General features: G+C 40.3%; 6 protein-coding genes across 7 annotated transcripts; 1 reads left to right on the top strand and 5 right to left on the bottom strand.

Moving 5' to 3' along the window:
• The first annotated feature begins 9,628 nt into the window (after window positions 1-9,628).
• oxtra (oxytocin receptor a) lies at window positions 9,629-16,110 on the top strand. Its single transcript, XM_070841431.1, has 2 exons — window positions 9,629-10,556; window positions 15,795-16,110. The coding sequence occupies exons 1-2, from the start codon at window positions 9,629-9,631 to the stop codon at window positions 16,046-16,048; spliced, it is 1,182 nt and encodes a 393-aa protein (XP_070697532.1). The 3' UTR covers window positions 16,049-16,110.
• A 97-nt stretch (window positions 16,111-16,207) lies between these two features.
• cav3 (caveolin 3) lies at window positions 16,208-21,365 on the bottom strand. Its single transcript, XM_070841443.1, has 2 exons — window positions 21,134-21,365; window positions 16,208-19,501 (listed from the first exon to the last, which is right to left on the bottom strand). Exons 1-2 carry the CDS (start codon window positions 21,248-21,250, stop codon window positions 19,160-19,162), a joined length of 459 nt encoding a protein of 152 aa, XP_070697544.1. The 5' UTR covers window positions 21,251-21,365; the 3' UTR covers window positions 16,208-19,159.
• A 3,140-nt stretch (window positions 21,366-24,505) lies between these two features.
• On the bottom strand, window positions 24,506-25,962 carry LOC139207258 (caveolin-2-like). Its single transcript, XM_070836931.1, has 3 exons — window positions 25,810-25,962; window positions 24,835-25,022; window positions 24,506-24,671 (listed from the first exon to the last, which is right to left on the bottom strand). The coding sequence occupies exons 1-3, from the start codon at window positions 25,960-25,962 to the stop codon at window positions 24,506-24,508; spliced, it is 507 nt and encodes a 168-aa protein (XP_070693032.1).
• A 4,973-nt stretch (window positions 25,963-30,935) lies between these two features.
• gpr61l (G protein-coupled receptor 61-like) lies at window positions 30,936-32,264 on the bottom strand. Its single transcript, XM_070836920.1, is given in 1 exon segment — window positions 30,936-32,264. A coding segment is annotated over 1 exon segment (1,329 nt).
• Window positions 32,265-34,988: 2,724 nt separating this feature from the next.
• Window positions 34,989-39,622, bottom strand: parp3 (poly (ADP-ribose) polymerase family, member 3). 2 transcript variants are annotated; one of them, XM_070844299.1, is made up of 11 exons: window positions 39,530-39,622; window positions 39,017-39,224; window positions 38,781-38,906; window positions 38,279-38,458; window positions 37,951-38,089; window positions 37,229-37,452; window positions 36,977-37,132; window positions 36,779-36,865; window positions 36,515-36,692; window positions 36,270-36,413; window positions 34,989-36,042 (listed from the first exon to the last, which is right to left on the bottom strand). In XM_070844299.1, the coding sequence occupies exons 2-11, from the start codon at window positions 39,194-39,196 to the stop codon at window positions 35,876-35,878; spliced, it is 1,581 nt and encodes a 526-aa protein (XP_070700400.1). In that variant the 5' UTR covers window positions 39,197-39,224; window positions 39,530-39,622; the 3' UTR covers window positions 34,989-35,875. The 2 variants fall into 2 exon arrangements, with proteins under 2 accessions (XP_070700400.1, XP_070700406.1); XM_070844305.1 differs by having other exon boundaries at window positions 39,017-39,213; window positions 39,530-39,616.
• Window positions 39,623-41,698: 2,076 nt separating this feature from the next.
• grm2a (glutamate receptor, metabotropic 2a) lies at window positions 41,699-60,091 on the bottom strand. The gene is made up of 5 exons (XM_070841500.1): window positions 59,564-60,091; window positions 48,990-49,827; window positions 46,305-47,368; window positions 42,274-42,451; window positions 41,699-41,772 (listed from the first exon to the last, which is right to left on the bottom strand). Exons 1-5 carry the CDS (start codon window positions 60,089-60,091, stop codon window positions 41,699-41,701), a joined length of 2,682 nt encoding a protein of 893 aa, XP_070697601.1.
• Window positions 60,092-60,561: the final 470 nt, after the last annotated feature.

Genomic DNA, 60,561 nt, shown 5'->3' with positions numbered 1-60,561 from the left:
AAGCTTTAAATATGAAAAAATATTCATGTAGAGCATGTAGCATGTGCACAAAATGTAAGAATCATTACAGAAAATGTTTAATGTTTTTCATGGGGGAGATCGCATACAGCTGTTTTACATTGTTTCAAAAGTGTGGTCATGAAACAAATACAGTTTATTGCTCTTGAACACAATATAAAATCCAATTACAGCTCACACGGCCAATGGGAAGGCGTGATACTGCAGGGTCACTAGTAGCTGATAGTTCCCAAAGTTGCGTTTCTGGGTCAGCGCTGTCATAGATAACAACTACATGTGTGCTGGAAAGCTGAAAGCTACTTACTGTTAAGGACAGATGGTCTGCTTAGCAGTTGTGTCGAAGGCTCTTGAAAATTTCAGGCATCACACCTGTTTTAGCTGCAGAGTGCAGGCTAATGGCGAGCTAGCAGAGAGAGTCTGAGTGGTCGAGCAACAGTGGAAATAAAAGGTCGTTGTTTCACTCAGTATTCTAATATTGTGATGTTTTTTTCTAACACAAAAAATACAATGTGAATTGTTAATAATTGCGCTTCACCTTAATGTAAACCCTTACCAGAAATTAATAGAGAAACCGGAGGCATATAAAGTTAAACATAAGAAAATTCATTTTTATAACTGTGGCATATTATGTGAAAATTGAAAAAAAAAGTCAGAGCACGAGGGCTAACACAGACAGAGCATAGACCTCATCTGACCCTCTTGACCAGGACCAGATTATAGATTTCCCTCAGGGCAGTGTGGTTTTGTGGCTTACTATTTGCATGTTTTTCATCAGGATATTGATTTTCTTGCTTTGCTGCTGTGTAACACCGTTTGCCTCTGTATTTATATGTCGATTTTGTTGTTCAAACTATGATAAGAATAGGGTCATTTTGAAAGAGGTGGCTGGTGCAAATTGTTGTTCAAGATACGAATGAGCTTGAACCTGTCAAATTTACCATTGTTGGGGGAAAAAATAGGACAAACACTTCAATCTCAGCCAGGACACAAACACCCAGGAACAAAACCTCACACCACAAGAGCGATTTCCTCCTGTCTGCAGCAGACCTCATCAGCAAGGCCTGAGACCTTCACTGACACGGGCCCAGAATATTTTTTTTATTATATTATTATTATTAATTTTTTTTTCATATTCATTATTTCAAATATTAATATTCAATTAAATATATATATATTTTCTTCTTCTATACTTCTTCTGTCTTATTTTTCTCTATGTTTCTCCTATGGATCAATATACCAGGGCAAATTCCTTGTATTGTGAAAACACCCGATTCTCACTCTGATTTAAAGACTTTAAAATTGCAGGCACATTCTCCAGTCATGAGCATATTTCGTTTACTGGTGGCATCTTTCTAAGTGGTTTTTGAAATCACTGTGACTTAGTTGCTGGTGGCAAAATTAATCTCACATGAATTACATTTGAAATGTGAGCCACAGGCATACTACTGGACAGTAGTTTTTTAGGTGTATGTAATAGTGCTGTAGACTAAAAAACCCCAGAGCTCAACTCCCACAGCAATACACACACTTGCTCATACACACACACACACACACACACACACACACACACACACACACACACACACACACACACACACACACAGACACACACACCCAGAATAACAAACAGTTCAATGGCCAGCAGCTAACTGGTGTATTTGGAGGTAATGGTCCGAGAGAGAGGAGCTACCAATATTTCAAAGAGCTCTGATTATCCTCCCTCATGTAGAGCTCTGTGCCAAGTCTGCCTGTCTTGATAAAATCTAGTCCAATAGGTGAGTATCCCTTATTATTCTGTGTCTGAGGTACTATCATACTTCTACTACTACTATCATCAGAAGCAACTTTCCTTTTTTGTGCGATTACTGCCAAATTCTTAATTCAAATTCTTCCTACTTCGGCTGCATAAATACATACCTGATTTTATTTTTTTTTTACAGATTTAACAGAAATTCAGCATGAATAGAATATTTTAGACCTGTAGAGCAAATAAGTTTATTTCTGACCAACTCCCATTTCAGATTAAAATTTTTTTTTTTTTATTGTCTCCTCCAATGTACCTACCATCACTTGACAACAGTGACAGTGCCCTGATAACATTTATTACATTATAGGTTGAAACATTGTGCTTTTCTCTAATTCAATATTTATTCATCTGTTTCAACTTAATCTCACGCAGCAACATTTACTGGAAGCAGTTTTACATCTGTTGTCTGCTTAGCTTGGGCTAGCTGCTTCAACGCATGGTACACTTGCAGTAAAAGCTGGTTTTGCTTTATCTCAAGAGCACCACGATTTGTGAAGCACACACGTGTACTGGTGCCGTGGCAGTTGTGTGTGTGAGGTCGTTAAAAAGGTGTGTCTGACTCTGCCTCTTGCTCTATAGGAGAATCTAAACAATGTCACATTGAGGCTGTGATATATTGTCAATCTGCCCACCGCTGACAGTGATGTCCTTGGCTGTGGTGCTTGCTCCCCTGTTTCAACCATCCAAACAAACCACTGCCTAATAGCAGTGTCAAATGCCCTTGTTTCTGTCTCCTCTCTTATGTCCTTGAATTTTAATTGGCTTCAAGATCAGAAATAATTGTGTTCTGTTAATTGTTGTGTCTTTCGTAACGCTTATTTGGTGCAATGGATTTATTATTTTCCTAATGCTTGCTTACTTAGAGGAGAAAAGTATAAAATGTACCACAACATTGATATAAATTCATCAAGTGTGTGGTTTGATTATCAGGTGATATCCAAAACGTGGAATACTTTTATCAAATCATGCAAAACTCTGTGACTGCAGAATATGCTGCAGACTTATCAGCCAACAGTTGTAACCTGACATCCCAGAGGACTTGTCGAACAAATCTGTAAGAGTGCTTAACAATCGTGTCTCTCTCTATAATATAAACTGATATAATCTGGAATATGGGATAGGATTCTTAAAGTCACAGTTCACATTTGCCATCATAGTAGTACACACTTTTTGATATCACTCATCTCACTATCTGCAGCAACATGGAAATTAGTTTTTGAGTCCTTCATTTAAGGGAAAGTCCGTATCTATCTGTCTGTATAAATAGATATGGCTAAATGTCGAGTCAGCCAAATCATTGAAAAATGGATCCTCATCCATAAAGCCTCCTGCACTCTCCATATTTTGGGATGCTGTTTTCACTGTTATTAACGTAACTTATGCAATACAAGCTAAGAGAACAAGGAAGTTTTACTTTTGAATGGCTTTTTGCGGCTGACAGAGACACAGAGAACATCTGCACCAACAACATTTTTCTCGCCATATGAGGTTGAAAATTGGCAAAATGGTCCTTTAACACACCTTATCTTAGCGCGTCACCATGTTCATATTTGCTACTTAACACTAAACACAAAGTACAGCTGAGGCTGATGGGAATGGCTGATAGTTTGCAGGTATTTGGTCATAAACCAGAGTATTGGACAAATTCAAATGTTGATCTGACGATGGCGCTAGAAGAAAAATCAGGGGATACATCATCTGGAAACCAGAAAGATATTTACACAAAATTTCATCTCATTCAGAAATTGTTGGGATATTTCAGTCTGACCCAAAGTGCTGAACGACCAACCAACAGACCGAAGTTGCTATCCCTAGAGCCATGCCTCTAGCAGGTCCCAAAATAGGAAACTTTAGACTTTAGACAGCTCATCTCAGTAGTTGTGGCAAAAAGTTGCACTCAAATCTTTATTTTAACTTATTGATTTATCAAGTCACCACTGTGCCATGCATTAGACAAACACACTTTCTACCACAGCTATAGTAATCAGCACCTGTTCTTTTCATGTTAATGCAGAGGAGAGTTGAAGTGTTACTCATAGAGACAGCAGCCATGATTTATCACACCGATGAAAGCAACAGGAAGAGGAATATAGTTAACTGGTCATAAAATATGATAAGCCCAATGTCCCTGCTTTTATAAACTGAGGCATTGTGAATGTGGAAAACCCAGTTACGTTTATCTGACATCACCGCAGCTTGAAATGAAAAGTAATTCACAATGACACATCTCTAATCACTTCTACCAAGTTTCCAATCTTCACCCTTTTGTGGCATGAGTCATCTGTAGCCATCCATTTATTATCAGCTTTTTTTCCTCACCAAACAAGCCAAATATGATTTATGATATGCTACACTGGCTCAAACAGTGTGTGTTCTGTCCCACAAACATATAGAGGGCATTGTGTAAAGGGTTTTGTTGTCAAGATCCACTGCTACTTCCTCTATATACCCCTCAGAGTGGGCAAACCCAAAAATAAGCAACTTTTCCAGATGCACCACATGAAGCCTTATCCTGTTATTGTTTTGGAAGGACATGTCTTAGATCCTGACTTTAAACAAAGCCCAAACAAAACTTCAGGAAGCTCCTGTTGCGAAGCAGGGAATTCTCTCACAAGTGGGGCCACCAAAAAAAACTCTGCATTCAATATTGTCTAACACATATGAAGATACAACTGTTGCAACCCCCATGCTTCAGTGAGATATGTCTCAAGCTGGTGCGATGTATGACTTGTTTACACTCAATCTTACAAGCCTTTGAAACACGTGGCTATAACATCAGAAATCACCCATCACCCTCTCCTCCATGAAGCTGAAGTGTTTTAAGTGATATTAGCATTCAGAATATCTCATGCACCCACTGAGCCAGGAGTGATATAGCATCCCCCTGCACCCTGCTGTGTGTTGGTCTACTTTTTACATGCGCCTCATGACACAAGATCACCCAGAGGAAAAGGGTAGGCTGAGAACCTCATGTACTGAGCGATTACATAAGCAGCAGGAGCCAAAAGTCTTAGCGTGCAGATCCTTTGTATCTTACTTCATCAGGGGCTTGGGCCTGACCCTTGTCTCTAATTAGATCCGTCAACTCAAAGCCCAATAACTGTGGGAATGGCACAGAGAACTGCTGAGCAAATTAGTTGAGGGGCGGTGGGGTGGGATAGTTATGCTGCACAGGCTTCCATGACTGGAGAAGTGAGGGGAAATATCAATTTATTTCTATGGCAAAAGCATATCAAAGTTATCAGTGTATAAAACAGGCACTTTGACAATTTTTGCTGTATGTCTAATGTCCACAACCATCAGTTAATTTCACACTCATTATAGTTGTTACAGAAGCTTTCTCAGTGCCATATCAGCAGTACAACTGGACAAATAACATACATCTGTTAAATCACAATACCCCCCCCCCCCAAAAAAAACCTGCCATGTAGATATTACTTGCCAACAAAGGGAGGTCCTCCATCATGTCTTTTGCATTTTAAGATAAGATAAGACTTTATTGACCTCCGAGGTGAAATTCACGTGTTACAGCAGGACAGAGAAGAGGTAAGAGGTAAGAATACAGATACAGAAACATTTGAATGAAATGTGAAAAATAAAAAAAAGAATAAGATAAAATAAATTACAGAAGTGACATCAGAAAAGCTTTATACAATATATACAATACCTTTGTCAGTTAATTATGCAAACATTTATGCAAAATATAGCAAGATAGTAGTAATATAACATTATTATGTAGCGATATAAGTAATAAAGAGTTATTATTAATTATGCCACTACTCTCATAGTAATGGTGGTTTGTAGCCAAACTGTTGTCTTTATTGAATAGACTGACAGTAGTGACAGACTGGAAATGAGAGCAACAGTGATTACATGCAACGAAGATCAGAATCAGAATCAGACCACGGTATCCACCTCAGACCACTAGGCCAGAAATTGTTGTATTTTTGATGTTCTCTGTAGTCACTTTCAATTTTAATATTACATGTCTGCAGACTTAACTTACCATCTTCTCCTTCATCACTCAGAACTGGGTCTGACATGCAAAGATTTTGAGATTTTCTCTGCTAACGTCATTAATATCAGTAAATCCTAGAGCATCATTTGTTCCATCTGTAATCTCTATTTCCATGATAGTTAATGTTCACCGCAAAGAACCTGTAATTCTCTCAGCCCCATCATCTTAATTTGCTTTCTTCATCGGGGGAAGAAGCTCTCCTTCACATCCCTCTCTGCTTGAGCACTCATGCCTTTTAGGCTTCTTTCAATCCTCCAGTCCAGTCCTCATGTTGTTTACCTGTTCACCTGAATTCAAATGCCTCACATGCGGTCACATCCATCGGCTACACATGTTTTTTTGCTGATTTTATTAGTAAATCTACAAACCATGTGTCCATTTTCAGGAGCTGGATCCACAAGAACAGGTCCTGCTCCTCCCTCGAAAATGAGGGACTCATTTACCTTCAGTTACCTGAAAAGAGACCCAAAATGAGGGTTCAGGCATCAACATCAACTCCTAAAATCATGCGTTTTTAAGTTTGTCATCAGGAATTTGTCCTCAAAAGCAGACAGATCAGTCAATAGCGTTTGTAAACTACAAGTAGGATCAGAAAATTTGCTAAATGTGCACCAGATGAATCATAAATATCCATGAATTTTTCTGTAAGGTCCTTCATTAACAACATAACCTGGCTGTCAACAGTAGAAAACTGTTCTATCTTGTCTCTGTTATTTACATCTTGCAGTAGCTTTTTCATGGCGTACTCTGTTACAGCATGAATACCTGGTGAATATGACATTGTCACCTGATAACCAAAACATTAACAACAATTTTGCAGCACGCGTGGATTGTGGGATACTCTCATAGCTCATGCCATGAAAACACAGAGTGTGTGCTCCAAATTCAGACTGGGTTGCTCGGCTGAGATGGGACAGACCGTTCCAAGTTGTTATGACATATTTAGTCTAGAAATGCAGACATTGGATGGATCCAGCTCCTAAAATGGGACACAGCTTATTTCTAACAACAACCCCGACCCTAACCTTATGTCTATTATTACAGCAACATTTCAGAAGATGCTTTTCTCTCACATTGAGTCACTTGACAAGAAGCTGAGGACAGTATCAACACACTGTACTGATCACTTTAACCTCTAACATCTTGCACATTGTGTACATTCATTGCATACTGACTATACACGAACTTAGAAAGCCCAGACTCCTGACGCTAAGATGGCTTGTCTTGAGTTTTAGCCAGTGATAAAATAGTCACAGTGAACCCTCTCTGGCAGAACCCCCTTTAAGCTTTGCAGCACTGACTTTCTCTTTACTTTTTCACAGTCCAGACCATGGAAAACACATCACTTTATTCCACATCTACAACTTCCATGAAATGATGAGCACTCATCAATCCACTAATTACTTTCTGCTGAGTTGTAGCAATGTTCTCGCTGTACCAAACTTTCCAATGTTCAATGCCGACTTTATTACGCCGGGACAATTGCATTTTTTATTTTGTTGTTGTTGTTTTCTAACTGTATTGAAACAATTTCATTACTCACGCGCTGGCTCATTTAATGGGGCTCACCAAAAATGTAGTTAGGGAGGTCATTAAATAGTTTCATTTCAAATTCGAAAGTCACATCATTAGATTTAATGTACCACCATTCTTTTTTTTCCCCTTGTCCTTATAATTTCCAGGCGGTGCTAAATCATCGTCAGTCTTCATGTTACTGCTTTGACATGCCTGTGGATCTGCCATTTTCCAAAACCCAAAGCCACAAAAACAGCTCTCTGGCATAGAGAGAACCAGAGGACTTTTCCCACAGGGTCCGCAACTGAGTGTTGCTGGAAATTTAAAGAGCCACACAGTAGCAGGCAGATCCCACTTTTCAGTACTTCCAGCCCTGTTAGCATTGGTGTAACTGTGTTTAATAGATCATATAATCCAACATTTTCAAACAACAGTGAGTCTGTGTAGTACTGACCATTATCCTCAAAGTGTTTGGTTGCACAGTTAATGGTGTATATTATTGCTCTGCCACAATGCACTTGCAGCAGAACAATGCAGCAGAATGACGGATGATAGTTTTTTTTACATGGAGATGAATGCAAATGCACTTTACCATCGCTGTCGTCAAATTGAAATTAAGTAATAATAATCACCTTTATCGTTTTAGTCCCTAAATTCCAAGGCAGCTTTGCACTTGGCAACACAAATGTAAAGAAGGAAGAAAAGTGTGTTCAGAGGAATCACTGGAATGTAGCACATGGACATGAACACAAGCATCTCACAACATTGCTAATAAAGTTTTAACTGCATATGCGTAGTGAACAGTTAAAATTGCATATTTTAACTGTGCCGAGTTTTTCCCCCCCTATGTTTATGTAACCTTATAACTATTAGTACAAGCTAATGTATAAACAGAATAATAACACTCAGAGGTTTTCTCTCTTGAGGCATTAGAGCCTCCTCTAAAGTCACCTCTAAAATAAACCATATTATTCTACTTGTCATCTTGAATCCTCAGTACATCAACAAGGTTTTTCCCCAAGTTTAAACAATAAAAAACACATTTTGACAGCACCCACTGTGAACATGTGTGCAGAGCTTTCTCCCGTTTTAGTGCCTCTCATAAAAAAGATTTAAATAATACACTTTAGAATCCTTTCGCTTTTAAATCATGGTTTATAAAATAACTATTTGAAAATGTTCCTTGACTTGTCCTCATATATATAAAAACTAGGGGTTTTTTTCTTCTGTTTTGGATAATACCATTGATCGTGCAATTCAAAATAAACTATGTTGCTATTCGTTTTAAGGTCGTTTTAAGGTACGTTTAAGGTCCTCCCATTATAAATTCCTTTTAATAATCATATTTGCCTGTAACCTTCATTTATTGTAACTCATATTTTTCCTCTCAGTGAATAAGCTCCAGGACTTCTTCAGTTCCAGTAAAATGCGCTCCAGCCGCTGCTTTCTCTTTGTAAGTTCACACCAAGAGATTCAGTATCTGACAACAAACATCTTCTCAGATGGGCTTGGTTATAAAATGAGATCCCTGATTCGGAGCAGATCTGGGGGCTGATGTATTGAAGTGGTTTGGGTGCTCTGAGCTGCAGAGCAGGACAGGGAGGATACTGATGAATGACTCACATCGCCATCTTCTGGTACTGATGGGCAAGGCTGTTTACTGTTACACTGAGCCAGGAGAAGATATAACAGGGGTTTATGTGCTGTAGTGCTGGTCATTCCGATTCTTACCAGAGAGGATGATGGAGCTTTCAATTTCTGCATCATCTTTTTCTCGGAATATTTTAATTTGCAGAGTTTCATTTTGATTTTTTTTGTAAAGGATTTATTTTTTTTGCTTGACCATAAAACTGCTAATTCTTTGGATTAACTCAGACTATAATTTTTCTCTTGGATAATCATCTATGACGTGTGAGGTGTACTGCTCACCTATTTTAGAACTTAGTTTTGATGTTTTGTGCGTCCACATTGACGATTTTTCACCTTAAGTGTACTTTTCTTTTGGCGCCCACATTTTGTCAAACGTTTCATATCATTTGAATGAGGGCAAATATTTGCCGTCGGATTTTCGAAAGCATGGGTGATTGAGTCACCGCTAATCCTTTAATCAGTTCAGAAACATGTTTTGAGCCCAGCATATCTCACCCTTCGTCTTGTCACCTGTGAGGACGCAAGGAAGACCTTGTCACTTAGAGACCCTTCAGGTGACTGCTCCAGCCATTGCATGACTGCATAACCCTGACGCATCTGCAGAGGACAAGACTGCGGCAATGGAAAGTATTTCAAATGAAAGTGACTTTTGGCAATTTAACGAATCCTGGCGGAACTCAAGTCTCGTCAACTCGACCGGTTGGTTGAATCAGACGAATCCTCTAAAGCGGAATGAAGAGGTGGCGAAGGTGGAGGTGACTGTACTCGCCCTGGTGCTGTTTTTGGCGCTGGCGGGGAACCTGTGCGTCCTGCTGGCCATCCACACCACCAAGCACAGCCAGTCCCGTATGTATTACTTCATGAAGCACCTGAGCATCGCCGATCTAGTTGTGGCGATATTTCAAGTTCTCCCTCAACTTATCTGGGACATTACATTTCGGTTCTATGGACCGGACATTTTGTGCAGATTGGTAAAATACCTGCAAGTCGTTGGGATGTTCGCCTCCACTTACATGTTAGTTTTGATGTCTGTAGACAGGTGTTTGGCAATTTGTCAGCCTCTTCGTTCTTTGCACAGGAGAAAAGACCGTTTCTATGTCATATGTTCCTGGGTCCTGAGCCTGCTCTTCAGTATCCCGCAGATGTTCATTTTTTCCCTCATAGAGGTTGGCTCGGCCGGATCAGGGGTGTACGACTGCTGGGGCGACTTCGTGAAGCCCTGGGGAACCAAAGCGTATATCACATGGATCAGTCTCACTATATATATCATTCCAGTGGCAATACTGAGTATTTGCTATGGGCTGATAAGCTTCAAAATATGGCAAAACTTTAAACTGAAAACCAGAAGGGAGCAATGTATAAGCCTGACGCCCAAAACCTCCAAAGGCAACACGCTGGCCCGTGTGAGCAGCGTGAGGCTCATCTCCAAGGCGAAGATAACCACAGTGAAAATGACTTTTGTGATCGTCTTGGCTTATATCGTCTGTTGGACCCCTTTTTTCTCTGTTCAGATGTGGTCTGCCTGGGATCCAGCAGCACCCCGTGAGGGTAGGTTGAATTTTAAAGTTTAATCTCATACTCATACGCCAGTGCTGCGCTAAGGCTGATGTACTCGTGTCACTACCCATCTGAAACCTTTTGAAACATTTAGACACTATCCATCTTTAACATACTTTTCCCACATTTTTCCCAGTGGAGATGAATGGAGATTTTTTTTTTTTTTTTAAACTGCAGCATCCCTCTTGCTGTGCGTAACCAGTCCTTTTTACGCACGGGGATGTAGGCGCTTGCGTATCCAGTTGGAGCGAACTGAGAGAACGAAAACATCATTTTGAGACGTGCTTAATTTGTTTTACTCACTAAGGTACTGCAGTTTCATTGCTGACTCCTTGAGAACCTTGTCCTGTTGTTTCAGTATCAGGGTGACAGTGTTCACAGTGAACCTGTAGCACTGTTGAAGTTATGGCTGATCACAGTGCAGGATGTCTGGCATTTGGACAAAAAGCCAACTAAAAGATCTAAAAAATGTGCATTATTTCACCTGTCTGCTAAAACAGAGTATACGTGACATTAGCCATTTTAATAATGAAATAAGTTAAAATATATTCTCTCATAGTCACTAAAATCTAAAACACATAATTAGAACGTGCTGTCGTTTCTAAATTGACTGGCAGGTGTTACACCAGACGACTAGTTGGTCTCACCTGTTGATATAATGTGTTTTGATGCTGTCAGTGGTTTGTTTACATCAGGGATGCAGAGCAGGAAAACAGACGAATGAGTGATGAGGCTTTCAAAGTGCAAAAGCCGCGTACAGAATTTTCCAAGTTTCCTCTCACGCTGCCGACTGACGGCTAATCATTGATCAAATTAGTGTGCGCCACCACGCGCCAAGCAGCCTTTATTTGTCCCTGTGGGGCACGTTAGAGTGCCTCGTTGACATTTAAGACACCAGGCCACTAAGCAGCCATTTACTGTATGAGGGCCCTATATTTATTGATCTGCTGGGCCATGACCACACCCATAGAACAAGAAAAGAATGAAGGTGCCAACTTGACTTCTCAATGTATTTGCATTGTGCCTCTGAGCTCCTTCCATTGTGTCAATACATTTAGGTGGAACAGAAGGGACGCGTAGATTAATAGCCCTTTGAAAAGTAAATATGTGTTTAATTTAGTAGCATTTGTTCTACCAGAAAAGTGAAGTTTAAATTTAATAAGTTAATTTGAATATTTTGCAGAATAATATGTCAGATATCAAATATGCGAATGGAAAAAAAAAAAGCTAATCCAGGTGCAATACAAAACTTGTTTTCCAAGCAGTCTCCATCCTTTTTTACCTTCGCTGTTATTTCCTCAGGGAAAAAGTAAAAAGAGAAACATTTTCAACAAAAACAGACAAAAATAAAACACACTGCACACATGCTAAAAATAAGACAATAATGTCAGGAAGTTTCTTGATGAGTATAGAGTAAACAGACGTTGGTGTTGTTTTCTTTTGCGTCTGTGGGTTTCTGTTCCAGTTGACTGGTTGTGTGGCCTGTCATATTCCTCAAGCTGCATTGTTCACAGAGGCTATGTTCACTTTGGAGCCACACAGATGTACAATACACTTAGCTGTCATCCAGTTCTTCACTGCTGGCACACTGGGAGGCACATTGCTTGATGCAGTGATAAAAAGACAGTAACTAGCTCTGATGCAACATCTTACAGTAATATTCAAAGTTGCAGTAGCCAGAAAAGCACAAGTAAAGGGCTCAAGTGGCTTGAATTGGCAATAAGGGGACTAACTCATTTTATGTTACAGAGTCTAGATCAGAGAGGGGAGGAGGCTGATGTCTGATGGCTTTCCTCCACGTGAACAGCACTCAGAAAGGCCAGAACTGGCAGTGACACGTGCCAGTGTTTGTGTACAAAAGATAGGCTGGAGTGTCACCTGTGTGTGTGCAGATACAGTGTTCATTAGAGTCCTTCTTACCAAAGTGAGCCCAGACCACATGGAACAGAAAGCCCTTCTTAATGAAGAACCTCCATATGTCAAAAACATGGTCATTTAAACATTAATGTAGTTTGTAGTGGTTAATAATTGTAAGTAATGTAGTCAATTTGGAAGTGACACCAGGTTGTAATAATGTGTTTTAAGTATCAGCTTAGTAGTGGGAAGACTGAATCACAGACTGTATCTTTAAAGCTGTTTGTCTTGTAGTGAACGGTTAATAACCCGTGGGAAGCATATACAGGAAAATTGATTATTAATGTGTATTCATTGCTTATGTGGTAACCTGCAGACTCATGGCAAATATTTAGATAGCTGCAAATCTCAAACACAGATTATTATATTACATAGGTAATTCCATACAATCACTTTTATTGTTTTACTATGGCCTATGTCCATAGCATGGTATATGAAACTTAGGTAAAACAAAATGGAGCTGATTATTTCACTTTTTCCTTGGATTTCAGCAAATAAAGACCATGAATCAAGATCACACATCTGTGGTAGTATATACTACACTTGAATTTTGCTATCTGTCTTTAAAAGGCTGCTCTGAGCCGAGAGATGATGTAAAGGCAGCAATTTCTTCGCCTCAGTCTAAATGCAGACCGCACTCTCTCCATCCATTACTTCTGCAATCAATTCAAAAATCCCTCGAGACAATCTACAATCAGACGTATAATTTGCCCAAATTCATAGTTTGACATTTTGGGAAAAATGTTTTCACGCTTTTTTGTTGAGAGTTAAGATAAGAAGAAAGAGTGGCTCCTCTTAAAGCCAATCAGTGTAAGTTTTTACGTGACCAAAGAGCCAAATTGTATCATCCCTCCACCAAAACTATTGAGATATCAGATGTATTACATTTTACAGCTTGGATTTACTGAGAATCAGCTTTCAAAGATAGGAAGTTTACCATTTTTAGCCCCTCATTAGGCTTATCAAGGTTTTAGAAATGTCAAAAGACAAAATTCCCCATTCCTCTAAGCTTTGTCAGAGTGACATCAGTGGCGTCTGTGATTTCACATTTAGCAGCTAGACAGAAGACGAAAGCACCTTGAGGTTAAACCCTGACTCAGACACTCACACAAGCTCCCAAAGAAATCTGTGAACACAAACATCTCCCCCTGCTGAGCCTAGTGTCCTCGGCCGCTGACTCACACTCTGCTTGCTATTGATTTGCATTAAGTGCTTGGTGGACACAAAGCCCAGTGTTCAATCTCCAAGTGTTAATTTTTTTTTTTTTATAAAGGTCACATCCTATATAGTGTCTTTACAAGCACAGAGAAAAGCAAGGCAGTGTCATATGTATAGAAAGACACCTCAAAGCTATTTTACTACAAAATGTATAAATCTAAATTAGATTACTTGTTTCTCTTTAGGGATAAAGAATCAGCACTAAGAGTTCTGGATAATAAATTGCTGAGGAGTCTTTTGGGCTGCCCAGTATCAGCTCTGACAGTCAGACAGATGTACCACCCAGGGGATGATTATCCCGCCCTTGTGATTTATCATTCACTTGTGAAAGACACAGCGAACTAATTCAGTAAAGGCTTTTTTGTGCTTTTTCCCCCTATTATTCAAATTAGATCCAGGCTTTGCTCTCATCCACCCTGATAAGAATGCTTGATAGCCACCATGTGGGCTTTTGCACTGTCTCCAATGAAGACTATTTCTCCATCCATGTCAGCGGCATTATAGCCAATATCAGAGCAAGTTGATGCATGATTTTTTGCTTGCCTTTTTGTAGAGAGTTGGATAAAGTAGTATTTTCATGCTCAGGTTAAAATATAGTTTCAGTATTTGCTAACTTTTTCTGCCATTTCCATTTGTACATCTGACAGATTACAAGTCAGCACTTACACACAGTAGATTATAACACCTATGACACCGTAGTAGCAGGGTAATTGAATAATCTACACTCAGTTAAACTCATGTTTTAGTCTCATAAATCAAACCCTTAATGGCCGACCATCAGTTCTTATTCATCATGTGTGTGACTTTTGTGCCCTTCCAGAGATCATTTGCGCTGAACCATTTTCGTTCGAGCACAGGGACTGTCATTAGACACAACATGAGAATTGCAGCAGCGCAGACAGGCTGAGAGAAAGATTAGAAATCAGTAAGAAGAGGTTAAATACGGGATACGAGACAATTACCTGAATCCGAAACTCATTTGCCAAATGTCAGTTGGATGGTGGAATTGACGTAGCATAAATGTCATCCAGCGTGCCACTGCAGGTTTCGTAGCCATGAGGTATCACCACAACGTTCTGTGAGGAGCATTTCCACCTCTCGTGTTCTCCCTTGAAATTCTTTTTGCAGGAATTTCCTTTGTTTGAGATCATCATTTCATGTTCAACCAGGTCACCATTTCAGTTAGTTTCTCACTCTTTAGGTGCAAGTTTCACAAATCTCTCTTCTCCAGCTACAGTTATACAGTTGTAACTGTATGATTGAAGCTAGCAGTTTAACCGATTCTACGTTGGTGAAAACAAATAAGTGAAAGGAAATAAGACTATACGAGTCTACAGCCATGTCAGCTGCTCTTTAAGAATGTACTAACTGCTAACGTGTTTGCAGTGATAATGCTAACGTGGATATTTAGCAATGTTCACCATCTTACTTTAGCATGTTAGCATGATAACATCCAGTAATTGGCTTCCAATCTTTATTTATAAAGCACACTTAAAACCAATAGCAGTTGACCCAAAGTGCTGTACAATCAGCCTAATTACTAGTTTTGCAGATATTTGATCATGAGCGCTGCACAATTTTCAAATATGATACCTGATCATTTTGCTTGATAAAAGAAAATTACCAAAAGCTGTCACAATTTATTCTCATGGTGGGCATGCATTTCTGTACCACATTTCATGGCAACCCACTCAATAGTTCTCAAGACATTTCACTCGTGTCAACCTCATGTTGGCAAAGTCAAGTGATCGCCAGAGTTGTAAAGTTAAGATTCATCCTCTTAGGACCTTAAATATCTGCACCAAAGTGCATGTTAATTCACAGAATATGCAGCCTGAACTAAAGTGGGGGCTAAGTGATTGATCAACATTGCTAACTTCATCATGACTGTGGCCAAAGAGATAAAGGTGTAAATCATCATCAAGTACAACCTATAAATAATGCAAATTTTTTTGCCAATGCATATGAAAAGAGTGGCAGTGGGTAGACTTCAGCCAGCCACTAACATTTATACTTAATTGATTTCAACAGAGAAATTGCTGGTTAATTTTTGTTCTCACAGCGCAGTAACCTTCCTCTCCCTCTCTTCTCCTGCAGCCATGCCCTTCATCATCTCCATGCTGCTTGCCAGCCTCAACAGCTGCTGTAACCCCTGGATCTACATGTGCTTCGCCGGGCATCTGTTTCAGGATCTTAGGCAGAACTTTCTATGCTGTTCCACTCGCTACCTCAAGTCATCCCAGTGCCACTGCGAGCGTGACTTTGACTCCAGTCACAAGAGCAACTCCTCAACCTTTGCCATTAAGAGCACTAGCAGTCAGAGGAGCATCACACAGACTTCCACCACATGAGTGCCCGCCCTTCCATTCCCTTTCTCAAGGTGCCCCCCACCCCCGGCTTTCACCACATGCCATCGCCCAAATATCCAGCACTTCAACTCCTTCAGATACCTCTTGGCCTGAGGCTTGCCGTTCAAGCCCCAAACGAAAAAAACAACAACAGAAGTCTTAATCTTTTTATTTACTGTGCTTTACTGTGGAAATTGGAATTGTGAAATAGAAAAATGTACAGAATATTATTAAGGTTCAGACAGTGTACAACATAACCATGGACCAAGCTGAGCAATCAACTGAATCTTTCTGTTTGTTTGTTTTTACATGTTTCTTGTTTTAAATGTACAGGATATATTTACATGTTTGCAGCGCAGATAGAGGAGAAGAGAACGATTTTGATGAGCACTGTCAAGCTTGACCAACAGATGAGTGAGCTTGACCAATGAGTGTGTTGTTGTTACCAGCAAAGCTTATGGATCCTGCTTATGTGTGTTATGATGAGATTGGTCACCTATTATAAATATTGTATGGTGTTGTTCACTTTGTTACATTTGGATTGCATACTTGTAAACCGTTACTTGAGATATTGTTAGATGTGAGATTATTGCTGTCACTGGTAAGGATTTTAACAAAGCTTAAAAAATAAAGAACGAAAGCAGGAACAATGCACTGATGACTATTATTTACACCTAGCTGATACTCATTAGCACTGCTTTTCCCTCCTGAAATGACTAAAGAAATCCTTGGCAAGCTTGCTGGAAATGTTCTAGAGGGATGTTTGTCCACGCTGAATCAATAACATCACTTCCTCCAAATTTTTGGCAGAACATCCTGTTCACCTCAGCCCCTCAGTGCATTATTGGGCTCAAGACTGTGCAGGCTACTGGAGTAAACTAAAGTGACTGGAGGTATATTGAGACAACAGGTGCTGCGTGACAAGGTGCATTATCCTGCAGGAAGAGACAACAAAGGCAAACTGTGGCCATGAATTCACTCTTGCACTTTGTTGAAAAGCGAATTAAGTCTGAGGCTGTTGTTTTGTCAGTTGAGTTATATACATTCATTGGCAATGTTTCAAGTAGGTCGTATGAGCCATCTTTGTTTACAGCACATCAAATATCATAGCAAATAATGAGGAGTAAGCTGAGTCAAAGCAAAATATGTATAATAAGTAACAATCCAACACAATATATCTGCAATAAATATTACCTTAATGAAGCTTATTGATTTAGCTTTTAACTCAATTATTCAGGTCATTCTGATATTTCGTCTCTCTCCCATCTTACATTGTATCTACAGTATAATGTAACAAAGGACAACACCACAAGATTAATTAATGAAGTGCCAAAATTATACATTTGAAGTAATAATTAACTTGAAAAAATGTAATCTTCAAATGTATAAGTTTGGCACTATAATATAACTTTATAGTTATATTTAAGGGGAGTGTACTTTCCCTGTAGACCACATCTAAGACCTCTGCTATGAATTTCACGATAAAAGATTGAGTCATCTCTCCATCGAGATGACAATTGTGACAGGCAGTTAATTTGTACGAGTTGTCTGTAATTGTATGCGTTTAACTAATCATGTGCAAATGCCAAAAAGAAAGAAAGAAAAATAAACAAATCCATTACTAAAATCATGAAGAACTGCGCTTGTGGACAATTTGTTGTATTCTGGTTGCATCAAACGTATTCATGTATTCTACATATTCGCTGTCTTTGCGTTGTTTGGGCTAATAAATCACGCTTGCTTATGAATTACACTGGTTGATAACCTTCATTGATCAGAATAGTGCTTTATCACAGTGTGCTGTTTCTGCTTATATAAACTCTAATTCTGCATTTTCTATCACAATGAAGGAGTAAAAGCTACACGCTGAGGTTATGAACAAAGAAGGGTGTGGTGACACTGAATCATCAATAATGGATCTCAGACACAGACTCGAAGCATGTAGATGATACACAACAGGAAGCTGTACTGGGTTATCAGGTTGACTTGAGTTATTGAAAACACTGAAAACACGGTGAAGCTGTTTGATGAATCTTAAAAATGTATTTCTTAAGCATCTCAGAATGACTTGAAATAATACACATAATATACTTTCAACCAAACACTGAAGCAGTGGTGCAATTTGCTTATCATAAAGACAGTTTCATCAATAGTGAAATGTCTTTAGATTAGTTTCAGCCCATGTATAATTTGCCTTTATATGCTACAGGTGCACAATAGCAGCAAAGGTATTATACTTTTCCACATAATCAAAATAACACAGTGAAACATTAGAATGGGTCTCATAGAGAGGTTTTTACTTTACTCCATCAGTAGCCACGTCCATATTTGTTAGACATACTTGACTGAAATATGCAGACAAGTGGGTTTAGTATTCCTCTCATCAGGCTTCGTTAAAAGGGTGTAGATTATCTGCATGGTTGGATCCAAACATATTTCTTACGTCTGCAAGTCTCTGTTACTCACTGTGGAGTCGTCACAAATTGAGATTTCAGAATACATTTTTTGAATGCATAAAGAAATCAGACAAAATAATTATGCAAAGAAAACATTCTTAATTACTTTCTTTTTGTTGTTTGTTCCAATAAGGCTGCGTGAATGATTGTCAAATTCATTTCTATCAATGCAAAGTCAAGCAATACCAGACACAGCAACATACAGCATCAAAATAACTTTGAAGAATGGCCAAAAGTAAAGCATACATGCAGCATTGTCCACAGGTGCAGCAGTGTCCAGGAGTTCATTTCATTTGTTGTGAATGACTATTGTCTGAGCTTTGTGTGATACAAATAAATGAGGGCAGACAGATCCTCCTCACGGCAGACTGCCCTCCTCTCCCTCGGTGAGGAGGCCTGAGCCCTCCTGGAGTGCCAGAGCTGTCACGAACCCATGCTGCCTGCTGCAGCTGTCACAGAGCTTCTGGTGGCAAAAGGCACACCGGGCATGTCAGGACTCAGAGCTGAGAGCGTGAGGGTGGGAGGGTGGGGAACAGCATGTTATGGAGCGAGGAGTAGGGGTATCGGGGAGTAAGCAAGATGCCTGGACTGATCTTCTGGTGTATAAAAAGATACCACACTTCATCCGATGATACTACAAACACTACTGTGTAAGTTCCTAGACTTCTTTGCGCAGTGCAACGCGCACACTGCTGAAGATCTTGCCCAGGGCTTCGAAGAAGGGATCGCAGAAGGTCTGGATGCACAGGGAGTAGATGCGGCTGATGCACTGCGACTCAATCAGGCAGCTCTTGATGCAGGGGACCACAGCCCAGATGTGGCAGAAGGAGATGCATGCGAACAGGAAGCCCCAGAGCAGAGCAACTGGGATACCGAAGATGGCAGACAAGATCCGGTAGCACCAGTACTTGGACACAGTGAAGGTGGTGTAGCTGAGCTTCCACACTCCATCCAGGCTGTGTGTGCCATCGGGCTCTGCTATTACATCCTCAAACTCCACCTAATAGGAAATTTAAGAGAGGCTTTCATTAATACACATCCCTGAGTGCACACAGCTTTTATCCATCTCCCTCCACCAGACATCTGAGGGCTCCAAGTAATATGCACATGCTGATGTTAAGTATAAAGATTATGCTTGTGAAAGCTGCTGAGTGTTAGGGTCAAATTTATGCAGAGAAACCCATTATCTGTTGCACTTCCAAAAAAAAAAGTTATGGAATGGCTTTCAGTGCTGAGTCCAAATCATTCTAAAAGATCACATTTTCAAACACATTTTTAAGTAACCAAAATTTGCCTCATATAAAATGCATGAGAGCAACTGCACAATGGGACAGTTTGTTTTTCAGTTTTCAATATGTGCCATCCCGTCTTTTGGACGCTGTAGCATTCTACTCTCAGACTCAGCTATAACATTTTAATTGGCAGTCTGTAATAAAGGCAGGCAAATACATCGCATATTTAAAACCTTCTTCCTGTCTTCTTTTCTTTTCTTTTCTTTTCTTCCAGACCACTGGATAGGATCAATATGGGAAATAACAAGTCACAGTCCATTTCCCGTAGAGATAGCAGCCTGAGATCATCTTCTGAATGAATGGCTGGACATGTACTGTTTTATATTTTGTCTGCATTGTCTGGTCCCTTGAGGGTTGAGTCAAATTCAGCAAAAGAACAAGTAGTGTTCTATAGACACAAAGATGGACACCCATATCATCTTAGGCTGAGCTCACTGTTTGTGGACACTGATAAAAGAATTGTATTCATGTTACATGCTTGTCTTGTGCTATTTAGAGCATCAGCAAGTTACTACAGACTGACTGATGGGATTTTGTGTTGTTAATTGTGATACCTTTTTATATTTTCACTAATTGGTTTGTTTTATGCAAGATGTTTCGTGTACTAGTTGGATCCAAATGTTTTATCTGTTAGTGTCAATAAAATAACTAACTAATTAACTGTTCCAGGGCTGCTAAATCAGATTATACAGAAAATAAGAATTCTAATTAGGGATACTCATTGACTTGATATTGCTGATCCACTTTATTTTTATTGTAAGGCAAAGAAATAAGAATCAGAAATGTTAGCAGAGTGTGATTAGAAATGTAAGTGCTAATTTATCACTCACTGTAACTCCTGAATCAGTGTACTGGGAGTAAGGATTAATCCTTATCTCTTTTCCTGACGTGTGAAAACAGACATAAGTAAACACATAAATAATTCCAAACTGAGTCATTCGAGCATTAAACATATGCTTAACTCTTATCTCACAATTTATCACTTTCATTGACCATGTTTGGACTCCTTCCAGTCATCTGAATGTATATTTGGTCCTGTCGTCACACAAAATAGTTTGTGCTAATAACATGGCAACAATCGCAGCATAAACAGTAGTCAACCCGGTGTATCAGTTTCACACTCTTCTACCCCATTCCCAAAATAAACTCTATGTTCTGCAGAGGCAACAGGAATAGCTCTTGGGCTATTTAAGGGCTTCCAAGACAGTATAATATCCTGTTCTCCTCTCTTTTCTCCCACTAACCAATTTATTCATTTTCTCCACATGCTTTCACACATGCCAAGACAGGAGTTACATTTTTAATCCTTTCTGTGACACATGTCTCCATGCTGCACAAACCTTCACCACGTCCTCGTTGATCTGCTTGGGGTCTCTGTTAATCAGATCAATCTCTTTGGTGTGGCTGTCCTTCACAATCTTCTCCTCGTTGGTGTTGTACTGGTACTGATCCGCCATGGTGGGGCTGCGGGTCCTGGACGGGCCGGAGACAGAGAGAGAAAACCTTCCTAGATCAAACGCTTCAGTTCACTTCTGAACCCCTGTATCACCACTGTGACGCTCCCTCTGGCATGCCAGTGGACAGCTGCCGTAGACGTCCCAGTAAAAATGGAGGCCTGACCCACACCCTGTACACACATAGACACCCCCCTACACACACACAGAGAAACTGCACACACACACACACACACACGCACAATGTAATGCACACAGACAGAAAAGGCATGCCTTAAAGGAGAACCCAGGGTTGTGTCACATTTCACACAGGGTTGTGGGGCTAACTGGGCAGGGTTTGCACTGTGGCATGAACTTCCACCACAGAGTGAGGCAGCGAGCACAAACATACCCTCCTGCACTGGCTGTAGCTGAGCGAAAGGGTCTTGTTCAGAAGGAGGAATATAATATATGTTAAAATACACTTTTTCTGAAGCAAAAAAGCTCTACTGTACCTCTACCCTACACTTGAATCAGCATGCTGTAGAGGAGTAATACTGTTCTGCTGGGTTTAATTTATCAAAATATTTATATTTATTTTATTGTTTAGTTTAATTGCCTTGCATGCTACATGTATTTTCAAAATGCAAATGTTTCTTTGTAAACACAATGCTACAAAACATGTACATACATGCACATGTCTTATCAGTACGAAACAGAATTCACACAAGGTCGGTCCTAGTGCCTCTTATATCAGACATTTCTGATTTTAGTGAGAGTCTTTGATGAAGGCTACAAGCCCAAACGTGTTGTTCTGACAATAAATTGTTCCGTACAATACATGTGTTGCCGGAGTTTTGACCTCTTCTGATTATAGCGAGGCCCACTAAAATTCAATAGCTCTCAAAATAAAACTCTGATCCAATCTTCCTTAAGCTGTGCAGTTGTTGCTATCAGTCACAGCTTTCTATATCAGCAAGTTGCATAAACAAACTCCAAAAGAAGGTGGAACAGGAGGAGGCGTGTAGGAAAATTGGTACAAGGTCTCATAGCACCCCCAGCTTTTATTTATCTCAGTCAGTGGGGCGTAAGAACAGTACAGGAAGTGTGACTTCAGAGCAAGGATTGGCATTCCTTGCACTGGTCCCCTGGTTGCAGAGACAGGGAAGAGGAGAGAGGGCTGGAAAGGGATCACTGCGCATGTGATCGGGAGCCAACCCAATTAGAGGAGTATTCTTGGCGTGGCAATGGAGAGAGTAGAGGCCAGCTAGGCATGGAGGCAGGGGGACAGAAATAGCTCAGCCGAGAGTCATGGTGGGCATACCTCTGCCCCTATGGGTGTTGATCCAATCAGCAGAGAAAGCATTGGCTCCTGTCTTTCATTGAATGCAGACAGACAGGGCTCTCAGACCTATATTTAGAGTCATATAGAATGTAATGGCAAGAGTGGGTATCATCTTCCTTTAAAATGAACAGTGCTGTGTGTATTGAAAATGCTTTTTATTATGTGTTATTTTCTGCAAATGAAAGAAACCCCTCCTTATTTTGGAAAGCGCAATTATTTGCTTTCTTTGCCAGACGTAGATTTTAGAAAATTGATACCACTCTCGTGTCTGTCAGTAAGAGATGATGCTATAAAGCGAGCAGCCAGCTGCTGGCTCAGCTTAGCATAAAAAATGGAAATATAACAAATTATGTATTGTTTGTTTAGTCCACAAAAAATTAGAAAAAGTGTGTGAAAAATTACTGCACCTGGCCAAGAAATAGTCATACCAATTTCCAGTCTTTAAGTTAAGCTAAGCTAAGCTAACCAGCTGCAGGCTGTAGCTTCGAATTCATCATACAGAGTGGTATCAATCATCTCATCTAATTCTAAAGTAAAATAAGCATGGTTCCCAAAATGTCAAACTATTCCTATTAGTAAATGCCTCATCTGTGCATGATCAGAATGAATATTGTTGATAGCCAATACGCTTGTCATTCTTTAATACTCTAAAAATCAAAGTAATGTGAATAATTCAGTAACATAATGCATCATTTTATCGTCATGCCCGCTTGATTTGCTTCAATTTTTCACTTTAATGTCTGTGAAAAGTGCCACGTACTGTAACTAGATATATCGGTGAGGAATCCAGTGATGCAACTGCAAGACCTGTAACTCTACACCTAGTTGGACAATGTAATCAAGCTTCACAACTAATCTACCTCATTCTGAGAGATGGACGGCATCACGGGATGCTAAAGTGGATCCTTCCTCCATTTCGGCTCTGCTTTGCTCTGTTCATTTAATCTCTCTCTTACTGTCTCGGTGTGGATTACAATCAGCACAACTCACTGATTTACATGATGTCCAATAAAATAATTATGCCACTTTTCACACATTTTACATTTATCTTATTTAGATTCATATCTATGTACCAAAACACTTGCTGATGTTCGCCTTGGGGTCCCCAAAGACCTTATTTTCAAAAAAAAAATGTTGGTGACATCTGCAAAAATGGTTTGCACTGTATGCTTGCTGTTTTGACACCAGATCTGACCTGAATGTTAAGATGCTTTTGTGTTGCTTTGTTATTTCTGCACACCAAAAAAAACTGATTCCCTATCAGACTATCATTGTGGCGGTGCTGTAATGACCAACACTGAGTACACTTTTTACCCAGGGTTGTTTCTAACCCACTGTGTTATTTTTTGTGTCCGAATGATAAACTTCATCAAGTGACATCTTTTACATAATGCAATGTATGTTAATACAAACTGTTACAGTCCCTCACTAATGTGGGATACAACATATTTCAACTCAATTCAACCAAAAAATTCAACCTTATCTCAATACAAAATACAATGTCCTTAACAGCGAAACATTTATTGAAATTCATAAATGTGATTTAATTGAACTGATTTACAATGTCATTACACTAATATCAATATCATTAATGTCATTATTTACCCTTTCTCAAAGATATAAGGTTAAGTTGCTCAAAACTCTTTTGTAACTTGCTATTTTTGTAATGCATAATTTTTGTACCAATTTACCCCACATATTCTATCAACACATGCTTGATCAGGTTGTGGCTTACAGTCATACAGTCATAAGCATCATACATCAACATCATTACAAAGGGGACATATGTCAGCAGGCCAAATATGATGACAGGTGAGCAAAAATACAAAATAATCAAAGACAGATTATTCAGATTAAAGTTTGCCTCTAAGGAATTAGTATGCAATCTGTTACCACTTGATTGTTTTAGTGTATCTTCTGTTTTATTCAAGCATTTACACACAATGTGTTCCTCTATCTGTAAGATGGATGGTGATCTGACCACAGCACTTTCCAATACTGGTAAAGAAGGGGCTGATGAGAATGTTCAGTATGCTGCCCCACACAGTCTGGACCCAGTGCATGTTGATGAGAAGCAGCTGCACACAGGGCATGATCAACCTGGAGAGATACAGGGAAGTGGGGAAAAGAAAGCTCATCTTATTGATAAGAAATAGAAATCCTTCCACACTCCTAAAGAAATGATGCTTATTTACCCAAAAATCATTTAGCAGCTCATCCCTGCCAGCAAGTCTACCTCATCTCAGTGTAATAGCAGTCCTACCAGATGTGGAGGCAGCTCAGCACAGCGAAGAGGAGCCCTGCTGCCAGTGAGATCGGCACTGCCAGAAGGAGGGTGGTGACGCGGTAGCACCACAGTCTGGACACCTCAAACAGGGCGTGACTACACAGCCACACTTTATCAAAGCTCCGCACCGAGGGAGGCTCTGCAATCACATCCTCAAACGTGACCTTAAGACAGACACACAAACATTGTATAGGACATGTCCCCTTTGTAACGATGTTGATGAATGACATTGTATAGGATGTCTAGAGCCAGTTTATCCCACATGTGTAGAATATAACACTTAGAACTGTGGCGAAACATTTGGCAAGCAAAGTTAGAGTGGTGGGTAATGCACAAAAATGTACTGCAAAGTTTTTAATTGCAAACAATGTTTTCATTATTTGTACTGTGATGTGTCGTGTAGGAAAAAATAGAACTCTATGTATGGTCATGTCCACTTGAGGTCAGTGTTATGCAGCATATTGATATTTATCACATGTGGGTCTTATATTACAGTCTTATAAGATAAGATAAGATAAGATAAGCCTTTATTTATCCCACAATGGGGATATTACCTGCAAACAAAAAATAAAAGTCATTGGTCTGGATACAGTCTTTTACGTTCTTTTACTTTTACTTACAACACACTTCTCAAACTAAGCTTTTATTTGTACACTGCATTTGTCCTCATGATCATCTCAAAATAATTACAATTGAGCGCTAAAACCTCACGTGGATTTCTGCTTCAATTCAGCTTTGCACCGTCAGTGATACAGCTGGTTCAGTAGAGACAGGAGGAGTGGTATGCAAGGCACGTGCAGTGGGTTTGTTTAGTTTACTGACCTGTCAACTTCTGTGTTTCTCCAGACAGATATGATACCCCTGAGCTTGTGGCCTGTGTTGTGTGTTCTGTGTGAAGGTTTATATGTGTTTTATGTTGATTAAATCCCTGTGACGGTGCACATTTGTTACCTTAAGACCCTTGTTGACTCCTTTGGGATCCCTGTCGTGGATCAGAGGCCTTGTGTCATTGTGAGTGGAATTCAGATCTTCAGATTGTACATCCACTTCGATTTCCACCACATCCCCTGCTGGTCTCTTGTCTTTTAATCTCCGGTCCTCCATTTCCACTAAGTCGAGCTGCGTCTCGGCTTGGCTGACTGCTGTGGTCATGTCAGTGGAAATATGGAGGATGAGTAGGGCGTAGCAGAAGGATGGCTTACCACTCTAACCTCCGCAGGACAGTCACTGACACCCAGGTGGAACATAGTGGGCTGCTGACTTTCTTGCTCCTTGTTGAGGAATGCCTTTAATGGCTTTTAAAGGCCTGTCTTTAGCGGCATCTTCCATGTGAAGCATTACATGGAAAGTCTCATTTAGACCTGCATGACAAATGTCCAATGGCTAATAGCAAAAAAACAGCCCTTGCTTCCTCCCAGTATATTGAAATAGTGGTGAGGAACAGTTGTAGTATTTTGGCACTGTAATGATTATACATCTCTTCTCATCATGAAGGCAGTTTCGGTCCATTAAGGACAGACTTTTCTGCACTTCCGCAGCTTCTTGCTGAGAGCTCTCTTCCCAATTGCCCCATCCCAGCTGGATTTTCACTCCTCCAATGACACTGACTCTGACCACAGAAACTTTCTGTAATCCGACCCGTGTGTTACTGCAGAGTGTGATACTACACACTTTACACCTCATCATTATCTAGTGCAGTTCATATAACGGTTTGCACACTGTAGACAGTTTGTAGCTAAAGTAAAACCTCTCTAGACTCCTCACAGTTCCCTCAGGAACTAAATGCTCCACAGAGTATGTAACTACAGGCTTTCATGCAATCATTTTACACAAACAACTCAATATCCTGTAAGTACCTCTCCTAGTATACGTAAGAACACATGCAAAGGCATTTATATTTGTTCTAATATACACTGGGGTAAAAATGAGTGCATGTATCAGAATATGTATACAGAGCACATGGCAGACAAAATGCTGAGGCACTAATTGGACACAGGTAATTAAAATGAATTTATTTAGGAATATGAACACCACATTCATATCAAGTAATCCGATGAATCTTATCCACCATTAATTGATTTTTGGTCACTCTGAGTTATAATAATATAAAATGTATATGAACTTGTTGGCAACCAGTTGCTTATTTACATATCCAGCAGAAACAACATTAGCAAAATTAGCATTTATTTGTAGTTTGTTTCTGGCCACCTGATGATAGTGTGTAATTCACTCTCAGCTCCATTTTGCTCTTCATCAACTCCTGATGGAAAAATATGGTTCTATAGCTGCTAAATGTTCCTCTTTTTTCATTATTCAATAACTAACTTTGTGTGTTGTTGGTGCTGAGCAAGTAATGTACAGTGGGTTAGAGCTTTTTACCAGGAAACGGTTGCCTGTTGACGCTATGAGAGCGGAGAGAGTATATCAAAATACGAACTACTCCTCTGACATAAAAGTAGTCATGTGATCTACTGTTATTATAGGAATATTTTAATTTAATTTAAGTGTATAATTCAGGTCTTTATCATTCCAGCTGCTTTTCTCTTTGATTATGTATTTTGTTAATCAAATTACAGCAAGCCAAATGACACAAAGTGAACCTTGGACTTCAGGGGCTCCTCAAGGTCTCAAGTTGCCTGCTTTATCCAGCCTTGTACATCTTTTTTGGTGCATATAGACAACTTTCTGTCACAACGCTGTCCTTCACTATGCAGCCATGGAGTCACACAGAAAACCTGTGCAATGCCTTCTTACTTGGTCAACAACTGAACCTTCACATTTTCCTCTATAATTGAATTCAGAAAAAATGTATCTGGCCGTATACACAGCATATTTCATTCATCTCTAGTTTATAGACTGTGCTTGTTAACGCAATATTTATTTTCACTGATCACAGACATTCCACATACAGACAGTAATCTGACTCCAATATCTCTACATTCAGACATCATTCACATTTTTGAAAAAAGCATGACCAGACATTTGGCAGACAACACGTATCTCGCAGTGTGTTGAAAATTCCTAGAAGCCTTCTTTTCAGAGATGTCCAAACAAAGAGGAGGGAGGGGAATTCACTGGTGTATAGCGCACTCTGTTGGCCATGGTTTATCTTTGTGGTTTAAAAATAAACAAAAAAACATAATTTTCTTGGTACTTGCACTAATACCAAAGTGGCTTGTGTTCCCAATCACAGCAATGCTGCAGTGATAGTGTAGTGGAGACAGGGTCAGATTAGCAGGTGATTAATGGTGTGTGCATGTCTGGAAACCATGGCGATGAAGAACCACCCAGTATTGTGTTGTGATTGTGCCTGACGTCTCTGCAAAAATAAAACATCAAGTGTTCTCAGATCATGCCACTGCATGCTGTCTGACAAGGTTTACTGAACCAGCAGAAGACGAATGTAAACACTACATTTGTAGTGTTCATACTGGTGGTTTGGCGAAATATAAAAATCTGCCTACTTTTCATGGTGATACAATTTTGTTACTCTGACAGATTAACTGCTGCTAGCACTGACGATGAAGCTTTAATGTGAAGTGGTATTGTAAAATATATATATATTTAAAACTCCTTAAAAATCATAAATGTCGAAGAGTCCGTAGGTCACAGGTTCAGATAAAGTGGATGCTGGTCAATAAGATTATCTTCTGGCATAACCTGACTAACAACAAGAGTCTCTTTTGTTTTTTTCCATGTAATGTTCCTTAATCCATCTGTTCACTCCTAATTATATTTCAAACAAGCAGGCATTTACTGACTGGATACACCTCACGACCTCATGACTTGCCTTTTCTTTTCTTGCCAACTGCAAAAGACATCAAAGTGTGCTGCCATGCATGAGCCTTGTCTGTTTTGTCTTTCAGCAGTTTATCCCCGATTAGGCTTTGATATCTTTAACTTTGGACTGAGTGCTCTTTCCTTTGCAGCTATTCGGGCTGATGAGCTTAGAATACTTGTGTAGCAACACTGCACAGAAAAACATCAGAAATATCAGTGATCTTTGCTCCTACTGTCTTCTCTGATATCATCATCATACTGTGTATATACTGTGTCAGGTCCTAAACATGAGGAATTAAATTTCCAGGCTGAGATGCTGCTATTTTCTACTTACCCACATGGAACATCATTAAATTTGTAATCAAGGTGCTGAGCTGCAACAGTCACACCTGTCCATCCAGATGTTTCTGGTACGTGTACATGTCTTTCTAATCTGTTTTAATTAAAAATAATTTCAGATTTCAGGTTGAAAATGCACATCTCTGAATGTTGTGAATAGTGGTGTGATGGATAGTGATTGAAAGGCCCTTCTGATATATGAGGTCATCCTGAACATCTCCTAATTTGCATTTGTATGAGATTTATGAATGCTGTATCTAGATCCAGTTGATATTTTGATGTAACCCTATTGTTGTTATTGTATGGACACAAGGGTTTATGAAATTCAAATTTCAGCATGCACATTTCTTACCCTATGTTGTCAGCAGCTGTCATGCCCTGAATTATGTGGGACCAGATGAATAATGTAAAATTTGTCCTTCTGGTGTCATATTTACCTCAAAGTATTAAATACACAATCACAGTTATGTAAGTGGTGTATACTCCAGTTAGTGACCGCCATACAGCAAAATGGTGTTCACTGTTATTTGCTGTAACCACACTATTCTTCTTTATTCGTCTTTTCCTCTGTTTGTGAAAGACTAATACAAACAGCAGAGGCCATAAAATAGCACTTTGTTACCACTCTCGGAGCATTATCAATGCCATGTAATGATTGCCATTGTAAATTCACTATCTCCGCCTCACCGTACACATATCACTATTATAGCAGTCCATATTCGCAGGCACTTGTGTTACCTTCCCCTCAGCCTCTACTCACATGTTAATGAGTCTCTGTCTGAACTTATAGTCTGTGTGAAATCTGTATGCATGTGAAAAAACAGACATGAACCTGAATTAGTAGCCTCCAGTCAGGATCTAAAGCTGAAGGATAAATCCAGCAGAAAGGTGCTCATTGCTATGTGAGTCACAGGCTCGCTCAATTTCCATGACAACGTGGGCAGATGACATTCTCCGTCTATCAGCATATCTGCTGCACGCAGGAACTCTGAGGTATTGTCCCTCAGATTTATGAGAGCGCCTTGCACTGTGGAGAACACCGTGTTCGTGCTCTGTTATTCTTTAGATATTAAGGACCACCACTTGGCAACATTTACATCCAATATTTTAAAGTTCAACAAAGTCAGTGGCCAGTATAACATTTGAATATACATATTGTTACTGACATGAAAAATGATACAGTGGAACCAACTCATTCTCATATGGAATACAAAGTGTTCCTAATTAAATACAATACAACATTTAAATATCCATTCAGTCATGACCTCGTTATTGTAGTTACACTCCAATCTTAGAAACATATAAAACATATCTGGATACGTCATTAAAATGAGCCAATTTGTAATATATAGAATGGAAAATATTCACAGGGAACATTCAAAACTATTTCAATATTTCATGTTACAGTGCATCCATAGCACCTTGACCTAAAATGAGAAAGCCTACTTGCATTAGACAATCAAAGGCACGGGAAATTTAAGATGTATGTAGAGGATAGGTACATAGTTTTTCAAGTTTACCTTAAAACAGTACTGACATGTCCATTCGCACACTGGAAGAATGATGGGTTGCTGTAATTGTCCCTCTAGTTTATACTGGCAGCAAAGAGATTCTTTCTTAAAGAAATTTCAATATAAGTGATGGGAAACAAAAACCACAGTCATTGTTCTATGCGCCTTAAATCCAGTTGAAAACAAGCAGACTGAGTCATCCAAATCAAGTGGGGATTTTTGCACAGAACAATGATGGATTTTGTTCCCCATCACTTAGATTGAAAGGACAGCAAAGACATGAGGAATTATAACGGTGACAAGTAATCATTTCACTGTACATATGGGCATGTTAATATTGTTAAAATAGACTTAAAATGTGAACCTTTCCAATAGGAAAAAAATGGCCTGCAAACATAAAAAACTGACAAGGCCTATATGTTAGCACTGTAGTCCATAACTCATCAGCTAAGCGTGCTCCTCAGGTATTTGTCCAGGGATCTTTATCCCCTGGTCTGAGGTGTTTCTGGGACGGGAGCTGGCAGAGCTGGACACGGTTTCAGCTGTGCCGCTGGTTCTTTGGATGAACTGGAGGAAGTTCTCCTGAAAGGAGCCCTCATGGCTGGATGCCCCAAACTCCGCCGGCTGGGTCAAGCAGCAGCGTCGAAACTTTATCAGCTCTTCTCTGATCTGCCTGTTCAACAGTCCATAGAAGAATGGGTTAACTGCAAAGGAGGAGTATGCCAGCCAGGTGACTGCTTCCTCCAAGTCCCCAGGGCTCCTCATGGAGCCAGTCAGAGACATTTGCAGATGGAAGATGAAGTAGGGCAACCAACAAACCAAGAACTGTCCCACAATGAATACCAAAGTCATGGCAGCCTTGCCTCCGGTGAAGGCCCTCTCCGGAGATAGTCTTTGGGGCAGAGTCCGGGTGGTGGTGATCATGGTGGTCTGGCTGTTGATAGAGTCTGAGCGATCCTTAGCAGGGCTCACATTTGCCCATGTTGGCACAGCAGGGACTTGCTGCAGGGCTGCAGAACGAGCTACTTTGTACACGGCACAGTAAACAGCAAAGATAACAACTGCAGGGACCAGGAAACAGACCACACTGAAGAGCACAGCAAATACATTTCTTAGACGACTGTGGCTCGCATGGAGAGAGCAGTGAGCTGCAGCAATAGAGCTCTGATGTCCATAAGCTGGCCATCCAAACAGCGGGACCAAAGCTAAAATGACTGATTTAACCCAGATTAGGAGCATAACACCAATAGCGAGGTTGATGGTCATCCTGACTTCATAACGCATGGGGTGTACAATGTAGAAGTAACGCTCCACACTGATGGCCGTGATGGTGAGAATGGACAGGCAGATGAGGAAAACATTGAGAAAGATGTAAACTTGACACTCCAGAACAGTGAACACCACGGTGCCAAAGAACGGTGAGCTGGATATGATACCCAAAGGCATGAGGAGGATGGCACACAGCAGGTCCACTGCACAAAGGTGACACACGAAAGCAAACCTCTTCAGGTGAGGAGCTCGAGCGATGGCCACCATCACACCAGTGTTGGCCAACAAAGCAATAAGGTTAAGGGTCACCATGCAGAACAACCCAAAAAGGTCCTTGATCTGTGACTGGGAGCTTGTGACGACGGCCACATTGGCTGGAACCGTAGGATTGGGCTCCCATGGGACAGTGGTGAGATTTGCCACAGACTGATTTGGCACAGAGGCTATCATGGGACCAGTCTTGTCAGCCATTATTCATTCATAGATTTCTCCATTTGCATCTCGCATGCCTTTTTGTGTGGGTGCCCTGTGTCGAAAAGACAGAAATAGTTATCTATAAACAAAATGTTAAAGACATTTTAAGTGTATTTATCTGTCCACTAAAAAAGCAATGTTTTTTTTAAGTACTGTATGCTATCACCTCTACCCATATAGTTTGTAGGAATAGTTCAATATATATAATATGTATATAAACACTAGTCAAATAAAGCAATTACCTTGTTTTCATAAAATTTGTATTAGCCCCCTTGAGGGCCATTCTGTTCTGTTGTTAAAGATAAGAGTTGTGAGGACAATAAGCAATGACACGCATCAGTAGCCGGAGCGTTTCATTACCTGTGATCCTGGTTTTCCAGAGAGCTTTTGTTTGAGGTCCAACTGCTGTCCAATATATTTGTTTGTACATCTGTGAATTCTCCTTTTAGACACTCTTAATTGTCTTTGACCCTTGAATTATATCTAAGAAATAAGAATCCATGAGTAAAGAGTAACAAACTGATGTGTTGTGCCAGATGGCGTCATACACAGCCAAAGGACGTTTCTGAGTTAACAAAAGCTTAAGTGGACGTGAGTTGGTGATGACATGGACAAAAATTAATTGTGATATTATAAATTCATTAATACTGGAATATGCAAGTTTGTCCTTTCTGTCAGAGTGCCAAGCACTGGCAAGTTAAAAGGCAATCAAAGCTTTGGCCTGCTCCATCTTTAAAAGCTCTAAGTGCACATTTATGCACTTTAAAGACAAAGGTTTTCATCACTTTGCTTTGTCACAGTCTGCTCCAGGGAATATTAATAATCATAGTTATTCAGGTTAAATCAGTTTAAACTAATTATTTCTTTCCCCAAAAGGCCTATCTAGAAAAGTGTTTTTGAAAATTATCAATTCATGACATTCATCCTGTCTGCAGTAAGGAATGGTGTGCAGAATGTAAATATAAGACAAACCCATTTTAATTATCAATACCCTCATATCTCATTGTATGGTCATTTATTGATTGACTGTTGATTGAAATTAAATTTTGTATGGATTTCAGCATACATACAGCATACAGCATTGATCATGCATAAAATGACTTACCCATGATCCACTCTTTGTTTGTGCTACAGTTCAGACCAAACAGGTTTACCAGGTCTGACTTGACAAAGCTCCTGCAGAAATTCCACATATGTTTATGTTGGCCTAAACCAGAAGAAGTCCACCTTTATTTATTTATTTAGTAAAGGAGTCAGTTCTCCAACTAAGAATCCATGTCAACAAGTCCACTTATGTCAATGTCTGAGGTTTGCTTCTTCTCCAGCAGTCCAGACTCACATGTACATCTCCAATTAAAGAAGTGCTCAACACTGATTCCATGATTACATTAGATTGTAAATGATGCTTCCTCTCTCTCATCCAGTAACACCCTCATTCCTGTCCTGTGCTGTGTATGGCAGTGACTGTCACACATTGTATTGTGTGTGGTAGTTTTTTTTTTTCAAATAGACACACACTCCACTGTCCCATTTCTGGAGCTCAGTCTTCCCTGGGTCCTAATTTCCACCAGTTTGACAGGGATTTACCCTGATGCAGTATCTTTATTTAAGCAGTTTTATTTATTTAAATCAGGATCAACTATAACATTATGCAATACAACTGCTCCACCTACAACAAATAAGGGAGTGAGTTCTGTTGTAGAAATTAAACTAAATGTGCTACAACAAATTGCTTACTAATTTACACCCACAGGATTTTTTTTTTTACATCACAATTACCAGTGTTTGACAGTGGTCCCCTAACATTTCTATATTAATAAACCCAAAAGGCCCATCTTAATATGACTACATCCCAATACCCTACCTGAATATTTTGACTTGGTGCAAAGTATATAATATATGTTTCTTCCAAACAAAAAAAAACAAATTATCTGGGTTAATTGAACTAGAATGTCTATTTGTTCTGGCTCATAATTGTAGCTGCTTCCTTGAGCTAACTAGTGTCAAAACATGTAAAAAAGCCCCACAATCTGATTGGCAGTGTCAGAACACTTATTAGACTTGTACATTTTTATCCTAAAACCCAAGCGTCATGCAAATGTAACTAAATAGTAGTGCTTATGTTGATTATATTCTTATAGTGCAATCTGAGATCAGAATTAAAAATAGATAAATAATTCTTTCTGGGGGCTTTTCGAAGAGCCGAACATAACATCCAAAGATACTGTCAAGTCAATGTAAATCCATACAATGCCTCAGGAATCACAAACAATTTTCATTGTTGTAAAAAGGCAGCTTATATAATGCATTTTTGATTTAACTCTATGGTGATCATTTTAAATTATGTAAAAGTGCTTTAATTACTTACTCTTCTCTCAGTGTAGGTCAGAGAGCAGGATTATAGTCTGAACTCAAAATATCAAAAATGAGTGATATCAAAAACATGATTATTTGTTAATATGCATTCCCATTTTGCTTCACAGGTTGTAATTTTGAAACATTTAATAAATCTGTTTACCCTGTAGAAGTTTATTTGCATTCTTAGGACTACACTATTTAATCATTCACACACCCTCATCACCATCTTTTTCTACATGTGTTACTGCCATGCAAGTAAACCATATCGCCATAGTAAACAATGACAACCACATAACCTGCAATACTGGACAACACCTGAAATAGCAAGTAAACAAAAAGAATATAAGTCTTCAAGATCAACATCCAAGAGGAAAAACATTGCAACAAGTTAGAGGGGCACTTTAGTTTATTACCAAATCACTGGTTCAAGTAATTTCTTGGAAAAATGTGCAAAATTGTTGAGAAACTACATTTCTCAGGGAGTTGCTCATTACTGACACCATAAGGTGACATTTGTAATGTAGCTAGAAGACCAACTGGGCAAGAAATTAGCTATTCAAGCCACTCATAACTTAAGTACATGTTGCATTATTGTACATTGCAGAAGCATTTCAGAGTCCTTCTCACAGCTCAATACAATATTCGATTAATAACAGCGCTGCAATATTTTCCACAAATTGCACTTTGTACTTCTTGCCTGTAAACATATCTGTGCATAGAGTGCCATTTCTTTTTACCTCTGCTCAACCACTTAAAATTAAAAAAGGAGCATGTAACTCCAAAGAAAATCAAATATATATTTCTTTCTGAAGGACAGGTTTATATTAGTATTACCATTTTTGATTAAATAAAGCAGCATGTAAAACCACTCACAAAAGAACTGAGATGTCAAAAAGTGCACAAGGTGCAGGATGAGAGGTGAAAACAAAACAGTGCGAATATCGAGAGGCCTTTTAGACATTTAAAAAGAAAAATCAAGTAAGAATTGAAAAAGTAATCTTTTTCATCACACAGGGGAAAAGTAAATACAGTATGTCAGCACGAGTTATGTGAGATGCAGTCTATCACACTCAGGCCATTTTTTTAGTATGAAAAATATAAGGCACAAAGAAGTATGAGCCATTTACGCATCATGGTAGGAATATCTGCACAATAACTAATAATAAAGATAACAACCATTTCTATTATAAGAAAAAAGCACAGCCAAGCTTTTTAGGAAGCCCCTTTTATAGAGAGAATGAGAAACTGGTCTCTTTGAAAAGATCTGCTTCATTCCTTGAGTTGAACTAGTTAAGCTCGAGCAGGTAGCGAAGGCGACACTGGCTCTCCTTGTAGATGACATATTCACTGTTGCAGAAGGAGCTCTCTGAGAACTGGGGCTGATTTATCAGCTTGCCCTGAGGCACAGCAACCTTCTTGTCCTCCAGGGTGATGAAGATGTCTTTGGAGGGATCTGAAATCAACAAAACACAACTAGTCACAAAATGAGCCAGGTAGAATTTTGTTCAAATAACACAACCTTGAAAGTAAGATGCACATTTCTAATGTGCATGTTTCTCATAAGTTACTGCTGTGCAGCTTTGACAAAAAAAAGACATGTGGCTTTAACAATATACTTTCAGTGAACTTGAAAGATATTAAAGGTATTAAAGGATATTGACTGAGGCAGAAATATTGTACCTGGTTCCACTGATCCTCGAGCCACCACACTATCATAGCCTGCAGGGGCCTTCTTTAAGGAAGAGTCATCTTTGGTGATGGTATATTCTTTGCCGAGGGCTACCTCACTCAAAAACATCACTCCAGTATCTTTGGAGGTGCGTACTAAAAATTCATAGCACAAAAGTTAGACTATAATGATTATAATGTCTTCGAGTTTGCAATCAGTGTCATCATTCAATCCCAGTCTCTTCACTCAGCCTCACCGTAACCAGCAGACTTCGCGTTTTCGGATGCAAAATAGATGCCGCGACCAACACGGCCTCCTGAATGGGGCATTATCCTCAGACCGCTCTTCAGGATAGCTGCCACCACCGCTATGTTGGTACCATGCCACAGGAGACGGCGGTTCTCCAGACTGTCATTCTCGCTAAACCGATCTCCCTTTAATGTGCAACGTATGTGTTAGGTCACAGCACTTCAGTCTTCTGTATCACATAAAACGAGACTGACTGTAGTTTAGGTCCTACCTCCATCTCTCGATCAATTTCCCAAATGTTGACAATCTTTGGTATACGATAATTACATCCAGTCAACTTCAGGTATTTTTCTATGATCTTTAAACGAGAAAAAAAAGTTAGTATTGGTGGACAAGAGGTCATGAATGGAAGATGATCTGAGATCAGTCATCACAGTACAAGCGCTTTGTATTTACTGAACCTTATTACCTTGAATGTTGAATCTTTCTTTTCCATTAGACTGAACCTGCATTTGAGAGAATTGTAGTCCTGGTCAAGAGGGTGGGGAACTGTTTCTATCATCTCTTCCTGAGCCTTTTCAGTCTCTGACTTCAGAGTCTGGGCAAGCTCAATGTCAGCCAGCACCTTTACAGAGCATGTAAAAGAAGAGTCATTTTAGGACTGAGAAAACGTAAAAAAGACAGCTAATTCCAATATATGATCTTTAAAAAAAATACTCACCATAAGCATCTCTTTCTTCTCCTCCACAATCTCTTTGTTGTTGATAATTGGTGGTCTGGTCCGGCCAAAATTGTGTGGGATTGTAGTGAAGAACTTTGAGGAAAGCTCTTCCAGACGTGCGCTTCCACTTTTTTTGTTTATGGCTGCCTCAATTTCCTCCAACACTTGAAATCCCTTTGCAATCTGCATTTTACTGAGTTTGCCTAAAGGCATCTTCTTGATGTCTGTATAACACAGACACAAACAACCATAAATCCCAACTGGCCTACTTATAGTATGTTTGTTTTTGCTATGAAAAGGTATCTTACACAGTGTATTTTGCCTATTTTAAGGTGCACATTGTTATTTCAATTACTTTCAAATCACAAAGAAGCATATTAAACATGTTACAACAATGATCTTATTAGCAAAGCCCCAGACGCTGATCAGATACATTTAAAATGCTGAGATAATAGGTAAATTGTGTAAATGTAGACTTCACCCTTTGGTCAATCATTTACAAGTCAAATTCTGCACTATTTGATCTCCAAATTTCCAGTCAAGCTAAATATACAAAGAGTGCACAGGGACTTTCACATTAGCACCCAATTTGGCATCAACATTTAGAACAAGCACTGTAGCCCAACAGGCATGTTACAGAACAGAAATGAATGCACATTGAACTTTTGCAGACTGCACAAACTGGTCTGCTGTAAACGGTTGGTAAACAGAGACACACCCACCAAGTTTCATGCATTCCATCGCCTCCTTGAACATGTCATTGCTGAAAATTCGCTTGATGAGGTTCTGTGTAGCAACGTCAAGGGTGCAGGATAGGACATTTTTAGTGACTTTGACTGTACTTCCATCAACACTGTCCACCTGCAATATCAAAAAGTACAGCCAGTGAGATTTTGCTAAGGCTGATATTTACATTTAAAGGTTTAAAATACTTGAAAAGCCTCCAACATATTTGATGAAGTCTGTAGTGGATAGTGGTGATTGATTCTATGAGATTTGCGGTTTCATATTTAATGCTCCTTATCCCAGTGAAGTAGAAATCTGCGTTACCTTGACCTCAGCATCCTGCTCTCTGTCCACGTCGATGAGGGTGTACTTCCCAGAGTGAGACACAAAATTCAACCGGTCGCTCCAGTTGTTCTTTGTCTTGTCCTTAAACTTTTTCTCAAAGTCCTTGATGGCTTTCTCAGGCTTATCAAAATCATTAAGTTTCGATTGTCCCACTTCCCCCTGAATTTAGATCGGAGATGAGGCAATCAGGGGCAATTCGCTTTATATAACAGAATGAAACACACCAACAGGAGCCGTACGCGCTGTCAGAAGCCAGACGTTATCATCACAGTATATTAAACAACATGCTAATGATGCCATTAATTAAGATGATTAATATATTCATTAGCAAACCACTGAGACTGATTTGTCTCACCAAGTTCCTCCATATACATACAATACAACACAATAAAAATGATGCAAATGGATGCTTTTTTTTTCAGTTCAGTATTGACTTGTATTTAGAATAATGTAGTTAATAGACATCTGTTGACAAACTCACCACTCTGCCCCATCTGTTCCACGAATAATACTTGTTGTTTTCTTTAATAACTTGAATGACATAAAACTTATTATTGTTATGTCCAATGTCTGTCTGATTGAGCATGCAGTCATAGTCCTCATGTACCTGGTGGGGACAAAACAGAACAAAAAGTAAAAATGATTGCATGAAATCCAGTCAACTGCACTAATGTGAATACTGTGAGGATAGTATCATTAATTAAACATCTTTCTTACCTCTCCAGAGCTTGACAGCTCGCAGTGCTCATCCACCTTCCTGTTGCCTTTTACCTGTGGCCCTGCAGCCAGGAGGGCCTCTTTCGTAGAGGTGAAGGCATCCTTGAGCTTCGGTGTCTCCTCTTTCGCCTTCTTGCCACCTGCCTTGGCGACAGAGGCAGCTCTTCTCTTTGGTGGCATGATCCTGGCTGGGCACCCTGAAGAGAGACTTGAACAGTGTATCTGTGATCAGGACAGGACCCCTGGACAAGCTCAGACATGTCTGCACTGACCAGCTCACACACACACACTCACTGCCCGCTCATCAAAACAAATGACTGACACCCCTCTCCTAATGCATGTACTAACTGAGTAAGTACAAACCACTACCAGGCTACTGTACTCTGCCATAACTAATAGCACTACACCATTATGCAGCAGTAGTTTTTAGGTGTTTAGGAACAAGGCCGCCGCAGAGCCTCCATCCTCTCGGGTTTGTCACAAGACCTGAATGTCCCTCAGCTGGCAGCTCACCTTTATACTTTGTGCAGCGCCCGTCGGGCTGGTGACAGAGGAGAGCAGGCGGACAGACGGACAGGGTGTCCTCGCTGCTGGGGCTGTCACCGGGCTGGCTGTAGGCAGCTCTCTGGCACACACTGATTTCCAGGAAGTTAACATTCACTTTACAGTATGAGGAAGAGGCGGAGCTCGACTGTAATTCCCTGTTTTCCCCTTCTTGCTGCCGCTGGGTGGAGTCCACAGAGTCTGCAGAGGTTAGCTAGGTAACTTTTTATTATTAATTCAGTCCAAAGACGCTGTATTATTTTATTCAACATAAAAGAATCAGAAAGTAAGTATCAGAAGATGAGAGAAAATTTTGTTTTCCATTTAAGACATTAAAATAACAACTTTATTATGTTTAAGGGGCTCCACATTTCACTTTTAGTCATTCTTCCCACCTAGTGTAATGTATGTATGAGTATGTTTATTCCCAAAAGGGAAAAATATTCCATAACCTAAATCTTTTTCTTTCTACTTTCATATCACTACCACCAGTTGCAGCATACCTAACACTAAGCCCCCTAAGTGACGCCTCACCTCTAATAATAAACCTTTTGTGTAGCTTTTCTCTGTGAAATTCACAATTGTTAGTAATACAGTGGTGTTGGCAACAGTTTCCATTAAAGTCTCCTGTGTTTGATCATGACATTGATTTCTCCCTTTTAGGAAATGTTAATTAGATACTCTGTGGATTTGTCTGATGTGGATGACTCTTTACCAGGACTGCTGCCATCGGCCCTGCCATACCCACGCCCAGGTAATACTGTTGAATAAAGCTTGTTAGTCAAAAGCATCTCCTGAAGAAAATATCTTCTCATAATTATGTCTCTAAATATTTAGCTCATAGTTGCTGCAGTGTGTGCTGTACCTGGTTTATGTAATAACAGTAATTTGATGATGGCCACTGAGCAGATCTGATAATGTAAGACAGTGCTTCCTTTATCTGTCTACTTCCTCCATATGCAAATACTCTATTTAGAGCAAGCCTGTGGGCTGACTACATGTTGCAATGTGCAAGATCAACACTTCAGACACAAGATGGCAGTGTTAAATCACAGATACTGTGTGGGTCTGTTTTCCACAGCGTGTAGCTCATGTACTCAGGGGTACTGACTGATGTGTGTGTTATTAGGAGAGCTTTGGTGGATTTTATCCCATATCAGCAGATGATGATATTTGTGCTGGTAATTTCATGTAAAGTCTGCCTGGTCCAGGCAGATGGTGTAGGTTGAGGCTGATAAATATTAGACAGCCCAGATTTCAAACCCAGACCGAGTCCAAACATCATTTGCATTAACATCATCATATATTTTAAATAGCCAGTGAGTTTGACCATCTGCATTGCACTTCTGCCACATAAGTCATAACTTTATACTTGGTTGGTTTTTTTAGGGCTGTGGCTCAAGGTCGATGGTTCAATCCCCAGCTCCTTCTGTCCACGTCCTCGAGCAAGACGATGAACCGAAAATGCTCATGGTCAGGCCAGCGACTTACACTGCACCATAAGTGTATGCATGGTGTGAATGGGTGAACGAGAGAGGAAATAAAAAAAAAAGTGTGAATTGCTTTGTCCTATTAGGTTGAAAAGTGCTATATATGTGCAGTTAACGTAGCATATTATTGATATTTAGCCATAGGAAATGGTGTAAATGACGCATAACAACATGGTTGTTTCGAACACTACAAGGTTTATTCTATCATTTTTGCATATACTGTCATCTGAATATCCATCAGGATGATGTGCAAAGAAACCATCAGGCTTTAAGTCATTTTGGTATTAATAAAAAACACATTTTATTTACATAAATTACAAGAAAGCACAAACTCGTTCACCAAAATTCTACATTAAAAACGTCTTGTATATATTACATTTAACAGATTTACTATAATTTACTCCATTGTTGCAAGTAGAATCTTCAATAAAAACAAGGGCTATATGCGACTTTATTGGCATCTCATTTAAAATCGCTACGAGTCAAAGAACAAAATAAAATAATTGGGACATTGTACTCACAGCACTTTGAGGACAACAAAGTCAGGACGATCGTCTGTATGACCTCTTTAATATCTGAGACACCTGATTCAGGACTAGTGATTATATAACTCTGTTTACAATGCTTGGCAAAGGAACTCTGCTAATCTTCACAAGGAGGACGTTGTGGAGTCCACCACTTCTCTTCCGTTACACACCGTCGGAACAACATTGGAGGCTGATGCTGCAAAACAGAAAAAGTTCTTTGGGATTACACCAACAATGCAGATATAGTTTGTAACATATGTCACCTTGGACCTTTCCTTTTCCCACTGAGCTTCGGAGTAGAGGACCATGTACTCAGATGATTTAGTGGTATGATAATCAAGCATGAAATCTACTGATTTACTGTCATGTGTTAATATCATATTTTAAATTGATTATCCAGAAACAGTAATGGATGACCTCTGTCTTCTCTGTCAATTAGAGTTTTTTTTAGATTTATGGAAATGACTGAAGTATTCTGTATTTTATATGGTGGGAACAGCAAACAAACTGTTAGGCTTGTTTGGTTGATCTAAATTAAACCATGCATGATTTGCATAAAGGTTAAGAGAATAAAACAGTCCGTGTTAGAGGTGTGACATAAAGGTGGCCTGAAATAGTGCTAAAGTAGTGAATGAAAGACTAACGTAACAATGCCACATTTCAATAGAGTTTGGTGTTGTGGTATATCAGGCGGTACCTTGAGAGAAACTGGATCCTGGGCCTGTGGTGACACTGAAGCGGGTGGTGGCCACTCTCAGAGTGCTTACATTCTTCTGCGGCTGGAACAGGATGATGTGGACCTTGGGAGCAAAGAGGCAGCCCAACACCACCGACCCACTCAGACTGACAGAGATGCACATGGTTGTGGTCTGCACCTGGAGGAGGAAAGAGAGGTGAGAAATTCACTTTAATAAACCCAAACAATGTTTAGGAAAGAGCTTTTCTGGCTCTTACGCCTTCATCTATCCTATATTTTACAGATATTAATCAGTGATGCTCAATGATTAGAGTTAACTTTATGCAACAGAAAATTTAACCTACATTTCTAAATAAATGTTGCCATACACCATCAAAAGCGCCGTCCTCAATTTCACAGCAGGGTCGGTATTAATGTTCACGCACAGCTCAAGTCCCAGTTAATGTTGATATTTTTCAGTGGCATTTTTTTGGCATTAGAAAATGTTTATTCGAATGTTTGTTCATCCATAGAGCTGATATGGCTCTGAGGGGAAGGTTACAACCAGAAAGTGTTAAATTAACGCTACTCATGTGGAATCACACAAGCACTGGCATAGGGTTGAGACCCATTTTGTTGTAAAAGAATATTCTTTTTAATGAGAAACAGGCTCCAAAGTAAGAAAAGAAATGATAAAGACATCTTTCATAAATCAGACTCAAAGCCAGGTGCAACTGAGGAGGAAGGAGGAAGCTATCGGCTTGGACTGTTAAAGAGAGGTGTTAAGCGCTCTGTTTATTTGCTTGTCAATCAACTGCTTAACCTGTGCTCCTTTTTTCCCTCACCCTGCCCACATCTTGCTACGTGTCATCAGTCTGCTCCTTCATTTCGAAATCTCCTTGCAGATTTCTTTTTGTTTTTTCTGGATAACAGGATACAGCAGCAGCATCGTGTGGTGTGTGGCAGGTGCATCCCATTTTCACAAGGCACAGCAGGTGTCTGTCATCACCCTGAATGCTAATGTTGGCATTAAAATTATGTTGGTGCCAACTATTGTGCTGTGCACACACTGTCATGCCACAAAAATAACAAAGATAATATGATAATTGCAAAACGGCTTCCATTAGTTTAGGAAGGGATGTAATTGACATAAATTCAGTTAACCCAATTTACATTAACAACACCGTGTTTGATTATCCTACATAAATGTGTATCAGGTCATTACTCTCCAAAAATGCATAATTACTAGTTAATGGTATTCATCAATTGATAATAAATCATGATAAGATGAGGAGTAATTAACATCTATAGAAAATGATTTAATATTCATTTATTTGATATACAGTATTTTTGCCACATAGTGGTCACTGACTTAAGGTCATAGTGTACCATCTATAGTATTAAAACAACTACATCACTGAATTTATCTCTGTATCTTGAGATGTATCACAGGTTGTCATGTGCAATGAAGTCAACATTAAGATTCACCTCATGCCACCTCTGACATACAGTACACACACACTGACGTGCTCAGGTCCTGGGTTGAGATGTAAATTCACAAAACTCAACCACCACCATTTACCTTTACTGTATATATGGCCTGTATATTTAGGTGTATGGAATAAGAGAGATATACAAAGACAAAGTGATGTGAGTTTATACACAATAATCTGAGCAACACCAAAGTGTACAGAGGCTAAATACTACAGAAATAGTTTTGAATAAAACCAAGGACAGTACTGCATAGGAATGACCTGTTAAGTGGTTTTAATAATTCACAAGATGTTGCTTTGGAAGAGCAGAGGACAAGGAATCTGCTTTTGCAGTAATATATTGCTGGATGTCTTCCGCTCGAATATGGAGAACAGGCTGTAGAGCATGGTTACTACAGTTTCTGCCTGTCTCTATTCACTGTTGTTTTTACTGTGTTTGGCCTTTGAAGGTATTATTTTATTTCACAAATACAGCAATGCTTTTTCAGGTATAAATAATGTCGGCTGTGTTCAGGTAGCTTTATTCCCCCAGAGAACCTCACAGCACAGATGAGATTCCTCCTTTTATTGGGCTTCGTGCTGTACGTTTATTGAAATGCTTTATTGGATCAAGCCAGTCTTGGTAGGCTGGCATGGACAATGAATTGACAACACCCACAAGTAATTCACTGATGGAGACAAGTGTGTGATATGTTGAGATCTCACAGGTGGAATGATGTTGTTAGTCACTTGTTTTTAAACCTAACCCTACATATGAGTTAGGTTAAGTTAATAAAAAAAAAAAATCTAGGGTATAAGATGGAGGGGCAGACCTGATCCCTCCTGGTTTCATCAGCTGATCTAGATAGTGCACCGCTGTAATTGTATTTCCTCCACTAATGCTGCATAGCTAGATTTATTCTTGTATTATTTCCTGTAAGGGCTGTGCATTCTCTAGAGAGGCACCTCCTAGTTCAACTCTTTTGGTGAACACTATGGGGGCTGACACCATGTCCAGTGGACACCATCAATAGGCTCTCTAGTAATCTAGAGCCAGGAATAGTGATGGTGAACAAAATCAAAGGATCTTAACTGACATAGATTAGAAATGATTTAGGGATCCGTTAATGTGACAGACAGTGGTCGTAAAGATCACAGGCAATACTAAAATGTCTTTTTGTGTGCTTTGTAACCTTCAGTGGTTTCATAGAAGTGCAGTGACTTTTAACTGCAGTAGCTGTTTAATCAGTTGTGTTTGCTGCTGAGATGAAATGACCAGCACTGGCATATGAGGAGAGCCCATCTTCAATATTTCATATAATAATCAGATGGGTCATTCATGGCTCAGTAGACTGTATTTAGTTTACTTTAACATTTCATGACAGCCCACAATCAAATCTGTATTTGTTATTCAGCTGGAGATTTGCATCAGGCTGTGACAACAATTTGAGAAGTGGTGTAAAACTAGGAGTACTATGTAATATGTCCCTGCCTGTGAAAAACTAGAAACACTGTGCCAACTCAGTTGCTTCAGTAATTATTTATCGGTCAAAGGGGAGTTTTGTGTCTATTTGATGAGGCCGTTCTGGCTGTGAATTGCTCGCGTTGCCTGGAGGGCCTTTAGAAAGGGCTCCTCTGAGCCTCGCTGGAGTCCCAGGACAGAGGGCACAGCTGGGACTCAGCATCCCAGCCTTTCACGCTCCATTCCACACAGCTACGCACAGGGACACACAGGGACGTTCCGTTCCCTTTAAGCCCTCATGGTCTTGCCTCCCTTCTCCATGTTTCTGCATAGGCAGCTGTGTCAGGGGATTCCTCTGTCTATTCTCCCTTCTGCCTCTCTCTCGTCGCATGCTGTTCAGATCCCAGAGGAATAAAACCCCACAACTCAGGCCGCCCTTTTCTCTGAAGTTCTATCAGTTCAGTGTATGTTCCTGTGTCAACAGATGACCATCAGCATTCATTCAGCAAGGAGGGTCAGAAACACTATCTCGTATTATCTATCTGTCTATCTATCTGTCTATCTATCTATCTATCTATCTATCTATCTATCTATCTATCTATCTATCTATCTATCTATCTATCTATCTATCTATCTATCTATCTATCTATCTATCTATCTATCTGATAAAACACTGATCTAACAAAACACTGCGTAAATTACACCATCACTAGAACTGGAGTTTTGTTGCGGGAAAACTAAGATATTTGGCGGCCTGTTACTCTCACCTCATCAATATTTAAACATTTAAGGCAAAATAAAGGTGTTAAAGTTCTTGTGTTGAAGAGCACCTGATGATCTAGCATGCAGTTAATTATGAAAATTAAAGCAAAGCTTTGATAAAGAATATATATTCCTAAGAACCACAAGCAACGCAGACACAGACATGGCTGACAGCTCAATCAATACTAGCCGACATGAGTTTGTGAACTCCATTCAACCTCAGAAGAAGTCATTATCTGCTTGGATGTATTCTGCTCATATTAAGAACCTAAAGTTATCTGAACAAATAATTTAATACCCATCATTGCCACAGCATGTGGTTCGTTTAGGAATGAAGCAAGTGTAAATTAACTTACCCTGTAGTCACTGGCAGTAACATAGAAAATGGGCTGGAAAGCCAGCCAGATGATGCAGGTGGTGTACATGGTGAATCCGATGAACTTGGCCTCGTTGAAGTTCTCGGGGCATTTGCGGGTCTTGAAGGCGTAGACCGTGCAGAGGATAATGAGAATGCAGTTGTAGATGAGAGACATTAGCATGCTGGAGTCCTTGCTGTTACACTTGAGGGTGACCACGTCTCTCTTCTCAGGACTCACTTCCTTTCTCACTCCTGGGGCCTCAACCAGCAGCCAGACTACCACCACAACCAGCTGGCAGGAGATCAGAGCACCACAGATGGCAACCTGCGAGGCTGGGCTGATAAATCGAGGCCGCTGGGCTCCATCCTTCACCCCACTGAAGATCCGAGCGATGCGATTGGTCTTGGTAAGGAGGGCTGAGTAGCACACAGCAAAGGAGGTGCCTAAGCCTAGCCGACGCAGTGTGCAAACTGCAGTGGAAGGTTTGGCAATGTAGATGAAGGTCATACTATAACACATCAACACTCCCAGCAGAAGAATGTAGGAGAGCTCACGTCCACTGGCCTTCACAACGGGTGTCTCATTGTGTTTAAGGAAGAGGCCAATGACGAAGAGCGTACACATCATCCCTAGACAGGAAATGGTGACGGGTCCAATGGCCCAGGCATCTTCCCAGCGGATGTACTCCTCAGGCAGATCATAACAGCCTGTCAGGTTGGCCAGGGGCCACTGTCCAAAGCTGCAGTCAGCACAGGTGAACTCATCCTGTAAAAACTGGTAGGGCTGACAGGGGATACAGATCCAGCAGCATACATCTCCAGGCTGCATACTCTTCACCTCATTCTTCCTGCAGGGGTCACTACATTGGGAGGTTGGTGCAACCTGGCCAGCCCAGGGGATCAGGCTGGTGTTCAGGGTCAGGCTCTGAGCCCAGTAGCCGACCTTACGGTAGACATAGCGTTCACCTTCTTTGTGGTAGTGGAAAATGTTGTAACGGCCAAGGCTGTCCCCAAAGGCATCAAAGCGCACTACATTCTCTGTGTCTGGTGGACGAAATGGTGCTGAAGGTGAAAAGAAAACAAGAGTGTTAGAGAATAACAGGTATAAGGGCGTCCCATGGTGAGTGCTACAATAAAAAAAAAAAATGTCCAAGTAAAAGAAAAGCATAAATATCAACTTCTGTTTTTAAAATTTGTGACAGTTGGACTCAGTTGTTTTGGCGTAACAAGACTGCACACCATGAACTCCTATCTTACAGATACGATATCTTGTGTTAGAACAATCTCATTTATGTCTTTGCTTTTTTCCCATGCCTCTCCTGACATTTTATTTGTCTGGCAGGATAGACTGAATAGTGTCTGTGATGGGACACAGGTGCAAATTGTCAATTTACATGATGGAGGCCACAGTTTGAGTCACTGGAAAAGATAGGAATGGAAATTTCAGACAGATTGCAGATTATATAAGATATGGTTCTATATTCCTCATGAAATCAACTCCTCTACACCATCATTATTCAGTTTAAATTGACTTACATAGAAGTAGCAGTGAAAGATGTCTGCACTCCTGGTCAAGAATTAGTGTACTAAGGGCTGCAACTAAAACATATTTTCAGTATCAAGTATTTACAGATTACTTTTTTCAATTATTAAATTGTAATTTTGTCTACATACTACATACTGTAGTTGCCATTTTTCTATTTAGAGATGAATCAACTTCCATCGGTTCAGCTCTAATTATGTTTGTATCATTTATTTGTGAAACATACAATAATTGTGAATAGCATGACACATTATGTCATGTGTTGTAGGATATTATGTAGCACTTCAATTTACATCTAACAGTAACCTGTTATATCTAATTATCTCAAAATCTAGTGGTCCACCTGTTTCTGTGTGTTTTCTGCTGAGGGTGTTGTAATGCCAGCAGGGACTGACTAATTTAAGGCCTCCAATCCAATTTTCAGACTCTGGATAGTAAAATCCATTGGAAATATATATATATATATATATATATATTTTTTTTTTTTTTTTTTTTTTTTTACAATTTGTGAGGAGCAGCAAAGCACAGCTGGATGAGAGCACATGTCTACCTCTATCTCCAATCAATGGAAATGTCAGTATTTCCATAAATCGAAGCATGAGACAATACAGCTCATTTCCAAAAGTGAGAGCGCTGTCATTTGTGATGTGTGGATGTGTTGATGCAAATGCTGTTACACCTTTTGTGTTGCAGCTTTGATTAGACAAGCAGAAAACAAGTAATTTTTGCGCGATCGATATCTGCAGATTTCAAACTTAAGAACTCCCTCTCTTTTCACACTGAACTCAAGATACATGAAAAAAGAAGCCTCCAAGCGTGAGGGTGAGGAAATTGTTTCATCTTTGCAAATTGAATCATTACAGAGCTTATCTGCTGCTGCAGTGTATAAACATGTAGAGTCACTCTTGCACTAAGTCAACATTTTATATGAATTGGTACAATGAATCTAAATTGATATAACCCAATTTGTCAGCATACACATGCAGAGTGCACTTGGGGAAATTAAATGATATTGAGGTGCGTATGGAGTTTTATACAGATGATGGAATAATGAGAGAAAAGGAAGCTGCTTTTCATCGTGAGGATTCACATCTGTTGAGCAACACTGTAATTATAGTAGTTCGTCACAACTTAACTCACCATCAAACTTGACCTTGAGAATGTAGTCCCTGTAAAACTTCCTGCCGTTGCCAGGTTTAAGAGCATCACACACCTTGGTGGAGTTGGGGCATAAGGCCTGCCTCATGTTGTGTAAAGCAGCAGCCATTGCATAGACAGCATTCACTACAAACATGATCTTGGATTCTGGCTGAAACGGAGTCTCGCGGAGTGAGTGCTTCCCACAACCCAGATCATGGAGGCTGCATTGGAATTGGTTCTCCCAAAACTCTCTGAACCAGGGATTGCGGGTGTTGTTGTACGGGTGTAGCGCAGTGAAGTAGTCATTAAACTGGGGGATCGGATAGGAAGCCAGTTCAATGGTGAACGCTCCGTCAGCCACAGCCTCACTGCCTCTCACCACACTCTCCTGTGCTCCCCAGCCATCACTGGCCACCCATGTAAAGGTGACATTCATGCGGTTGGCTGCCACCAGCAGCTCACGGGCATCTTCGCTGCGCGTGAACAAGATGACCACCTTGGCGTTGGACTTCTGCTGCAGGGAGCGGATCACATTCTCATAACTCCAGCGGCTCATAGAGCGGCTCACCTTGGCAGAAGTTGCGATGCAGATCTGGCGTGCACGAGCCTCCTGTTGGAAGGCATCAATGCCGGTCTCACCATAGTCACCTTCTGATGCCACCGTTGATACATACGTCCAGTTGAAGTAACGCAGGATCTCTGCCATGGCCTTGGCCTGGTAGAAGTCAGGGGGCACGGTGCGGGCAAAGTAGTCATAGCGGGTCTTGTCGCTGAGCTTGGCACTGGTGGAGGCATAGCTGATCTGCGGGATTTGGAAGAGTCGCAGCAGGTTGGCCACCTGGAAAACGTAAAAGACACCAAAATGATTTTGTTTGTTACTTGAATTAGTCTTTGCAAAATATCAAAAAAACCTTTATTAAGGGCACTGTGAGTATCAACATTCATACTATTAGTTGCAAAACTGGTAATTAAGTTATTACAGTTCACACAGAAAACATACACCTGCCAACTGTGGGAATTGTTTTAATTGCTCATCATTAAATAAATTAATGAAACTGGCTGCACTGCAAGGTTTTTCCCCTGCAGATGCAATTAGTCTCACCCAATTCAGTCTCTCATTTCTTCACTGGATCCCTGCTGGGCCTTTCGCAACTTAATTCTCCTGCTCACAAAGTGGCGAGATCCTGCATTTAACAATTATGGGATCGGATCTGCCTGCCTTGCCTCGTGTTTTCTGATCTGTAATGGCGTCAACAATGTAAACCAAAAAATATTAAGGGAGGTCTAAGAGGCTACAGGTGTGAGTCACAATGGATGGAATTTACTGTACTACAAAATAAAGAGATTTTCAGAAGTTGTTGCTCTGCTCTGGAGAGAAGAGAGCAGTAGACAGGGAGAGGCAAAGAGGGGATGAGGGCAGGGATTGGGAAGTGAAAGGAGTCAAAGTATCAAAGAATCTTGAAACTTTGCGTTTTCTGTGTAATGGGTTTTGTCAGTGTCGTGACACGGCGTGCAGTGTGCAGAAGCAGCTACTGACTAGCTTTTGCTTCAGGCATTTCTGTGGAAGCCTAAGGGGAGCCGGTCAAAAGAGTCAGTCAAAAGAATGCCAACCTAAATCTGGTTGACTTTAATGTCGGCTCTCACACTAGCACACTCATGGCACATCTTGAATGCCAATGATTCGTCCCTGAGTAACTCAGAGAGAAAATTCACATTCAGCTGCATCCACTAAGTTTGATTAATCATTTCATCATATATTGTCAAGTATGATAAGTACAATATGATGGAGTATGGAATTGGGCAATTCTCTCCTTTACCCAAATAACTGTCAAGTTATGAATTCCTTCAAATTATGTGAACAAGTGATCGTTTCATTAGTTTTAGACTAGATCAAGCTTTTCACAATATTATAAGGCCCACCATCTTTGGTATATCTTTATACCCATTAAATTCACCTGGAGTCAAAACAAATGAAATGCATTTTTGGCTTTAGTATTTCTTTTATATCAATGAAAAGTGAATGAAATAATTGTAGAATATTGCTGATTGTCATGCGATGCTTTATATACCGTACTGTGGGATTACTAATGGAGTTGCAGGTTGTCATGCATATAATTAATTGTGATTTAAATACCTTTTGGCGGAGGAAAAAAAATAAATATTATCTCTGAAGTGACCTAATCACAACTGAGAGGCACCCACACAGTAAAACCATACATTAGTTATGCAGTATGATGCTGGCCAGTATTAGGCTATTTAAATATTTCCGCCCTGCAGGCAGTATGCCATTTGCAGGTGTACTGGTCACAAAAATTGCTTAAGTTTTTGACAGATGCGATAAACAGACTCTTCATTGAACAATGTGTATCCCCACTGAAAAAGAGCGCAGCACACTGAGACATTACAATAAATCTAGCGTGATATACCTCAGTGGTTTTTAATAATGGGATCTTTGTTACTCTGCAGGATCAGAGAGATAAATATTAAATCTGCCAATGGCAGTGATTTCCAGAACACAAGATTTATAGGAATTAACAAGGGACCGTTTAACAGAAAGATGAACTGGACTATTTAACAGCCACAAACAATGTCTTACAGAGACAATGTTGAACAGAACAGAAAGAACAGATTTATTTGTTTGCTATTAGAGATATTTTTGTCTCGTCTCCAGTGTAGTAACTGAAAAACCAAATGAATATCTAGATTGTTGAAACACATGAGTGAGCATTTCATATCAGTTCAAAGATTGGTTTCCCCCAGAGAGTTTAAGGTCAGTTGGAGATATCCTGATTATGCAGACGGGCTAATAATTACATTTCTACATAAAATCGTCTCTCTCCTTAAGCCGCCTTGACAGCCTTTCTCGGCATGCAGTGAAACAGCTGGCAGCAGCGTGCTTGCTCTCCTAGGAAGGAATCGGAGTATGATTTAGAGTGGCAAGTGACACGTAAACACTATCCGATTAAACATTATAACATCAGTCAATTCTTTATGAAAAACTGCAAAGCAATTCTAATTATGATAAATTCTCATGGGGGATTTCTCCATAATTCCCTCATAATTGCATATGAATATGTTTCATAACAAAAGCTGTGCAATTTGTCTTGTGTAAATAACGAGGCCAGTCTACTTCTTGGATTTAGCTCTGTGAACTTTAAGTGAACTGACCTAGTCTTTGCTTTCAACCCTTGAAAATATATCACGCAACAAAGCATTCAACTCTCAGCTTTATTTTTGAAGACTTCGGCATGTTGGCGCCACATGACTACTCTCCATAACTAACTTAAAAAGACTGATAATCGTAGACACTATAATAGAAGAATGGATGGGAGTATTGGGAATTTTTATCGACTAAAAAAATGGATTCCAAATATAACATATTTCCTGACGTCTCTGTGCTAAAAAAAAAGAAGGTAATCCCTGACTACAGGGCTCATCACTCAAAAGAAATACATCTTCCTTGATCTCTCAGACTCCTTCAACATGTGTTCGGAAAGTATGTGAGCGCTGGCTTGATAGGAAAAACTCTTTCTGGATTAACAATAACTTGTGTTTGTAAGGACATGTAACCTGCAGTTAGAGTTTCATCTAAAACGATGGTGAGAGCCGTGCGCTAACACAAGTGGGTCAGTAGGTGGTATAGATAATTTAAAACCTGATATGTTTGCTTGGGGATGATTAGTGAGATAGATGCTGACTATGAGGGGTTTTAAATAAAGTAACAACTTGAAATTGCTGTGATAGACATTTTTGTTCACTTTAAGGAGCATGGACACATTCTGGGTCCCATTGGTATGTTTTAACACAAAGGCAGTCGGAAAGGCTGAGAGGGCTCCTGTAGGGAAGATACAGGAAGTTCTGGTGGGATTTGAAACCAGGCCAGTAGATTCTTAAGCAGAGGGTCTTAACCATGTCTGAGCATTAAGTCTTTCTAGACAAAGACAGCACAGAACACGTAGGTGTGTCAAATTATCAGCACATGTCCAGGTAAGTTGCATTTAACATCCCAAGCAGAGAAATGAGAACATACTAGAAACTTTTTTAGTGCAATATTTGTCTGTAAATTGAACAGAGTCAATACTAAATCTATAAATACATTGTATCTGTATTGGATGCATGTCACAGTCGAGGTAATGTGATCACTTTTGCTTCACATGTACAAAAGTAAAAAAAAAAGTAAAAAAAACGTATTCATCCATTTTGCTGAAATTTGGCTATGTTTGCAGGAGTGAATGAGTAATTTCTCTGCAGGGTATTAAAGGCAGCTCTATGCCAGTTTAGTAATCCACTTACATGTGGCTTATGGAGATTATAAAGCACGGTCCCAGACATGTCACCAATACAATGGGCTTATTGGAAATAATTATATGGACCCTCATATGGCTTATATGAAAAGCCAAGACCCTTCTAAGCCTGTGACTGACAGACTATGAGCGTAGAGACCATTGGTAGATATGAGCAGGCAGATGTAAAAAATGTTTGAGCTATAGATTCCATGAGGAAGACAGCGCCCATGTTCTTCTACTTATGATCATATATGATCTTTGTAGTTCATTATGACATGATATATTTATTTTTTTCCATAGTGGAGTGATCCACCTTTAGTAAGCCCCATCCCCTACCTCTGCTAACACGTTGAGTGAGAATTCTCATTCAAGAATCTCAACTGTAATGGGTTCAAAGGAGCACAAAAGTCCTGGAGCTTAGCTTACCAGAGGACAAGAAGAGCTTGAGGTATAAATCGCATGACACCAGAAGAGCTGAGCCAGAGCCAGAGAGATGTGCAATGCATTAAGGGCTTTTATGGCAAGTTTATATCCTGCAGACATTGATGTTCAGCAAATTGTGCTTGTGTTTCTTCCTGCCTACAGCTGCAGAGGCTGTGAGAATTTGGTTTCCTGATTTGCAAATAGAATTTAGCATGTACACATCCAACATATGGACAGACCTACATGTGAATCATCGTCTCTGCTGTTGCACAGTAAAATGTGATAATGCAATGTGTATGTGTGTACATGTGAAATTAAAAGAGGAAGCCAGCCTTCAGTTAGCTTTTATGTCGATAACTGAGTACGTTTTAGTACATTTATTATTTACCCTGCTGTCTATATTATTACCACAAAAGGCACTCGTGTGATGTGTGCCATAGGTTAATCATTCAATTCCTGAAAAGTAACCCTTAACAACATGCATTAAGTAAGACTATTTGTGTCAGTTACACCATATCAATTTATTTTTAAGATACAGGGGATTTCTGAACACTGACTGACTTCCAAAATCTCTCTCCACCCTTTAGGAATTGCTGCTTGCATGTACAGCAGATGTGCTTTTGATTATTTCTTTCAAGACTGAACCGCAAGTATATATGTGTAAGGTTTTAGCCACACGGTATGGCTTACAGTCTCACACTTTGAGCGATAAGGATCATCCCGCATCCCGCAACACCTTATTTAATTAAGAAAATTAAAAAGTGGCCCTCTGTGGCTTTTCTCTGCAGGGCCTGTTACTGAGCAGATTACTGTGAAAGTGGTTTCCTTCCATGCAATGAAAGCATACAGGACCTGGTTGCTGCATTTGACACAGAGACACCAAGTAACAGGATTGTTCTTTTCAGCTGTCGTATACTGTTTCCATAGAGATACCCCTAAGGCACCAGTGAACACCATGAGCCAGAATAATTCAGACTGCCCATGTGAAATGTTGAAATACAGTTGTGTAACACAGCATAAAAGCTATTTATACGTGGTAAAAACTTACATAAAAGTCCTCTAATTTGTATATCTCAAGAAAATTGACAGCACAGTGTTTTGATTTATAGAAATGTGTTGCCTTTACAAGTGCCAGAAGTGTAGGATTCACTGGCATAGTTAAATAGAGATGCAGAATTCTTTTTTTGAAATATGCTTTGATGCTTTTGACATGCAGCACATCTCTAGCGCATTTCATGTACTCCAGTTATTTTGATTTGTGTCTGCTTAACATACTGTTGAATGGATGGGAGGCATGAAAGAGACAGTAATAAAGAACGAATTAAGGAATGTGAGAAGAGACACAGTTGGGGCAGTAGTCAAATAACAGAGCTAGAGATGTCAACGGACGCAGAAATAAGAGACTGAGAGAGTGTCCTGGTCCACGAAATATCAGGCCTACTTTGTAGAGATGTCATGATTTTTTCTACATGAAAAGCCCATCTGCTCTTCCCAGAAGACTGTCTCAGTGTGCTTCTACAGCAATAACACTGTATTCCCAGAGCAGCAGTCCTTAGCTCCACTCAGTATCACACATATACGGCCCACTGCAGTGCTCTGAAACACACGTGCAAACACATACATGAGGAGCGGACATGCAAGCACATACGGTGTATAGTTAAGAGTATGCACCGGATCATTATTAGTTTATTTCTTATGATTTAGTTGCCTGGCAACAGCTTCAACAGGATGGAAATATGAACTGTTTGCTACCTAGAGCAAGGATGGTTTTTGATCAGGTCCTATCCCCTCATCCTGCTGGATAATATGAATCTCCTTTATGCTGCAGAAGTCTTTCAAAGCCCCCAGAGTAACCATTCAGACTACAGCACATGTTAAGCTACGGCTGCCCTTCCATTCATTTACAATGTCAGTAACTCAGCTTTGACGTGCACCCGCTTCCATTCATTTCATTTCTTTCCTCTGTGATTCAGTGCATTATCATCTCTTTACATTCGGTTCTGTCGAACATTACGGACTGGTTCAGTGCGATCCAGCAGGGAACCTGTGAAACTTTGGATCAACTAAAAATCCACATGCACGACAAACAGAATTGGGGTTCAGCTGACTTCACACTTTGCTGTCATTCATATCTGATGCCAGGAAACATTCACTAAGTTTGTGTGATGGACATGATATGTATTTCAACTGCACAAATACTGGGTTCCGCTAAGCCACTGAATAATCCAATCACATGTAAATTATTTACGATTTTGGGAGCATGTTCTTTACTTTTATCCATGAATAATGCATTTTCATTGCATGGCTTTACTGATACGTTTCATCATTATTGTTCTCTGTGCCATGAATTCTGTCATGTGTGTATCCATGTTTAAATCCTTTGTATGCCTCATGTATGCTCCAGAGATTGGCACTGTCTACCTGCAGATGAAGACAATTCTATAAATAACGTTGGTTGCAGATGATAAAAAATGAGATTCTTGAGCTCGCCGGAAGCTCATAAATTTACCTTATTATTCTGCTCACACAGTTTAGTCTGCAAATGTCAAGCAGTGTGTTCACATCAGGATCTATATCTTTAAATTCCAGCATGCATCCTTGTTAGTGTCTTCTCCTGTCTCATTAATCTGTAAAAATGACCACAACTCAGACTGTGCGCTAAAATATTCCAATTAATTCACAAAGGTGCCATTACACAATAAGAGCTCTCATCCAGATACCCTGGAACAAGCCAGGTTTCAGCTTCCAGACAGCAATTTTTGGGTGCTGCGCTGAAATATCAGAGTAGGTAGTTTTTCATTGTTTGCAGATTGGTTCCAGAAATTTCCACTGCCTGTGTTTCATGCCTGAGAATAGTTCTTGTGTGAGCGTCTGACTATTTAACATTCCAGAGGTGGTGTTCTTCTAATGTGTCCTGGTGATTATGTTTTTCCTGGGGGATGCTCTCTTACCAGTGTCATATTTAGCAGCACAGACTGCTGTCGGGGTAACAAAAGTGTCCCTTCCATGTATTAATCAGGAGCCAGCCCTGAGGCTAGATGTTCCTGGACTGTAATTGTGGAATAGAATACATCTCTGATTAACCCACGCCTTTAAGACACAACGGACTAATAAGGCAAATGTTTCCTCTTTAAAGTGGCTACATCCAGAAATAATCGTGTACTTGATACAGACCAACGGTTTTCAGGAGATTGTATATGATTTAAGCATTTTTTGCTTTCAGTATGCAATAATAATCCTGTACTCTAGGCAAACATATATCTTGTCAGTGCTGCAGCTCTTCACACATGAATAAAGATGCTGAATGTACTAAACATGTCATCACAAAGTCCTTATTCACCTTGCACTGATAACCTGCTGTTTGAATAGACCACAGGGAAGATGTTCAAGGCTAAACACTTGAATCACATAAATATCTCTAGATTAGACAAGTAGATTCATTGAAACTGTCCAGATGGCATCACAGACTGCCCCATGACTGTTTAAAATACAGGCTTTGATTGTCAAATGGTTTGACGCCATATGATGCCATGTGACTCACTCCGTCTCTTCCTCCCCCCGTGATCATATCTGCCTGTCACTGTCTCAGTGTTTCTGTGAAACATGATCTCCCATTCGATCCCTCTACATCCTCTGTGTGCAGGCACACCTCTGCCAACCCACCAGACAGCCCGGCAGCAACCACAGATGGGGAAGACAGGACTTAGCCTGCAAGAGCGTCATAGAACTTCGCCTCCACACTTAACTCAATCTGTGCCCATGTAACGCCAGCGTGGCTAGGCCGGCAGCCAGATCCGCCCCCATATCTGCGATTGTCACACCACAACACCAGCAGCACAGCAACACGCTCCTCCATTGTGACAGATTTAGATAGCACTCAGCGTTCTCGCCACCTGTCAGTTCACCATGTTCCACCACCATCGCCATGGTGATAAGGGTCTTTAGACTAATATTGTTAGTTGCCCTGCCTTTGGGCTGATATACACACATCTGACTGAACCGCCTGCCGTTCACACAGAAGGGCAGACGTGGTGGCCTTTCACACAGCCAGGCTGGTTCACTCATAGGTCTGACTGGCTGTAGATTATGCACAAACAAGGCAGCTACAAAGGACAAACATTATGTGGAGATGGTATCTGCACAGCAACAACCAGCGGCAGCACAGAAATGCCACACATGCACATGCCCCAAATGCATATCTTTGTGTAGCTACATTGTCCATGTAAAAACAGCGGCCCATGTACACAGATACACCTTGTCTTGTTTTCGAAGGGCACATCTCACTCAAATCTTCAACATCAACCAGTCAAGACAATACAACAGAGGGGGTTATTCATGGTGAGAATGAGAACTGATTACTGTGGTGCACTCCTACTGATGAGGAAGATTCACTAAGAAGCTAGGGCAGACCTCAGACCTTAGGCTTGTAATAGTACATCCATAAATTACCACAAGACAAGGGCACTCTCTGGGGAGCCTCAGTTGCAGGGTTCCACTAAAATTACAGCTCGTTTATCAAATCCTTTATTTCCAAACTGTCTTTTTCATCAGGAATCCCAATATAGGTGCTCTGAATCCTCTCTTACATCATTTCCCATGAGCTCTCTGCCTGTATAATGTATCATTGTACTGTACTGTATATTTGGCATTGTGTTTTGTCAGCAAGGAGACCAAAACAGTTGTTTTGGGGCTACAGAAAACAGAGATGTTTGCAGAGTTCTAGTTTGATTGGGGAATATTAAACATACTTTTAATAGTAGCATTTACATGTTAGAATAAAAGTCGTTCAATATCAATTTATTTCGAACAGACTGCTGTAAAGACGGTTTTCACATGCACACTTGAGAAAACATTTGTATGACAGCAGATGCTGAAGCAACTATTCACTGTGATTAATTTATTGCTGGCATATCAGTGCTGACATGTCTCCTGCTGGCCACTGTTGTCTACAAATCATGACTACAAATGCAAGTACCCACTGGGGAAAGCTGCAAACAGCTGACTGCCACTGGCAGGGGTTCCTACAGTATCTATAGTTTATCAATGGCCTGAAGCCAATTATTATTTCTGGATGGGCAGATGTGTGTTCCTTTCCTCAAACAGGCAGATATCTGGAACACGAGGTTGCGTGTCTCGAGTGAGGTGAACCATACTCTTCAGCCAAGACAGCAGACACTGTCTTCTGGCTGACTGAGCCGGGATGATGAGTTTAAGTTAATGCTTTAAGGCATGTATTTTTGTGGATATTTACAAATTTCCACGTGACACACTATCTCTTTTCACAATGACTTGAAATTACAGTGATGTGGCAGCCATATTACAGCTCCAACAATTGGAGACCCAATTAGCAGAGCTTTCATCGCATCAGTTTGAGTGAGCCGAAGGAGCACTGCTGCTGAGAGTAATCATGCCGTCACTAGTCATCCTGTCAGCCCGTCCCGAGCGCAACATCTGTAGCATGTCTGACACTGACAGGACTGCAGCTGAAGTGTGAATTACCCGGAAAGAGAAAGAGATCTTCCAAATTAGATTAGCCAAGCATATGGGCATACAGGTAAACAGATCCTCCTTGCGGAACCGATACTCATTAAGTCCCTGTGTTAACATCTCACAAGGGGTAATTGCATATGGTACTTAAGTCTAAATGGACAGTTATATGACCATCCATCACATGCAAGCTCTCCCTTGTGCTCCCTCCTCTCTCTGTCTCTCTCTGGCTCACACTAGCTGATAGTTAAATACACCTTCTGTCTGACTAAATTAATGTAACTTTTGACCAACTCATTTCATGACATAAAACAAACTGTTGCTGATACAATGTAGACAGCCCACCCCCTCAGTTGGTGTGTTTTCATTATTTCCTACCTGAATGGAGACATCACTGTAGGAGCCTCCTATGACCCCAGAGATGGCCAGAGGGACATCATCATGGATGGCGTAGGAGCCATCTGGGCACGTGTACTCACTGTCGTCTACTTTGGTGAGGGAGGCCCTGACAAACTCCAGAGACTGCTCCAGAGCGTAGGTGTCCTTAGAGCAAGTGTCCAGTATATGAGCTCCCAGTCTGATCCCGGGCAGGATGCGATCATCCTTGTTGATTTCATCAAGTGCCAGCAGCATGGCCTCCAGTCTCTGGATCCCTCTCTGAGCATTGATCTTCCCACAGTCCTCTGCCCCCTCACCCTTCTGGTGCACAGGGAATAGGCCGCCAATCATCAAATCTCCATCCAGCGTGATCTCCCTCTTGGAGTCAGCGTTATAACCTACCACAGGCAAACCCTGGGGAGCCTGGGCAAAAAGAGATACACATAAGCACAGCAGGCTGAGGTGGGACAGCCATAGGGGTCGGGGCACAGGGCGCACCCCCAACACAGGGGATTTCCCCAATGACATATCCCTGGGCAAAACAAGGTCACTGTCCGGCCTGTGGTTACTGGTCAGCGTCTGGTCAGCTTTTGATGGCGGTGGCTCTGAAGAAAAGAACAATAAGGCGCAGCAGCACCAGATCTCAAAGCATCAGTGTTTTTATTCTGACAGAGGCCATTTACAGCATCAGTGCCATCCTCTTCGTCCTTCTCTTCTTCAGAGTTTTTGTAGATTACAGCCTGCAGATCAAACAGAGAGAAACTCAGTCACAGCCTTTGAGCTGGAGCACAATGATCCCTTTGTCTCACGCACATTGTGTCTGCCAGGGACTGACTCGTCCCATGGCGATATTTGACATCTGCACAAGTGAGTAAATATTTGTATCATTTGATGCTTAGTGATGATAGATGTGATATGCAGGACAGCAAACATAAAGACGGTTCATTACTAGCAGCCACCACACATGCTACTATGCAGTAGGAGTAAACTAATCAACA

The sequence above is a fragment of the Pempheris klunzingeri genome, chromosome 2, assembly GCF_042242105.1.
Source record: "Pempheris klunzingeri isolate RE-2024b chromosome 2, fPemKlu1.hap1, whole genome shotgun sequence".
Classification (NCBI taxonomy): domain Eukaryota; kingdom Metazoa; phylum Chordata; class Actinopteri; order Acropomatiformes; family Pempheridae; genus Pempheris; species Pempheris klunzingeri.
This window is presented reverse-complemented; position numbering and strand designations above follow the sequence as displayed.

Bases quoted from the DNA above. Each gene is read 5' to 3' on its own strand.
- oxtra (XM_070841431.1), top strand. From the start codon at position 9,629: ATGGAAAGTATTTCAAATGAAAGTGACTTTTGGCAATTTAACGAATCC. The intron at 10,557-15,794 runs GTAGGTTGAATT...CTTCTCCTGCAG, and splicing joins TCCAGCAGCACCCCGTGAGG to CCATGCCCTTCATCATCTCC.
- cav3 (XM_070841443.1), bottom strand. From the start codon at position 21,250: ATGGCGGATCAGTACCAGTACAACACCAACGAGGAGAAGATTGTGAAG. The intron at 19,502-21,133 runs GTTTGTGCAGCA...ATTTCCTATTAG, and splicing joins TCAACGAGGACGTGGTGAAG to GTGGAGTTTGAGGATGTAAT.
- LOC139207258 (XM_070836931.1), bottom strand. From the start codon at position 25,962: ATGGAGGACCGGAGATTAAAAGACAAGAGACCAGCAGGGGATGTGGTG. The intron at 25,023-25,809 runs GTAACAAATGTG...GTCTGTCTTAAG, and splicing joins GAGTCAACAAGGGTCTTAAG to GTCACGTTTGAGGATGTGAT. The intron at 24,672-24,834 runs GTAGGACTGCTA...GTATCTCTCCAG, and splicing joins CTGAGCTGCCTCCACATCTG to GTTGATCATGCCCTGTGTGC.
- parp3 (XM_070844299.1), bottom strand. From the start codon at position 39,196: ATGCCACCAAAGAGAAGAGCTGCCTCTGTCGCCAAGGCAGGTGGCAAG. The intron at 38,090-38,278 runs GTAACGCAGATT...TTGATATTGCAG, and splicing joins AGCAGGATGCTGAGGTCAAG to GTGGACAGTGTTGATGGAAG. The intron at 37,453-37,950 runs GTGGGTGTGTCT...TGTGTTATACAG, and splicing joins GATGGAATGCATGAAACTTG to ACATCAAGAAGATGCCTTTA.
- grm2a (XM_070841500.1), bottom strand. From the start codon at position 60,091: ATGTCATTGGGGAAATCCCCTGTGTTGGGGGTGCGCCCTGTGCCCCGA. The intron at 42,452-46,304 runs GTAAGTTAATTT...TTCCTCCTCCAG, and splicing joins TTACTGCCAGTGACTACAGG to GTGCAGACCACAACCATGTG. The intron at 41,773-42,273 runs GTACCGCCTGAT...TCTGTTTTGCAG, and splicing joins AGGATCCAGTTTCTCTCAAG to CATCAGCCTCCAATGTTGTT.